Raw genomic sequence first — 72,089 nt, 5'->3', positions numbered from 1 at the left:
GTTGATAGAGTGCACAGGAGGTTTCTCAGATATACTTACATGTATGTATATACGTATGATAGTTTAGGGTCACTATCCTTGGCTTTATCCTAGTGCCTACTTGCTGGAAGCACTAGGTTATAATTCCCTCAAGTCACGACGTAGAGTATATTTGTAAAGGTTCCCGGAAAGATGCACTAAATTGCACTGAATAATGGCGCAGTTTCGAGAAGTCCTAATTTTTAAAGACGCTCAAAAAACTTGCAATAGAATTTCACAAAAAACGGTTAGCACCCTCGGATAACATACAAATACCCTTTGACGCTTATTTGTGGAATTCTAATGCGTTAGTTCTCCTTGAGCATCTTTGAAAGTTTGGATGTCTCGAGAGTGCAACTATCTCGATTGCATTTTTCCGGTCACCATTTGTGAAAACATTTCTACTGATTGGTTTGGTGAGCAATCCTAATTTTTTTCCGAATTGAGCTTCAATATTCCCAGCCAACTGAGGTACATTAGACACCGCAGTTTGTTCTCATTTCTTGTGGCACGTACCAGTTCCATGTCTCCGTCACCTTCTTCACTCATCAGTCAGATTTATGTTAGCTTAGATTTATTTAATCTAAAATATACTGATCTGGTTGAGAGGTAGTTGAATTCGATTTTATATATAGATTATTTATAGTGTATTTATTTTTTATATTGATTTATTTGTTTCATGTTTTATATTTATCTTAGTTTATTTTATTTGTTTCTGCATTCATATTATCAGCCGCATGGACTAGTGGTAAGCATATCTTGTATGGTCAGTGTGGTTACGAGTTCGAGTCATACTGGTTGCTGCTTGCCAGACCTTGGTTTGTGACCAGGTCGGTCGTTTCCTATCAGAGTTAGCCAATTTTTCTGATTTTCATTGTAACGATTCCTGCAAAATTGTCTTTCCCTCCCCATTTCTCTCGCAAAATCTTGAGTTATTATGTTATATCTCAAGGTTCGCCGGGTTTCTCTCCATAGATGTATCTGTGGATGATTATTGTATAAAAATTCGTATTGTTGTATAAATATTTGTTGAACGTATTGTGTACGATGTTTCCAATGCACTTTGCTATGTTTAACCATAGATGTCATGTATAATATCGAATTATGTAATAATTATGTATTAACATATAATTTGGTGTGTTTCTTGATCTGTATAGTACACTCGTCACATTGGAGCGATCTGTAATGAGTGTACATATATTGATTGAATAAAGTAGTGACGACTTAAAACAATTTTGTAATGTCACTATGGCAAAGTTTTAAATAAAATAAAATATGTTTAGTCTTAGCCAGAGTGGGTTGTTATTATTGAGTTGGTTAAAATTACATATAATTTACAATTGAAATGGGAAACCTTTCCTTAATACACAATTACAATTTTATACATATGTACATATGTACATACATATACACGTACATATATAATTTGAGTCCATTTCTTTTATATTCATAAGCCATAACTACCAATCGTCGTTAAAATTCTTAGCCATAAATACGCCAACAACGAACATTGGCAGTTTCGTAATTAGATGGCAACGTCCCAAGGGTGCCATTTTAGCGAAGCAACCCTTATCGGAAAGATTTACACGGCCGTCCATCGCAAAATTCGCGTCTGACGAAACGCTTTTAATCACCGTTAACCCCTTTAATGAAAATGAATCGCAAAAGCCCCCTCCTCAAGAATCGATATCGAAAATATGAAATTCGGCAACAATGGACGACAGCATCTCGCGAGCGACAATTTTTCCCGCTTCTTTTGACGGTCGTAATAAAGGTGGGAAACGACCTGGATATGTATAAGGGATTTGAGAAGAAGGGAGCTGGAAGGTGAAGGCGAAGGCGTTCCATATTCGAATTTATCTCCCACCTGTCCCAGCTCGTTCGCGAGCACCTGTTCTCTTATGGACTATCTCTCTCACACTTGGTAATCATCTCTCTCACACTCGCGCTACTGAACATCGCATATGCTAAGCCTTTTTCTACAAACAAAAAATCTGGCGTTCAGCTCGAGGCTAATTTTACGTAATGTAAAGATATACTTTAAACAGGCTCTACAGTTTGAGAAATTCAAGAAGAACAGGAATTTTTCTATCCTAATACACAGTCGATATGTTTCCAAAGTCAAAATGAACATCCATGTGCATTTCGATAAGTGCAGCTATAAATAATAAATATCGCTTATAAATATATGTACGTGTGTCCACGCAAATTACATAGTCGTAGTGTGCACGGGATGCTATGAATATAAATTAAAGTAAGGACAATTCGAGAACCGGTCCTCAAAGATCAGGTTTTATATACGAATAATTTTTATAAGAACTGGTCCGGACGTTCTCTTCCGAGGTCCAAAGTGTATAATTTTAAAACTTTTCTGAAGGCGAAAAAAATACACGCGAAAATTGAATGACGGGCGCCACAAAAACGGATAAATTACGTTCGAATAGGATTCGAAACTGCAAATTAAATCGGTATTTGGTTCGATAAAAAAAATATGTGTGGCAATCGATGTAAATTATGACTGTGTTTACTTAAAAAGGAATCGAGAATTTTTAATGCACAATTGTTTAGCAAAAATACGAACCCGCCTCGATCAAATTTAAATAAATAAATTACATACGAAAATATTGAACAATATTTGAAAATTCAAATTTAATTTCATTACTTCAAAATTTAATTAATAACCGAGTGAAGTTAATAAAAAGCTTATAAAACCGACCGTAAGAAAGCAATACTGGAAAATGTTAAATATCCATATATGATATACATATGTACTCGTGTTGTGTATACCCGGTATAAAGAGATGGTGATTTATTTGCAACAAAGTCAGACAGCGCTAATTGCATGCGTGCGAACATGATGCAATACTGCATAAATGTCAAAAGCTTAAAAAACAATTTAACCCACTAAATGAGTTTTCTCAATTCTGTTGTGATTTTAAACTAGAATAAGGAGATGTGAAAAGAATCAGAAAAACCGTTCGTCTAATATTAAAAAAAAATGACAAATATATAAATAATTATACAAGATTATGTAGTTCGTTTAATAATAAGATATAATCTTAAGTGGTTTTTTTTTATCGGTTTCAACGTACTGCCTTCGCTAATGTATATTACAAAAAATGACAGAATATTTGAAAATACAATTTAACCTATGTATGTACATAAGTCAAAAGGCGTAGACATTTTATAATAATCTTTTTTTATAATTAAATATTCGTTTTGTTCTCCAGCTTCTACGTGGTAATACGTCATGCCCGTCATTGCTGGAACAGTTGGGACTTTGTGTGTGTCCCTAATAATTAAGTGCGTGGTTAGACAACATCATTTGATGGTTGTGCTCACGCAGTTCTTTATCGAATGGCTCCTATTCCAAGAGTTAACCGACTTCTCAATGAAATCGTTGCTGCTGAGCCTGAATGTGATATTTTCCACCACAGTGAGTGTAGGTTATCGTAGATTATTTTAACATATTTGTATGGTAACCTAGGCTCATCATTATTTTCATAATTTAATGAAATTTATGAGTGGAATTTTGATCTTCTCTCTTCCATTTGGACCTCGCAGGAATGTTTCGTATTTGCGGCTGGTTCTTACATATTGGTGCTGGCTATACGTGCAAGACATTCCCTACTTAGTATTTTATTATTTGATATTTTTTTACAAACCTCTTTTACGTTTCACATTAAGACGTCTTTTTTATATCTCTCGACTATTACATATAGTACGGCCAACGTTATCTCAGACAAACGGACACACAGACAGAATAGGATACTATATATATATGATGTATTTTTTTATATACATATGTATATATTTTTATTTTTCTCGTCTATCTGTATTTTTCGACCATTATGGCGCATTAGGGACTCCTGTAATGCCACAATGGTCCACATAAACTTAAAATAAAATAAAATAAATACATGTTTTGTTATACATATACATATGTATATCAGCGCCAAATACGAAACTCTCTAAGTAACGGATTTTATACGAGCTTGCGAATACATATTATAAATGTATTACTCGTTAACTTTTAAGAACGTCTACCCTTTGTTAACTTTTAAAACTAAAATCTCGACGTTTAATTGAATTTCCATCAAAAATTTCCTTCGAATTCACTCGACAAAGTACAAAGTCACCTTTATAGTTTAAGAAAACACAAAAATTATATTAAAAATAAAACATACACCGAATTATAGGCGCTCGAATAAATTAACGATCGAATTGGATATACCTATACGTACGTGTGTGTGCGGGGTTATTAAGGTACACGATCTTCTTGAATGAAAACTAGTTTTGTGAGAGTCGTCGGGAACCGGAAGCCGACCTGGCCCCGGTCACGACGGACACGACCGCAAGAAGAGCCCCGGTAAAAACAAACGGCCTGTCCGTCCGTTCCGCACCACCTCATTATGTATCAGGTGGGACAAACCACACACCCCCCCCTCCCCCACCAAACAGACAATCCAACCCTATCACCGTGACCACCCTCTTCCAAACTCCGAAATCCCTAAATTATTCTCCAATTCGCCGAAATACAAATCTGAAGGCAATTCGCCGAAACAAATCAGACGATTAGTACCACTCAAAAAAATGACATTTGAACGACGTTGGCTGAATCGTACACATTGATGTATTGATTTTGTATAAAGTATAAAAACAAGTATTTTATATAAAAACTTCCATTGTTAAAATACGTACTTATACATACATATACAGAAAATCTCTATAGTAACTAATGTCAACCTAAAGACGCAGACACACAAAATCGTACGGCACGGCATGCCTAGACTCCGGCTGTGAATGGGCGTGTCTTCATGTCATTGCTAATTCGTACGATCTTATTATTTCAACAATTTTCACCCCTATCGGTCACTGTAAAACCTGTATCAAAACAAGGATAAAATAAGTGCTCGCGTTTTATGTATAATATTTACATGTGCAAAACTATCTAAAAAATAAACGTGCCGCATACCACTGTGTGTCTGCGTCTAAAATGCCTGCTATTCGAATAACTTTGGTGTCATTGATTCTTTCCTGGATTTATCATTCTGTACACTACTTCTCTAATCAAATTGACATTAATTACTTTCTATGACGAAAAATTAATTCTATTTTTTTCTATGATTACGATATCTACAAATATGTATGTATGTACATACCTATGTGTTGCAGTCCAGGTGTAAATTTCATTCGTTCATGAACATACTAGTTTGTTCATTCACGAACCGATTTGGTCAGTTCTAGTGTACACAAAAAAAATTGACAAACGAATTAGTTTGTTCATGCATAAACTATTAGGCATTAAGTACTCTCAATCATTTTTCCCATCTTGTGTGTATGTATGCTTACCATGGGTTACAATATTTTTATTATTAGTGGAAACGGGAATTATAGCAACGTTGTAATGCGGTTCCATGGGATTTTCCTTTTAAATATGTATGTACTTCGCGTTTTGACATATTAAAGGTTTTGACAGATGGAAGATTCATGTGACATAATAAAGCTTTTGGCTGTTAGCATTTAAACTAAAACCAATACTTCATATATGAACAAAATGGTACGTTCATGATCGAACCGGAGGCAACACTTGAACTGTTATATGTATGTATATGTATACACATAATACGGTCCCATAAGAAAACCTCCACGGACAAAACGTCGAACAACACAACATCTACGACAAAATGATGTCGTTATCATTTTGTCCGTCGACATTATGTCGCGTTATCATTTTGTCCGTAGACATTATGTCACTTTATTATTTTGACGTAGACATTGTGTCCTTCGACGTTTTGTCCGTAAACGTCTTGCCGTGACATCATGTAAAAATAAAATTATCAAGCCAAAATTGGCACTACCAAAAGCCCAACCTACCCACTAGAACCATAACCGACTCCCAATTTTCATTATTTTCGTTCTAGAAGGCACTGAGTAACCAATAGAGATAAAATCCTTTCCAAAGTCAACTTATGTATATATTATGCATGGAAATAATACAAACGTTTGACATGGTGAATCTAAATTACTCGGAATCCAATATGCATTTTAAAAATATTAAAATTATTCCCATAAAAATTAAATAAAAATCACATGGCGAATAGAAAAATCTCTTTTCAATATCCATACTGATACTTTTTCGTAATGGCTTTATATGAAATCGGTTAAATTAACACCACTAAAGATTCTTCTAACATATTATACATACAATCCCTTTCTTATTTACTCTCTGTCAATGCCAGAAGTTAACGGAAAACCACTGGATATTACCCATCTCAAGATATTCACTACATATGTCCATATGTATGTACATATATGTATATTAATACAGTACATGTGCGTCAGTATCTAAAAAAAAAAAATACTTCACTCACATCCAAAAGCTATTATTTGAATGTATTATCGACGAGTTTTGAGGTTTACAAAAACAAATTGAAGCTTTTGAAAACAATTCACCCGCAGTTAGTGCAGAACGAACTAAAAATGTTAAAATAAAATCCTTTCATATTCACATAGGTCCAGTGACGTCCGAGTTCAAAAATATATTATTCCATTTCTAGTGTTCAATAGTCACGTTTTATTTCAATCTTTTTATTTTTTTTAATTTGTACATGAGAAAAATAACAAGTTCGTGTAATTCAAAACAAGTGCGAGTGAGGTTAAGATAAAAAAAAAATACCTCTAATATACAATGTACCAACTACTTACATAGATATTTACTACCCAATACAAAGATCAATCAGAGAAATAAAAAATAAGAAATTCGATCAGCTGCGCGGTAATTCAATCGCACCCGGAAAACCAAAAGAAATTCAAATAATTGACACCGAAACGAAGGCAAAAGTTTCAGCACGCCTCTGGAAAAAGGTCCACGGATCGGAGCTAACGAACCCGAAACTTTGGAGTGGAAATCATTAGCTTTCAGTCCGACCAACGATCGGTTTCGGCTAAAATTCAATCGGCGCCACTGAACTAACTGCTGTTGGCTAAATGCACTTCACTATGCACAACATTTAATATATTGCACGATATTTAAATTTACTATATATTTTTTCTAATATTAAAAATAAATTTTCACATACATACATACGATTCCGTATGAAACATTCCATTAGTTTTTGATATGTGAAGTTGAAAACAATAATACATAAGAAGAGGTATGTAATAAATAAAAATTAGTCCAACACGTAGTCATCTAAAAAAAAAGGAAGCGTTTTAGATTCGGCTCTAATTTAGATACGCTAACGTCTAATTTTTTTTTATTAGTCGTCGATTCCGAATCCCACACGGCCGTATCATTACGCCCCTTTTACGGCCGCGACGCTACCACCGCGTAAAAACGTAATTTCATCGAAACTTCGACATCGACTGTCGTCAACGGTAACGTTAACGTTATCGCTCTTTATTGGCGATTTGCCTGACGTTATCGAACATTTGTGCTTGTATTCGAATCCATATGAACATATATTTTTGTGTTTGCCTTACAATATCAAGAGTCAATGATGTAACTAACATTCCTAAAATTTACTTTAATAACATCAAATATATGTATATGTTTTTTAATTTACAATAATTTACATATGTCTTTAATAAATAAGCGTTCCATCTCAAGTATCGAACACAGATAATTCGTCTACAAGAGAAAGATGGAGGAAAAGGGGAGTTGATATTATTATTTTGAATTCACCGCATAAAGGTTCGCTTATATCATCCAGATGGCGAGCGAGAGGGCGGTCTACCAAGAGATGGTCTGACCAAATTAAAGAACTTGCGGGATCGTCCTTTTACGCTGCCTTCAACTTGGCACAAAATCGGGAGGATTGGAAGCGGATCTAATTCGAAATAGCATCAATGACCACGAAATGAAAAATAAGAAGATATTATCCAGCACTGCACGTCAACAGCTCGGCACAGCACAACACAGAAAAGACTAGTATTATTCATAATATACAGCACCGTTCATTTTCGGTACGTCCATGGTTGTTTTGGACGAGTGCAAGGCAAAATCGGCTTAAATATACATTACAGAGCAATATACGTCGCAATATTGCCTGTGTCGTATCGTCGACTCAATATTGTCACAATATGACATTTCCAAAAATATTCATATGCACATGGTAACCCCATGTGACCCCATGCGTTAATATATCCACAATGGCCAAAGAAAACCGGTTCTGCTTGATAAGTTTCGGTGACATGTACTGCTGAATAGATCGCGTCGATTGCTTCAGTTTCGGATACAGCACGTACACATTACGGAACATACATATGAATGTTTCCATATAGAATGTACTAAATGATATTTTTATTACTGCTGTTTAAGTCCAGTACTGTGCTGGTATAAACGAACCTTTATACGATCAATCGTCGTTGTGTCTAAAATATGTAGTATCAAGATTTGATTATCCTTCAAAACTTAGTGAACGTCAAGGTTCACATTTATTAGTGTTACATAACGTTAGCACTAATACAATTTATTATTAAAATGAATTAAATGCGTTATTTTATTTATCTTTTCTTGGGTCGCGAAATCCTCATTTGGGTCGCGGTTCAAAACGGTTGAGATATATGTATAATCCGATATATAATATATAGCATAAAACGATTTCACATTATCAAAGCTCGTTTTCATTTACACAAAATATGTTGTTTTATTACACAAAACCATTCATAACATACAACTGCATGTTATGGACTTCACCAACACGAAAATGTTCCGCAGTCTAATTTTTTTAAATGCTTATTTGGATGACCTACTTGGGAAGTAAGTATACGTAAGAAATTGTAATGTTGATATTTCCATATGTACATACGGGTCCATTTTGCCTCAGCCCGAGAACTGTTGAAGTGAAAAATCATCGTAAAAGTATTAGCTTTGTTTTGTATTTGTTTGAACGCCTGCCTGCCTTTCGACTCGAATCGCAAGTCGTACGCCTTTTCCAGGGTCACTCACACAGGTGCACACACTCTCGAAAATTAATTAATTTTGGAAAAATATACGTAAATTCGAGAGCGTAACGGTCAGAGGGCGTGGGTGAATCTATAGTCGAGGCTTAAAAAGTCGTCAGCTACACCGCATAAGGCAGTCGACAGGTGACGCTTTTGAAACGAAACTCTTTGTGTTTGCCACTCTCTAATCCCACGCTGGTTAATTAATGAAATTCAAAAAAAAAAAAAAACTAATTGCCAAAACCGTAAAAGCCTTTGGTATGGCAGATTCGCGGGTGAACTCGCATTTCGCTCGACGCGCGCTGAATTAGTGTTAATCTTCTCTATGTACACACATATTGTAGTAACAGAAGCAAGTTGTCAACGAAATGATGCATTGTGTGTTAATTAAATCTACCTGTCGAAACACTCCAGCGCACAATTATCGTAAAATGACATTATCATTTCCCAAACGTATCGCGTCTGAATTTTACGTGGTCTCGCTATCGTCGATACACTCCGATTGATCCGAATCGTATCGAATGTTAGAGGATAAAACGTGGTTAAATCTTGCAGAGGCACCGTTCTCGAGACCGAATCCCACGCGAGTCTTAGCCCACGCGCCATTAGCCACTTTCGACTCGGGCCATAGCCAAAACTGTCTACAAAACAATTTGAGGTCGAAAACGTATAATGGCCGCTCAGGTGAAGAACACTTTTGACATTGTGCTCAGGACGAGAAACGAATGAAAAAAAGACGTCCACGGAAAGGATAAATAACGGACGACTAAGCGGAGTTCTTGTGAGCGAGTGGGTGGAGTTGCGGCTTCTGGCAGTCGAGGACCCAAGTCTTCAATACCGGCCAAATAAATATGAGTTCAACATTCGAGCACATGCTAAAGACCGAACAACTTCATTAAAAAGGTCATAATATACTCGTACACCTACATATATACCTAAAAACCAGGGCTGTAGATTCGGAGTTGTAAAAATTCAACTAACTCCGATCCCTTTTTTATTATTATATAATTTGAATTAAGAGTATTACAGTATGCGTCTAGTCTCTAATTTTACTGTCACTAATTTAATTTTTTTTTTATAGAAATCATGAATTTAAATTACATTATAAATAAAAGGCAAACGGATTATTACGCAAATTGCGATCACGCTAACGACAATTGTTGCCACAAAAATCGCGAATTTAGAATATCTGACACTCGAGTTCTCGTTAGTACAATATTTCGCGTGGGGATTGATGGAGTTTTTGGGTGCCAGATGTTCCGTGATCGAGATTTTAGTGACGTGCATGAGATCGCTTTTTGCGGAATAATCACCGAAACTAAATAAAATCGTTGAATTGCACATATTTTGATTTGTTCTGGCCAAAGCCGTTTGTGTAGTCCGTCTCATACTTTTTTTTTTATTAAATTTGTTTTTTTGTGTATGAAATTCATACGCATACACTATGAATGGGCTTACTTTTTTATTTACATATTTACATATTTCATTACCAATAATTCAAGAAATTGGGTTACATGTCAATTTTTAGTAAATTTTTTAATTCCTTTCATTTTTAATATTTTGAAAGGTATAGTTTAAACCGACTCTACATACGAATCTGAGTCCGAGTCGAAACATAAAAAAATAAAGCCGGAATTGGAGTTGGTAAAATTTGATCGGATTCTACAGCACTGATAAAAACGCTCACATCGATGATTGTTCTTATTGACGTTACACCACAATGCGCATGAGAAATCTGTCAAATGACATCATACTGAATGCTCACTTTTTATCAAGTGCACGAATGCGTGCACCCGGTTACTAGTATACATACATATGTATAAGCGTGTGAATGAATTCATCGACAGCGAAGTAAAAAAGTACACTTAGCATCTACATATGTACAGTTTTTTTTCCAAACATTTGAAACGATTCGTCTACTTGTTTGCAGAAATAAACGTATTAGTATCTAGAGCGATAATTACGAAAAACTTTTATCACATTTGGTTGCAGCCAACTAACATACTATCGCAAACCTTTTTGAGTTTCGAAAACAACTCTATACTAACTATTTCAATTACTTCAGTAAAAGCTGTGTTATGAACCACCTCTAAATACCCGATACCTATTGGCCAGAACATCTAAACCAACCGATAAAAATCGCGCATTTTTTTCTTCTTACTAACGGTTTAACTGGAATGAGGTACATAAATCAACTTGGAATAATTTTAGACATAATGTAACAATTTCCAAACTCTACATATAATACATGCATATTATAAATTCATTAACTTTCATAGTATACGGTTGATATAATGTAGCATAACACTTCATTCAGAGAAGAAAAAGTATTTCTTTTTCAATAATGAATTGTTATTTAGAATACATAAATAAAAAATTCCATTCCAATTGCAATTCCGGATTTCTTCACAATGATCTTTTTGTTTCCTTACAATCTAGGAGGAAAATTTATGATAAGCTTTTGAATTATAAAATTGATAGTCATCATTTATTAAGTATAATCCTATGTCCAATCAGATCCCTCCGTAATTCTTTATTATTTCACATGAACCCCTGTTCTACCAACTATTCCGTTAATTCCTTTTACATAGATACATATGTATACTATATGTAGATCTTGCTCTTCTTTTGACAATGTTCCCCCTCATATTGATCCTTTTTGTTATTCATTTTCTTGCTTTAAATTTCTATTGTTTGATAATTTTTCTTAGTAGTACGTCTATTCCATTTCTACCATTATTCAATGCTTTTTTTTCATTGTTTATATACGTTGTAATGATGTTTGTCTGTTTTTTTTTGTTAATAAATAAATAATAAAAGTAATATATAGCCTGATATATGTATGTACATATCCCAGTTGTTAAGCCAAATAAGACGTTTTATTAAATTTGTTGCTACCCAACGAAAATACTGACTACACCACATTTCAGTTAAATTACCAGTAGGCAAACTGTAGATTTCTATTCCAACGGTGAGCTTTAAATACGCTCTTACTATTTGGTTAGAATATTTTAGCTAACCAGTAAGAATCGCGAATATTTCTTTCTTCTGCCGAATTAACAGAAATGAGATATGTACTTGGAATAATTTTAGACGTAATGTAACAATTTTCAAACTTAAACTCAAATTACAATATGTAGCGTCAAATTATGGTCCTCTTGAAGACGTGGTAATGATTGCTTCAACGTTGAATTACTTACCGGTAAAATTATACAAATATTTGGGCACATGTACCTAGTAGAAAAAAACCTGAAATTCATTTAATTAAATAAAAAAAGGATTTAAGTACCTGATGAAACAAGCAGGAAAGACACCAGCAGGATGTCCACAGCTCTGGTCCTGTCCATCTTGAGGGAAGTCCCCGATAAGGCTTCAAACGGGATTCGGATAATCCATAAGCGTCACACATGCACCATAAGCACCGTCATGTGCAACTGACTAACAAAAACAACTAACTCACGTGACGTGTACAATGAATACCTATTGGGCAATAAGTACTAAGTAACAGATTCACTGATTTGCCATCAAGAACGCACTGATGATGGCTGCTCGCGCGCACTAACACTACTTGTCATCGTCGAGACTACTTTTAAAATAAAATATTTATGTATCAACCGTCAGAAACACTCCACTGAACTCTGAACATATATAACAATAATACGGACGGGATTAGCACCACCCCATGCACAGAATATATGTAATAGTTATCTCCCGATATGTGTATGTGTGTGACGCCCCCCGAAAACGTGTTCTATTTTATCTTAAATGCGATCCAATTACACGGCTTGACGATGAACATATGTAAATATTTCGCTCTATATCTGTTATAATACGATACAAATCATTGCTTACGCCTGTTTTAGAAACAATTTTAAATTAAAACTCAAAACACGGCTGTAGCAGTGTAGCCGAGCTTTTAATTGAAATTAATACGAACGTTTTTGCACGCGTAAATTTCGTAGTAATTTAATTAAATTTTTAGTGTCATTTGTAATTGCACAGACTAGACAGACGGTTTTCTATCGAAATAAATTTAATTTATTTTCTTTTTGTATGTTCTCTCTTATTGAAAATCGCTCATTGGAATCTAATTAGACTATTATTTATTACATCTAATATATAATTTCGAAAGAGACTTTGTATGTAACTATTGTTGGTTCGTAGAAAAACGAATGAATATTCAAATAAATTTAAATAAAATAAATCTATTCAAATGAATTTAATAAAATGTTTACTATTAAATTGGCCATGTTTAAGCGGTTTATATTACAAATACCGAGCGAAGCCGGGTAAAACGCTAGTTTAAAATAAACATTTAAAGATTATTTACGTTGTACGAAATTGTATAAACAAATTATATCTAAAGAAGTCTAGATCGAATAGATGAAATTAGTTACTAGGAAATTTTAAAGTATTTAATTACTAGCCTTATATTACATTGATAGTATTTAACACATATAATATTATACTTGGCCAATAGTGTCTTAAAAATGAGCATTAAAAAAATAATAATAGTATAAATATTGACAAGAAAAATCATATGGAAAATGTTCACTGGATCAATAGCTATTAGAAATGATGAGAATATGAACTTCGGGTGTATTATATACTTTAATCTAATATATAATTTCGGAAGAGACTTTGTATGTATGTAAGTATGTATGTATGTATCTTGGGCTGGGAACGGTTAGGAAAGTTTCTATGACGACGATTCGATATTTTTTTTTCGATTCAATTAAATTTAATAAAAAAACAAATGAATATTTACTATTAGATTCGCCATGTTTACGCTATTTATATTACAAATATTGAGCGAAGCCGGTTAAAACAACTAGTATTATGAATAAAAATTAAATGAAAAGCTTTTAAAAATTAAAAATATACATAAAAATTAGTACGTACATTTAAATGTAAATATTTGTATGTTGTTTTAAAACAAAATTATCAATTAACAAATGTTTATTAAATTTATTCAAAAAAAAAAACAAATGCCACGCGGCATACAAATAGCAACCAACAAACCGATTCAAATTTGTTGATCGCCGATTCAAATTTGAAAAACAGACTTTAGCTTCGTTTAACGTTATCAACCCTCAAAATGTACCCAAAACTGAAGAAACTTCCACTGGTAAAAGGGACGAAAAAGTGTTTGATGTTTCAACACTGTCAGTTCGGCAATACAAATTCCGAGCAGGATCGACTTTTCGCGCAAAACGCGCACGCACACGCGCGCATCGTTCCGTTATCACAAATAAACAAACTTTGACAATTCAAATTTTGACACACAGAATCGCACTGAACACACACACACACACACAAGCGGGCGATGTTTTGGTAGTGAAAATGTAGACGAATATATACGTGTGCAGGGGGTGGGTGGGTGGGTGGTTGCGCAGCGGCGTCCGATGTAAACAGCGGCGAATTCCCCGAGATTTTTTCAGATAATTCGCGACGCGACAGTTGGAGATGAGAGCGATCGAGAGAGAACGCGCTGGGTGCGTTTCAGCGTTTCAGCGTTTGGCGTTCAGCACGCTCGGTGGACCGAGAGGCGTGGGTCCGCATTCGCACTCGCACTCGCACCGCACTCGCACTCGCACTCGCACTGACGCTCGCAATCGTCTCGACGGCCCGCGTTGCGAGCGCGTCGCCGTCTGGACCGGCACTGGTGAGCGCGAGCGCTCGGGAGCGGAGGCTTCGCGGCCACAGCACAGCCACCGCACCGCACCGCTGCCGCGCAACAATCTCCCCTCTCGCTCGCTCTCCAATGCACTCGCGCTGCCGAGAGCGGGACGCCGCATCGCCCGGATCAGGTGCAGGGCTACCAATCTCCCGATTCCTTTTCACTTTATCCTATCGTAGGAATATTTCCACTTGTGTACATATTATACATACATACTTGTGATTAATTGATTTACCACTTGAACGTTAGAGTACATAATTCACTTTTCTAAAAGTATCGTTAATATTTATACTGTTCATATATTATGTTCCCATCCCATGGACCGTAAGACGCATGAACATCTCTATCCTGAAAGAGCTAGCAGCCTCGGAGAGAATATCCACAACATGTAGGAAATGGGTTCTGTCCTATTTTGGCCATATGAGTCTGAAAATGTTAGTAGTCGCCGGAAAGCTGAAGGGAAGGCGAGTGAGAGGAAGGTCTCCCAAGAGACTGTCAAACCAAATCAAAGAACGGGATCGTCCCTTAACGCTGCCTTCAACTTGGCACAGAACCGGGAAGAGTGGAGGAGGATCGTTTATCAAATTCCAGAGGACATCAATAACCACGACGCTCAGCATTGAGCAAATGAGGAAAAATAAGAGATATTATGTTCATAATACAACTTAAGTCTTACAATACATCTCAAGTAATTAATAGTAACTGATTCATTGGATCGTTAATGTTATTATCAATTATGCTAGTGCGTACGGCACAACTGAAAAAAAAGCTCAAAAACCTATTTAAAATTCTAATAAATGTTCATTATACATTGTATACATATATATATTTTGAAACTAGAGGCTCCTTAAAGTCGATGATCTAAAACAAAAGTGTCCAATTCATATGCATCTGCATATATACCTATCTACCAAATAATACTTTCCGTATTTGCTGGTTACGTCAAGTTGCCGGTCTATGCTGTGCTAATATGAATTTATTTGACCATAGTGATTTATTATACAATGCATACCCATTAATGGATTCTACTTAGATTCTTATTTAAACAAGTATATGTGTGTTTTTAATTTCTGTCGCTATGCTATCGATGATTTCGGATATTTTTATGTGTGCTTGTTAATTCAAAATTAACCGCCTCCTGTTACAATTTTTCAGTTTTATCTGATTAAATTGTTGAAAATAGTACAATTCTAGTATATATTCGCTCAATATTACAACTATTTTAATTTCATATTTACTTTCATTTATTCGTTTCTTATTTTTATCATCATTGTGTCCCAATCCTATATATAAAACAAAGGTCTTTCGTTGGTGTGTGTAATTCGTTTCTGATTGGAGTCAAATAAATTCAATAAAAAAACAAATTAATGTTTACTATTAGATTAGCCATATTTAAGCGGTTTATATTAACAATACCGAGCGAAGCCGGATTTAACCACTGTATTTTATAATATAAACTTAAAAAGCATGTTTTTACCGTAAAGTTTAATGTTACAGCAAAGTATATATTTATATATCAGATAGTGACATAATCATACGTAATATATATTCTTATTTCACAATTGTATGAAATTTTGTTTAATTATTGTCAATGCATGTTATATGAAACATCTTGTTCAATTCGTGCATTAACTTTGAAATTGAAACACCCGATCAAATTTGTGAATGTTGCATAAAAGTTACACTGAAAATTCTAATACAATATTTAAAATATTGTATTCAATCATATTATAATATAAAATATTTAATATAATACGTTATATTTGTCATTGATTGTGTAGGTGTAGTGTGCGTCTGTTCATATATATAATATTTGCGCTGGTATGGCAGCCCTGACTCCAGTTTCCAACAGAAGCTGGATCCGTACTCTCGCGGAGCAACACGAGCTGGCGCGAACTGATGCTGCAGTACACGTCGATATGGCCGCGCACCAATATGTTTTTACAATTGTATCCTCCATTATTTATTTTCGACTGATTTGAACTCATAATTGATGTTTCTTTTGTTTAAAAAAAAAACAATTACAATATTTCCTTTGTATTTTTTTTTTAATTTCAAAGTAGAAAGATAATTCAAAATTTAATTTTTTTACCGATTATGGGTCAATATTTCAATCATGTTAAAAATAAGTCTTCTTCAAATTTATTAAATAACTTTATATGCTTTGCTATGAGGCTTTCATTTGCAGTCATAAATATATGAAGCCCTCTCAATTTTCCAATTAATGTGAAGATTGGACGAACAGTACAACGCGTTGAGTATACTTTTTTGAGTTGAGTACCATAAGAATCTGAGCAGAATCCATTACATACTTACTACTGAATAAAATATCTGGTTTCCTTTGGACAATCATACTACTGTGAACTTACCTGAATGAAGTAAAATTACGTAAAATAAGATAAGAGACTTGGTTGGAATTTTTGAGCGTCCAGTTTGACGTGGAACGGTTGGCGCACGCTGCGGACGCGCGCGAGCTTAGCCGAGAAGAGCCGAAGCGAACCGAAGCTCTGGCGCGCGCTCGCCACCCGACCACGAGACCCGACGACACCCGACGAGACCCGATATTGCACGAAGACGAACGAGCGCGCGTCAGCACGCGTCCGCACCCGCACCCGGGAATAACGCGCGCACCCTGGCCCTCTCTTCTCTCCTCTACAGTCTACACGGCCACAGCTTCTGCCCGCTACTCGTTTCTCTTTTACTTTTTGTACGAGCATCTCGTCCCGTTTCGACCAGAGATCAAAACCAAACACGTTTCAACGACGGTTCGGTTGTGGTTCGACGTTTTTGCTTTTTCAAATCATCAAACACTCGATACAATTCTTATACTAATTGAATAAACTTTAGCGTGACCTTTTCGTCGCGCAAAAAGTTTTTCCAGACGAAAGAAAAAGGTCAAATCTAAGGTGACGGACTATATATACTCTTCAGTAACTAACTAAAATAACGTTTTAGTTCACGTAGACATTTGTCTACAAAAACAAATCTGCTGACATGTACATATGTCCCAATTTTTCTGACGTATGGGTTTCTGAAAGAGCAGCAATTTGCCGATAAAATTGTGACTAAACATAATACAATCGATTGGTTGATCCTAATTGTGTTCGCCGCTCAAAAAATTAGCCAATAATAAACGTATCCATGGCCAAAATCTTGAATCGGGCCTCCAAGACAACATATTATGTTGCCCATATGTATACATATGGGCCCCCTCTTCTTAACGAAATGCCGATTTAAAAAAAATAGAAATACTTTTTCCATTATTTTAAAACAAAAGAAAATGACTAATTTAAAATTTATTAATTAAAATTTAAAATTCAATATATATCACTATCAAAAAATCAATCAATATCGGAGACTAATTTCACCTCCTAATTTACTAAATAAACTTATTTATTTATTTAAATAAATAAATAAATAAAAGCTTCATCTCTTACATTAAATCTTTGTTAAGAGCGGTTTCGAAATCGAGGGATATTCCTTTACCTTGTATAACAACACTAATGTTGTTAATTTCATGCCAAAAACATTGTTTTTAACAGACCGTTGTAAGACCTGAAATTCTGCGAAAAATAATAATACAAATATTGAAAAAGGATTATTTCGCACATTGAGATCGCGCACACAACAACCGTTTCCATGAAAATTGCAAATACGGAATATCTGTCACTCGAGTTTTCGTTAGTATGATAGTTCGCGTAAATAACTCGCGATGGATGGCATTTTCGGGTGCCAGATGTTCCGTGTGCGAAATCGTTTTGTGTGGAAAATATCAGTATCGGATCTTCTAGCGACACTGAGCCCCCAGCTTAGAGCCCCGCCAGCCCCCTCACCCCCTTGGGGGGGGTCATGGACCGAAGCTGAAGATAAAATACTACAAAATCATTAAAAAATATGTACATATGTACATACCTGTCTATATATATAAAGCAAAGCAGACACTCAAAAGAAAAGTATTTACAAACGTATGTACGTACCTATGTACATACGTATACTTAAATGTTTTTTCCAGTTTTTATACTTTTTACTTTTTTTCATAGCTAAATTTATATTTGTAGAGCTTATAACGTATTAATATTACAAATGAATAAAAAATCACTTCAAAGAAAAAAATCGAAGATATTTTGATCGAGAGAATTACTCTATATCAAGTCGTGTCATTTCACCATAATTAAGTACCGTCTATAACGATATTTCCATTTTGAAAATTGTATTTTTGGTGATTTTCTCTATATTAAGATACGTATAATACTCAACTGTTAATGTAGATACAATACGTACATATATAGGAATGAGGTTTATTTTATTTTTAGAGAAACTCTGGTCTTTGTGGTGGCGTATGATAAGTCTGGAACACAAGTTCAGTGTTTGTACATGTTAGGGAATGTCGGGAACATAATTTCGTGTGTTTAGTTTTCGAATAAATTTGTACTGAACACAAAAAGTGGCATGCGCGCGTTCTCCACCTAAATAAATAAAAATCTTTACAAACCTGTTCCCTAAAATAGTTTCGATTTGGTACTTTTATGTTTATTTTCCAAACGTACGTTAAACCAACAGCCAGTGCAATAGTCTTTGAAGAGTAATCGCATTCGATAAAAAAAAAATCAAAACGTTTCAATTAAAAAATACTAATGCGTCGTTTGATTTATATTATAATATATTCGCTCCTATTTCTTGTTTCTCAAATCACTTCCACTTTGACTTTTATCTTAAATACGCAGTATAGGTGCATACATACATACATTCATACAAAAGCCATGTAAAATATTATCCATAAATTATTATTAAATTACTATGGGTCCAAAAACTGCGGTACGCGTTATTTAAATCCAAGCGATTTTTCTCTTTTGGCAAAAAGGTCGACCAATAGATCAACGTCTGTTCTCTTTTTCATGCGTAGGAAGGAATACATGCATATAAGTGACGTTTTAATGCGACCGAAAATTATGGCGAGTACGTGTCATTTATGCACCATTATTGCTCCGATTTTAGTATCCTATCGAACAGTGCGAATCGATAATGCGAAAATTCGGCACTATTGGAAATTAGTATTCTGAGACGTCGTTCTCCGATAGGACTTTACTCCTCTTTGTCTACTCTAGGCACGATCCTTTTTAATTAAAACGTCTGAAAATGTCTACTTTAGTAGTTGAGGCGTGCTGCACTCAACGGAAACTTTCTGATTTTCAAATTTGAACAAAACTAGTTGAAATGCATAGTGCAAGCGGGTTCAAATTGCACTATTACCATTTTTATGGAATGCGTAAAATATTACAATTTAACGCGACGCTGTTCATATGTATGTATGTATATGCAGTTATTCTCTGAGCTTTTACTTGAAAAACAAGAATGGTTTGTGTAAATTACTAAATGAAAATCTATGGTTTGTTCAATGACGAAAATACACCGGCCCCAAACCAAAGACAAAACTTAATGCAGTAATCAAACTGTGTTAAGCAATTAATTGCTATATGGACATCTGAATCAGTATTCCCTAACTATCCACCTTGTTTTGCCTTATCTTATTTTATTCAAACCTATCTTAACTAATTTTAATTCATGTGTAATTACCATAATTACCATTTAGTCAACTTTCTTCAGTTACGTTTTACCTTTATCTATACATGTTACAGTCTAAGTATTCACTCCCGTTCGTTCATGAACATATGTACATAATTTGTTCATACACGAACGGTTATAGATTTAGTGCTATTAATCAAAACTAGTCAGTATCATATTGTCTGGCCATTGTCATATTGGGGTAACCTGTAAAGAAACTGTGGTATATGTATATCATAATTAAAGCCCGGACCCAGAGCGCGCCGTTCATTGTTCAAATGTTGTAAATGCATTGTTAAAGGTTTGCCGAACCTTTTTTACAAAGCATTTACAACAATTGAACAATGAGCGGCGCGCTTTGGGTCCGTACTCTAATTATAATATATAGTGAGTCTATTTGAAAAAGGTATTTTCAAATAGACTCACCAGATTTCGCATGAAACTTTTAGCTGTCAAAACTTTTGAGCTGACAAAACCTTTGAGATGTCAAAACGCTATGTATTAAACATATAAATGGACACACATTACAACGTTGCTATAATTCCCAATTCCGTTGACATATTTGACCACTTAAACCAAATGAAAATATCAACAATGTCGCTTACAATTTTAAATAAATATTGCTATTTTCTATCGCTATTTGCCATTGTATCTATTCAAAATAAATAATCTTAGCTATTATACAATGTTAATGAATATTTTACAGTCCAAGTGTTCACTCCAGTTCGTTTATGAACATACTAATTTGTTCATACACGATCTATTGGTTATATGTAGACTCACCAAGTTTTGCATGAAACTTTTAGCTGTAAAATCTTTCGAGCTGCCAAAGTTTTTGACATGTCAATACGCCAAGTATTTTAAAGGGAAATCCTATGGAAATCATATTACTACGTTGCAATAATCCTCGTTTCCGTTAATATTAAAAATAATGCAACCTAGGGTACATATAAACATAAACTTAGATTTGTTTAATCTAAAATATGCAGATCTGGTCAAGGGATTGTTTAACTTGAGATCGTAACGTGATCTATTATTTTTTTATTATGTTTTATTGTATGTTCATCTTATTGTATACTTTTATTATTATTTTTATTTAGCCATAGTGACGACTTGTAACTACTCTGTAATGTCATTATGTCAGAATTGTAATAAATAAATATCCTATATGTACATACATATGTAGAAGATGGGACAAACGATTGAGAATAAAATTATGCCCAATAATTTGTGCTAGAACAATCTAGCTCGTTTTTTTTTTCATTTGTGTACAGTATAACTAGCCAGATTGGGTCGCGTGTGAACAAGCCAGTATGATTATGAACGAATGAAATGTACACTTGGACTGTTATATAAATTATATCAATCAAACATTCCTTTCATATTATATACTACATTACATATATAATATTATATGTAAATCTTACATACTATCATTATAGCATTCTCATTCGCTCCACTTGTTCTTGCTTCATTTTCACGTATCCCTCTATTAAACTATTCTCATTACTCCAAGCATTCATAATATTGCTAATTATGTATGTATTTCCATTACTAATTGGAATTCATCAAATTATTAATTTAATCTTTGAACCTTCCCATTCTCAAGCCAACCCGATTTCCTATTAATCAGAATATTTAAAACGCACCGTTCGACGCCATGTAATTATCCTGGTCGTCAAAGTAAAGGAAGTTTGAAAAGCGTCGTCTCAGCTTTCAAACGCTTATTCTATGCCGGTAATTACAATGCACTTGGCTGCAAATTAGCATCGTATACAACGTAGTATGGGTGCAATGAGAAACTTTTCCAACTCTTGAAATCGACATTTCAACGATTTACTACGGCGGATTAATATCCAAATTTATTTGCTCAATTATCGCAAATTGAGAATCTTCACACTCGGACGAACGACAAGCTAGTGAGTTTGAAACTCTAACCTCAGACAGTTCAGACACTTCAGAGCGTGTTATCTGAATCCCTCGATGATACTTGCGGTTCGAGCATCATCTGCATCCCCAATCGGTCTTTGTTTTAATTTTATCATTTAACCCACTAACGCGCCCGTCTATAGTTACATGCGTATATCCGAATCGCTATCGGGGTAACGAAATTGTGGCGTCCGTTGAACGGTTCTCGAGCTATTTCCAAGCGGCAAGTTGGATGCCGAAACTCGCGGAATTCTCATTATAACTTGCGGAATATTTTGCGGCTCCGACACCCCTCGTCTCCACCCCCCCCCCAGACCCCCATAACCGACACGTATAGCCTATAAAATACATTAAACGTATATGTGTGTGTGGTTATATGTGTATATGTAGCGGCGACTTCCGTGGCGGATGTTCAATTTAAATTGTAAACCAGCAGCCCTTTACAATTCGACCATTTACGACAAGGAATATACCCAACGTGATTATTATTGTGATCGAACTATGTACGTACATACGTCTGAATATTGTAGTCGTAACATAATGTTCAGCAGGTTGTGGAAATTTGACGGATCTATTCGTTGAATTTTACTATTGACCAATATTCAAGATTGTACATCTACAATCTATGTACATATGTACTATCGGTACATAATTATACTAGTATGTATGTATATATATATGTTACATTGAATCTGTATTCCCCATTGAAGGTATACTTTCACTAGTAGAAGTATAATTTATAATAACCAACTTAGTCAGTGAAAGCATATCACATAAATCAGAACAGTAAAAACAAGCTGTCAACTTAGATGCTAGATCATAGCAGCACCAATTGGAAGAAAGGACTAAGGACTGTCCAATTTATGAAAAATAGGGTATTCCATTCAGGAATTAAACCGTATAAAATTTGCCTAATGATGTAATTAAACATTTATATATCAAAGAAGATATCCAAAAACCTTTATTAGAGGTAAAGGAAGTAGACACAACATTAATTTATTTATTTAAGTTTGGACCATTGTGGCATCACAGGAGTATAATAGCAGAAAAAGTAAATATTTCAAATAAAAAAAGAGGGAAGATCGAAATTCCACATCAAATATGAAAATAATGATGAGCACAGTTTACCAGACAAATAGGTTAATAGAAGTTTCAGAAATAATTATTCGGAATATGGACTCCTTCAAACGCCAGTGAAAGTATACTTCACAGCTAGTAACAGTTTAAATTTATAAGAAAACTAATAAAATGTTACTAGGTTTTAATAATTTTACTAGTTTCTAGTATAGCAGTAGTAAATAAACTAGTAAAATTATACTACTGCATAGAATAATTCCAAAATGATTACATATCTTATCCTAAGTACAAGTGGACTCTGCCTTCTGCGTATATGCAAATAAAAAAAAAGACTGCCGATCAACTGACAAGATATTGATACCATTGTATGACACATACCATCGTATGACTCCAGAATAATGGGAGAATACCGGCGTCTGAGAAATGCATACATACATATGTATGTATATATGTGCATAGGTAAATATGATTAATTAAAATTAATCTTAATTAAAATTAAGAAGGTACAGCTAACCATATCTCAACAGTAATTACCAATAACTATAATGACTTAAATCTTTGATTAAACTTTATTTTAAAGTCATTAAAAATACCTAATCTAGAAAACTAGAAAAACGCACTGTATTCCAAGAAAATATTTCAATATTTTTTAATTTCAATTTACAGCCTTCTTTACATAACACTGGATAACATCAAATACTAAACATACTTACAGTTCAGAAACACCGATCTGTCAAATAGTTAATATGTACATACATATGTACATTTATACATATGTATTTTGAATTAAATTAAATTGAGTTTAAACATGACAAAGCTTTGTATATTGTACCGCGTACCAAAAATGAAATAAATTTACCCTTAACTCCTCATTTCCCGTCAATTTGACGGGCAATCCTGACGCACCATTAAAACATTAAATAATACACAGTACATATACGCATTGACATCCGTTACTCGACCAACAAAATAAATTTTTACGTTGTGCAAGCCGGATTTACATTGACAAATGTCATATTCACACAAAGCCATAAGCTTTGTAATTAAGTATCGATTTCCTTCCATCGACGTACACGTGCACACATACACGCGCACATCCGCTCTCATTAAAATTCACTGATATATTCACGGAGAGTAGCTCAAACGAGTATTCGCCGGGTAAGTTTATGAATGAAACCAGATTCAACCAATACATCTGTATAAGACGTATACGAGAAGCCCAATTGCGTGTGTTCGGTTTGAGAACTACAAGAGACCGGTTATGGCCCTGAAGCGTGGGACTCCCCGGCTCGACCCGTTCAATAATCGAGCTTAGAGACACCGACGCGCACACTATGCAAATTAGACGCGAAACCCAATCAAAACCATGTAGACATTAATAAATAATTAAATTGCAAATGCTTGCTTTGATTTCGGTACTGTATTTTAAAATACTAGTGGAATATAAAATGCCTAAATCTTGAGATTAAAACATAATAAAATCTTGATTAAATTAAGCTTCATTGTATCAATTACTTCCACGCTTGCAATGGAGTCGAATAAAAAACGTGTTTTTTATTCACAACACATTGAATTTGTAAATAAATATTGCAAAATCAGCTTATTAAATAAATATGAAGTTTAATCAATTTTGCAATAATATGGTTATTCAAACGAACTGATGATTTCAATTTATTTGGGTTTTTAGAAGGCTTTTATTATTTTAAAAATATACTCATATACAATGTAATATAATGAACAGATAGGAAATGGAATACATGGGTGAGAAGTATGACACGGTTAGTAAACACGGCCGTAGCCTAAATTTTTTTAAGAAGGGGGAGGGCTGAAACACAGGTGCACCACTAGCGTTTTTTTTATAAGATTTTTTTCGTTCCTAGAATCTGCGGAAAACTACAGGTAGCGTGTATATACATTAGGTGGTGACCGGGAAAATGCACCCGAGATAGTTGCACTCTCGAGACATCCAAACTTTCAAAGATGCTCAAGGAGAACTGACGCAATAGAATTCCACAAAAAGCGTCAAGGAGTATTTGTATGTTATCCGCGGGTGCTAAAATTTTTTGGTGGAATTATATTGCGTAAGTACTTTTGGAGCGCCATCGAAATTGCACTTCTTTTCAGTGCAATTTAGTGCATCTTTCCGGGAACTATGTACATTAGAAACATATTCTTTAGCACATACAAAAGAAATATTTATTCAGGGAACTCATACGTCTAGAATATTAATTTGAATAGAATAATACATTTTTCGTCATTTTTATGACGTTTTCAGACCATATTATCAAATTAATTTTGACATTTTGATATTACAAAAAGTGCGGTTTTCTTGTTTATTCAATAACATAAAAAAAATTCAAGCTTCAATTCACTCTCGATGGTGTGATTTATCTTGACATAATTCTCATAATTATAATATACATACATTAGCCATAGCCCCCCTCCTGGATACGGCCATGGTAGTATGTATATACATAAATATATGTATTATTGTCAAAAAAGTGAAGATGTTTAAATGGAAATGGTCGGGTCAAGTAGTTAGAAGAACACACGAAAGATCAACAAAAGAAGTGCTAGAATGGTACCCAAGAGAATGTTAAAGGGTGAAAAAGAGCAACGAAGATGGGTAGACAAAATGGAAGTGTTTTGGAGTGATCTCCACCCAGCAGTGGATGATTATTAACTGTACATAGATGATGATAATACCATATTTTACTAGTTACAATAAACCAAAAATATCACATAGTAACCTTTATATTATTTATCATTCTGAATTAAAATTCAGAATCAAATCATCGCAAAAATCATTTATATTTAAAAGTATAGTTAAGATATGAAGTAGTTAATCGTAAATATTTAAAAGGAATGGATATTATTTTTGCTAAATAAAATAATTCAAATGTTAATTCAAATAATAATGCATAAGTTAAATTCAAATTTTTTTATTTAAATTTGAATTTGGGGAAAATTTTAATTCAGTGAAAGCACTTTAATTAATTCAAACTCTTCGTATCAAAGATGAATGTTTTGCGAATAGCATATTTGTATGTATGTTTTACAACTAACTCTTCAGAAATCAAACAACTTCAGTTATAAAGTACAATGCTCTTCATTATTTGCATAATTTCCGTTCTCAATATAATATAATAATTTCCTATAGAAGAAAGGTTCTCGTAACTGAAGCGCAATTTATGTTCTATTCAAGCCATTAAGTACATACGGATACTAAAAACAAGTTCATTTTCAAAGTCAATAGATATGATATACATTTACATCATTATACACGTGTTTTCGGGAATATAATCGTTGCTCAAGAGTACCATCTATAAATTTCTAGATGTTACTTAATTTCCCCGGAAAAATTCATCGTTACCGAAGTAAAAAACGTAGAAAACGAATTCAAATATTTACACAGCACTCGCAAAAGGTGTGCCACGCTTAACGAATTTATTTAATGTTTATTTTTCCGCCCACTTTTCCGCAATTTTCAAATTTAGGCACGCGCGTCGCACCTTCAAAAGTTTCCAAATTCACCCGCCGAATTTTATTCGAGCTCAAAGATTTACTACGATTCGATTTTAATATCGTCACTCACTTTTATCTGAAAGACCAATGATTACGAACAATTTCTGTGTACATATAATATGAACAATTTGCGAAACGCTTCCTATTTTCCTAAATTTTTCATGTTTTTCACAAAAATTTAAGCAAATCCTATTAAAAATAGTTTTATTACTATTCACCTACATACATATATTCAAACTGAAAATTGTGTATTTTGTATAGAACTGCATCATCAGATTATACGTATCATAAATGATCTGAGTAGAGAAGCAGTTGTTACCTGCAATACCCGGCAGGATATTACGAAATTATTTATTCAGGGTACGTCGTCCGGCTCTCGTGCTCTTCATCAACTATGGATAACAAAGTTGATTTATATCATTCAAACGAGAAACAAGATTATGGCATACAAATTGTTGTTGTTGTTGAGTAGACAATGAGTACTATTGAACGTCACAGAACTTCAACCAGAGCGCTGTAAATCGACTTGAACTGTCGTTACATTGTCGTATCATTTATTGCATTAGCAACCTGCACGTTAAATATACATTATACATATGTATGTATGTATGTACATTTATATTTATATTGTTACATACATATGTACATACATATATATACATATATAAGATACTGGTTGTGGAGCAGCAACAAATTACATTCGGTCGCGACTTGCTGGCTGCACTCGGCCACAGGATATCCGCGATTTTTTTCTCCTACGCCTATAATAATCTTTTATTGTTTTTCTTTTCCTCATCGTCTTCTTGTTCTTGTTCTCGCTTCTGTGCTGTGTGAATCAGGTTTGGAATCGTAAACTCATGCTGCGATTCTTTCGATTCACAAATGGACCCGGGTGCATTGCCCTCCAAATAAATTTACAAATCTCATCGCAAATATAATGTAATAAATTAAATCCGAAATATAATCGATTGTCAAATATGTTCGGTATTATTCAAACTTGCGTACGATAAATTGACTACTATATGCATTGTTTCTATAGTAGCAGATAAGCATAGTGCTTCGAAATCGTGATCGAGGTAACGAAGATGTCAGGGTCCGCTGCTGATCCTTGAACAACATCCTTTTCTCGTCGATGACCACGGATGACCGGACGCCGATGATGGCCAAGCTCATTGCACAGGTTTTTCACTGCTCCAGTAAGGACAGCTCGTCTTGTAGACCTGACGAACCGGTCTTACGAGAGGGGACACTCTGTCAATTCGACAACCAATTCATCTTACAACTCAATCATTTGTCTAGTATATCTTATTAATTAATCATATATATCTATTAATTAACATCTATTGCAATTTTTTTATAACGACCTATTTCTTCCTATATAATAAAATTCCCAAAAAAAATCATAAAATTTAAATGAAAATTTCAATCGACTGCAATAATCTTCACTTTTCTTATTAGGTTTATTCTAAATATATATACATATATGTATATAGGTGTCTTAATTATATATAATGCATATTAATTAAAAAAACATAAATACTACTCCATAATAGCCGAGTTTCCCCTTAATGTTTATCGTCTTATTAGATCGGTCCAGTCAACCGAGATGACCACAACTACATACACTCCACCTGAGAGTATGTTGTGCCACCAATGTTTTTAATATACATACATATAGGTTGTACAAAGGCATAAAATAATATTAACATAAAAAGCATATACATATTTGTAATTCCGAAAATCCTTTGTAAGTACATATGTATGTACATATAACCTTCGCAATAGAGTATTGTCTATTTTGTGGAATTTCTCATATCGAAATTGGATGAAGGAGAGTTTTATCGAAAAACGAGTGATGCTGGGACAAATTGCGCGGAACTGATTCTTTATAATGGCGTTCAATTTGCGAAGGAAAACGCTTATGAAATATTTAATAAAAGCGCCTCCACTGAATGTATGCAGACGTGTGGCGTTCAAAACTTCCCCTTTTCATCTCACAACCCCTATGTTGAAAATATCGCACATATAATACTATCACACGCTGCTGAATGGTAATCAAAATTGAAATCGATTACGAGAGTAAAACTTCAATACGTATTTATTTCAAAAACGATCCTTGTATGATCGTAGCATTACATTTTTAATACTTTTATTGCAGTGCTACGAATTTTGCTAAAAAAATTTGATTTATTTAGAGTATGTTGAGATTGCACGAACCATGTATATGATAAATGTATTCCAACGCGTCGTTTCATCCCTTATCAATTCGTTTCATCCCCTATCGACCGTGGCGAGGTAGGGGTGTGCGTCGCGATCGAACGGCTATCGATCAAGTGTCTCTCTTGTCTTTCGACCGCTATATTTTACTGTTCTTTTTTGTTATTTCATTTTTTTACCCGGCCCTCTTCAGTTTTTGCGACCCTCCACCTCCTATATTCTATCCACTACGGAGATATCGTAAGACGAAATTGCGATAGCGCTTTGCAACCCTTCTCCCGTGTATGCGCTCAGTCATTAATCACGAAGGAAAAGTGTCATTTTTCTATTTTTTTCCCTGGAAGTATCACTTCTCAAAGTGCGATCGCTTCGGTGACGATGCGAATATTAAAGATTGCCACAGAAATAAAATTTTATATACACGTAACTTTAATAAGTCTGTTAGTCATCCTTCTATCAAACCCCTCATGGATGCGCTTTATCTATAAACAAGTACGTAAATATAAATATTATACTTATACATGTCCAGGTGAAGCTGAATGGTAAAAATAAGATACGAGGACCACGGAATGTCTATTATATTAAATGATTCTGGCAACCACAATCCCATACATATGTACATACTCGATCCACTTCAATTAAGCCGGTTGATATAATTTTTAACAATCGTCGAGCTATTTGTTGACTTGTTTAAACTCCAATAGGTCAATAGAAACTAAGTTCAATTTAAAACCATAACACAGGAAAATAATTCAAAATAGTCGCGTGCTCGAGCCCTTGCTAGATAACTTGCAGCTTTTGCCTCCAATTATAAACATTTTTCAGAAATTTGATTGTGGCCGAATGTATGTAAAGCGAAGTTGACCGTCTTAGAAAAGTGACAACATAGAAAAAAAAGTAATAAAGGCGAGTCATCACAAAAGTTTTGTATACGTAAAGGCCAGAGTGTGGTCACATCAATGTGCTGTCATCACACCCTAGTCGATATTACATATTTCGTTAAAAGTTTTTGTCGTAGTGTTGGCCCAATATATAGAGAGGGCATTAAAACTTAAACTACTGCTTCCGAGAAATCATCTAGTATATATGTACATATTTATAATATTCGCTCTATATTATTCAGCATGTTGTTTTACACTTGTTGCTTTATAAAAGTATCCAGGATAGAAAAAAAACAGCTTAACCAAATGTACACTCGTGTATTTAGTGTAATGTATGAATCAAGCTTTCATATTGTTTATAATTTTGATTGTTTTATATATGCATTTTTTATTAAAAATAAAATATTATATCATTTCAGGTACGATATGTAAAATATTTGCACGCACAGATGCCGGAGAAACGCTTAGAAAGTGAGATGAGGGGCAGGAGGCTTTGTCCGACAGCGTGATCAAATAAAGTTTGCCAAAGATGTTAAAATTTTGCGCGAAACGACATCGGCAAAACTGTGTGTACACTTTTGAATATATCCCCCGGGGATTTGAACTTGGTCCCGGACTTCAACTTCCACGGAGCCACCCCTTGCCCACCGTAGAAACTTTTGAAGCCGTCTACTACTACTGAAAATACATTATTTGGTTAAATAAAGAGCTGGCACACCCTCCCCCTCCTCTCTTCGTTTGATCCTCCATAGCAGTTTCCCGCCAAACTCTTCAGTGCGAAATACCTCAAAGTTGGAAGGTCAACCCGCTGGCTCGATCGTAGTTGGACCCCCATATAATATAGTGCTATTTATCGAGATGGAAATCCAACCAATGGTAAATATTGTAGCTTTTAATGTGGTCAAAAACTCTCCGAAATGATTTTCAATTAGTCACACTGAGTTGCTTTGGAAATTTATATGAATGTCCATTTGATTCTTTGATATATATATATATATATATATATATATATATATATATATATATATATATATATATATATATATATATATATATATATACATACATATTTTATTTTATTTTTTATTTTTTATTTTATTTTACAAAATCAATTAATCAAGCACACTCGTCTAACAGATTGCTCCAAAGCGACGAGTGACAAGTGACAAGCGACATAGGACATTGCAACCACTCGTGTTTGTTTATACCACTTAAAACATTTTAAATATAAAAAATATTAATGACATTTATGGTAATAATCATACTTAATCCTTTTATTAATGTAATGATAGCGTTTGAGCTTTCCTATTCACAAGTAAAATGTCCAGTTTCGTGTCTCTTTATGCAACATATTTAATAAAGACAATGTGAAACTAGATGCGATCGTGAAAAATAAAATAAAGACATTATGGAGCCTACATACATACATATGTAAGATGCAATTTGTAACAACAAATAGTAAGTCTTTATAAGATTCATTATAAAACATTGAACATTTTCAGACATAGCAGCAGCGTGGCTCGGTGGTTGCGTTGATACTATAGCACCGAGAGGTCGCCGGGTTCGATCCCGTGAGCTGACCTCAATTGAAAAGAATTTATTCTGAGTATAATCTACATGCTGCTGGTCAGACTTGAATATTTGTGACTCCAAGTCGATCGTTTCCTATCAGAGAAGCGGTTCCTCCATCAAATTGGCAAATACCACCCTACCCTATATGTCACCACTATTTGAATGATTGAATGATTTCAAAAAATTATTATCTATATTATAGATAATAAATAACATCTATGTTATATAAATGTATGTAGTATTTGTATTATACTTAAATGTATATGTCTGGTAACAGTAACGCGTTAAAGTATTATGTAAAAATAAAATAAAATACCATTTGTCAACAGTACTTTTGTTTATTTATTAAGCAAATTTCTAGTAAAAAACACAACTAATTTAATTTTAGTTCCAACAACATTTTAAAAATATTATTTAAATTTCTGCGATCATTAAAGAGAGATCATTTTCATCTGTGGACACTTTGAGAACCTTCCATTTGGCTCAAACAACATTTGATAATACTAACACTCGTACTAAATAAGAAAAATTTTTTCAGATATATTACATGAAACATTTGAATATTGTTTACTCATCAAAACAAAATTTCACTACATGTATGTATGTATAATATATAAGAAAAAGCGGGTCAAAAACTTTCAAATGAAAATGAGATCGATTGTAGTTAATCCAACGTGTCCACAAAAACGGTAGTAAATGTGTATTTTTATTAATGAACGCGAACGCATTGCGGTGACCATGCGTCGATGAGGTGTCCATCGAGATTCGACCAGGGACTTTTTGTCGTTCGACGGGGTGCTACGTACGGAAATTTCCCGATCGTTCTCTCGTAGAGATCTTACGTGGAACCGGTCAGCTATTTAGCGATCGTTCGTTTTGATTGGTTTGTTTTTGAACAGGTGCAACGCAAAGCGAGCAGTCCATTGGTCCAAATTTGTTGTTAAGCCTGAACCGTTGTAGATACACGTGTGTATGTGGAAGAGCACACATATACGTGCTGTTAAAACGGTCTCGGCAAATTTGATAATGTCCATTATTTCATATTTGATTCAGCAAAAATAGTGTACATATACATACATACTACATATAACATATGTCATCGTTCCAAAACGTTAAACCACGTCGTGAAGTTTATTTTTTAATTTTGTATTGTATAAATTTGGAACTAGAATGAACGGAGATTTGAGTATAAATTAATATTAATTACATATACATTATCGGTATTTATTGAAAATTTTTATCAAAGAGTATGAAAATTGTAGTTGAATATATTATACTATTTTAATGACATCTTTTGGGGGTAATTCAAACTAAAATATTTTAAAACAATTTTTTTTTTTAAGTCCTGTTTTTCATTTTGATTTATAAAATTATCAAAGAAGTTTATGTACAAAACTTTATTTTATATTGTGTCTAGACTGAAAAAGAAATTTCAGCTGAATGAGCAGTGTGTGGGTGCCACAAAGCAAACGCTGTGCTAGCAATTGCCAGAAGGCCAAAATCCAGTGCTTAAAATGAACAAAGTAAATATAATAAAAATCAAATTATAAATTTAATGCATTATATTAAATTTAAAAATTAACTATAAAACCTATTATATTAAAAAATCGAATTCGTCGACTATAACTATTAAGTACTATTAAATAAATATCATTATCATATTAAAGATAAGTACTTGTTTATGTAATATCTCCATAAAATTAACACTATATATTTTTTAGCATTATTTTTCTATTATATTATATAATACTTCAACCACTGTTTGTATCTAATACAGTTGCACTCTTTTAGAGATGTGTAAGTAGTTGGTTTACGTCGGAAAACGTTCAACTTCTTTCTATCTAGGAATGGTTGCTTGGAACAGTCACAAAAATCGGAAAATTAGATGATAAAACGTAAACGTTTTATCCGAGAAATATTTCCTATATTGAAAGTTCGATGTCATCACTGAAAATCACACATTTCTATTGCGATTTTTAAAAACGCCAGTGGAAAATCTTATCACATATTCTACTTATGAGAGATTGGGGTTTACCGAGCGTTGTCTAAAAGTTACTTATAAAACCAGGATTACTCTCGCAATGCGGGCTACTGCCATTTTAGTACATCATCAGTTTTGTGGGTATTTAAAATGCTTGTACAGTTTTGTGGATATTTAAAGTTTTATAATCTATCTAAATTCAAATTGGATATTTGCTTTTTTAATTAATTAGGCTTATAATGCTTAGGATTAATTCAAATGCACCAACCTCACCAACACTTGCCTTAAAAATCTGTGTTTTAATTAAAATAATGCAAAATCTGCGAAGTTAATTATTGCTATAACCTATAAAATCATAAAATAAACGTCGAATAATATAAAACAAGTGCAAAAAATTAAAAAAATAACGACTGAAGCAGAACCATCATTCCAAAGCAGATTTCATTCTCACACTGACTGTATACTGAATTCCCCCTATCTGTCGCATCTGAGAGGCACTCAAATAATTATTTCTGTTGATATTAGATCAATGTTTTTATTTCGTAATGAAATAGTTCAAATCTTATAGGTTTTGATGAGGAATACATAAAATATGAAGACCTGCATTTAGTATATTTGAAGGTATAAAATAAAATATAAGTCTTGGTCACTCGCTATCCAACACAGTTCGGCAAGTGTAAGTCCACCCCTTGTTGAGATGCATGAACATGTTCATACACAAACTATCTCTTCTTTTTATAGTCGGTCCCTCAATAGCGACTTCCATGAGTTGGTGTGTGGTTTACGACTGTTCTCCAATCTTCGCTTGAAACGAGATTTCGAAGTGCATCGACGACAGAACAGCCAAGAGTCGACCCGATTCGATCAGACCACCGTATCTTTCTCTTCCTCCCGTTCCCTCTACGGCACCCACTACAACAAACTTTTCCAGGCTACTGTCGTCTCTTCTCGCCACGGGTCAAAAAATTGGAGAATTTGTCGCAAACATATTTTTGACGGGCGATATTTTATCCGCACCTCCATCAGAATTGAAAAGTTGATTCGTTTTGTTGTCCGAGAGATCCTCAACATTCGTAGCATTATATTAACATTATGGCACCACATTTCAAAGTTTCAATTTTCTTCCGTTCGGCTGCCTTTACTATCCAAGTTTCGACAGTATATAAGCATACAGATAAAACAAGGCTTCTTACTTAGATGTTTTAATATATCCATAATTTAGTGAGTCACATCATTGCGCTTTTAACCATCGCATTCCTTATTCTAATTTCTCCATTGCATCCTCCACATTTTTTGATTCGAGAACCCAAATTTATAATACGAACCACTTCTAGTCCATAGTGTGTATGCATGCTTTGCAATGCCACAATAACGCATACAATTACCGGTCTCGTTCCCGTTCCCGTTCTCGTTTCCGTTCCCATTTGTCGAATAAACGCTGGCATATAACACATTTTAAATTATTCAATTGTTTGTTTATTTTACCCTAACAACGCAGGTCGTGACATGAAAACATTTGAAATTATTGCGTTGCAATGCCGGTAATTCCCGTTTTTCCCACTTCCATTCCCGTTTTTGAACAATTTTTTACGCGGTAATCTTTTCGGACATGCATACAACAAATTCTGAAAGTTTCATCGTAATCGGTTGAGTGGTTTAGGAGCCTATACGAGACAGACAGACAAACAGACATAATTTTTTTATTATATATATGTATATATAGATCATGACTTTTAAAAACTATCTATAGGTATATATTATTAATAATCTCGTTGATTAAATTAAACTGAACCAACGTAAAGTTAGTTTATGTGTTTGCTGCTGTTTCTCTCCACATACAAGATGCCACTAATATCTTCAACTTATAATACTAACATAAGCTAAAGTAAAATAGTAGTGAATTTTAAGTATCTCTTGAATATTAATAAATTTTCATTTGCAGCATCCAAGAAAGTATCCATTTTTTTGACAAATTTCGCTTTGGATCGCGTCGTGTCGCACGATTTGTCAACCACCCTCCCCTCCGCTTAATAAGCACACTGTAACGAGTGAGCCATTAAGCCATGCCCCGTTATAAATGGGCTTAGCACTTTAATTAGCACATATAAAATTAACCCCTCGCGCACTCCGACTCGAGATGCCACCCCGGGACAAATTTAATTTATCGCTCGTTATCACCTTTAAAAATTTTCCCATTACACACAGGTCGTCAAAGAGAGACGGCTTCAATTTCAAATTCCAAGCCACTGCAGCGAAAGCTCGGTATCGCAAATTCGTGTAAGCGAAAACCTTATTTAATTTAATCGAAATTGTTTCATCAGATATTCGCCGGCGAAGCTTCAATGTTCAATTTAAACTTAAAAAAAGTAGCAATCGATATTGAATATTTTAAATAAATATAGGTAAGCATTTATGCAACAAACACTATGTGCTCTCACTCCGTAACAAATTAACAACCGAATGAACACGATTTGTTAGGGCGAGTTTTCCCGTGGAAAACTCGTCAGGCTGTCCAGCTTGATGAATTTCAAATTGCTCTAATCGAACATTTTCGCTTCAATTAAATCAAATTTATTATTTTTTATTAAATACTAACTGAACCCAGCATGCGTTGCAATGCCACAATAACGCATGCAATTCCCGATCCCGTTCCCGTTTCTCGATGTGTTTCGATAAGTGAATGTTTCAGTTTCAATTTAATACTTAATAATCAAATTAAATTACAATAACGATAATTTGTCAGAAAAACGCGGGCGACGAACACATTTGAAATTATTCAATTGTTTGTTTATTTTACGCTAACAACACATTTGAAATTATTGCGTTGCAATGCCACTTATTCCTGTGTTCCCGTTCCCGTTTTTTTACAGAAGCCATCGCGGACATGCACACCGCAATCATCGCAATCGGTTGAATGGTATAGGAGCCTTGATGTTTTTACTTCATCATACAGTTCTGTCAGGCAGCATATTTTAAATGACTTCTAGCTACATACATATTTACACATGCTGTTTTCATTTTGTAATTTTATTATTTTGCATAATGTGTATGTATGTTGGTTTTATCTTTATTTATATATGTATGCTATTTTTTATTTATATATATATATATATATATATATATATATATATATATATATATATATATATATATATATATATATATATATATATATATATATATATATATATATATATATATATATATATATATATATATATATATGAGTAATTTATCTTTATTTATGTGTATTTATTTTTTTATTTTTTATTTATATATATATATATATATATATATATATATATATATATATATATATATATATATATATATATATATATATATATATATATATATATATATATATATATATATATATATATATATATATATATGAGTAATTTATCTTTATTTATGTGTATTTATGTGTTTATGTGTATATACATGTATAATGTTTGTATGTTTATGGATGTATGTAATGTATGTGTATGTGTATATGTATATGTATATGTGTATGTATGTATATGTGAATATATATATATATATATATATATATATATATATATATATATATATATATATATATATATATATATTATGAGTTCGGTCTTTCGTGTCATGCGGGGAAGACGTGCTTCTGCGTTCTTCCCGCTATTACTCGCTTAAACCCGGCTATTGCACGAAATTTAATCTAAAAACTTAACCATCTAATCACTTATTTTACTAATTGCATCCTAGTATAATTTAAGTGTAAAAATAAACAGAAAATCGGTCGTAAAAAGCGGTTTTATATCAGTTATTTCGAAAAATTTTGTGCTAATTTTTGTGTCAAATCTGAGCAAAAGAATATACGAACGAGATACATCTCCTTACCTGAATACAAAAAAAGGGTCCTTCGTCAGTCAAGTCGGTCCCACAGAAGCAATAAATCTTCCACATAATTGCTTCCAGCCAAAAATCTTTAACGAACTTTACTTAATAGAATAATAGCAAACAGAAACGGTGTTTCCCAACTGTCTATCAGTTCTTTTTCATATTTAAATTATATTAAAGTAATTCGTGTAAATTTATATTCTTTACTAAAGTTATTATTAAAATATTAAATTGCAAACCGCACTCACATATATAAATCCGTTGTCTCCAAAGAGGCGTCTCACGATAAAGATCTGTAAAAAAGTAGTATAACAATTGCTAATCTATTATTATCATAACTAACTACTTTCACTTACAAAGTAACCCTGTTAAATGGCATGTAATAACTCATAAGTGATCCAAGTGATACCTAGGATGACTATCTGTCAAAGCTGACCACAGAGAAGAGTCTATGGCGGTAAGAACTCACTCCTTGAATGGAAATCTCTCTCAAGTACCGCCTTTTTCTCAACACATCTTGGATAAATGCGAGAAAAATAATATCCAAACCTCCAACAAGGTAAGAGTGACGATGGATGATAGCTTAGCTAATAGAAACCTGTATTTAGCCACGTACAATGTAAGAACGTTATCGAGTGAAGGAAGTGTGCTTGCATTAGAGAATGAATTAGAAAATATCAAATGGGATATAGTAGGACTTAGTGAAGTAAGACGAAAACAGCAAAACCAAATAATCCTAAAAAGTGGTAACTGTCTCTACTGGAGAGGGCTACCAAATGGTAGAATAGGAGGAGTAGGGTTTCTTATCAATAAGAGAATAGAAAGAAATATTATAGAAATAAGCGACATATCGGAACGTATATGCTATATAGTATTAAGAATCTCGAGCAGGTACACTTGTCAAATCTTCCAAGTGTACGCCCCCACATCTAGCCACCCAGACGAGGAAATAGAAGACTTCTACGAAAAAATACAGGGTGCATACGATAATAGCCGTCACCACTTTAAAATAATCATGGGCGACTTTAACGCAAAAATAGGACAAAAGGCAAATACAGAAAGAGCAGTAGGCAATTTTGGTACCGGCCAAAGAAACGACAGAGGCGATCGCCTCATAGAATTCGCAGAACACAACAGGCTCTTTATCACTAATTCATTTTTCAGGAAAAACACCAACAATAAGTGGACTTGGGAGAGTCCTAAAGGAGACAGAAACGAGATCGATTTCATCCTAACAAATGCCCTGCACTCCGTTAAAGACGTTAGTGTTTTAAGTAAAGTAGATATAGGTAGCGATCACAGATTAGTCCGTGCCAAGATGGCCATTAATATAAATTGCGAACGTAGGAAATTAATAAAAGGATGCAGTAACTCTCCAGATTTCGCTCAACTAAGGTCTAGGAAAAAGGAATTCGAACTCGAACTTGGAAATCGATACGGGAAATTAAACCCAGAAGCAGACATCGAGGAATTGAACACTGTAATTAGTTCGGTTCTAACCTCAACAGGTAAGAAATTAGGTGGATTCAGGAAACAGATTAAATTAAGCAAAATTTCAGCGGAAACAAAAAACCTAATTAAGCATAAAAGGAATTTAGATAGGGATAATAATAAGCAAGAATACAATCTAGTAAATAAGGAAATTAAAAAGAGAATAGTCAGGGATGTCAGGGATTTTAACAGCAAGCTAATAGAAAATACCATTAGGAATAACCGTAGCCTGAAAAAGTGCAAACAGGATCTTTTCTTAGGCAAAAACCAAATAATCGCAATCAGATCAGAGAGCGGAGTAATAATTAGGAATAGAGAAGAAATCATAGACAGAGTTTACACGTTCTATGCAAAACTATACGAGAACGACAACGGCCAATTCCCCGCTCTGGAATCGACACACGGCCAAAGGGTTCCTGCAGTATTGCCTAGCGAAGTAGAGGCCGCGCTAAAAACTGCAAAGAACGGTAAAACCCCAGGGGAAGATAATATTCCCATTGACTTACTAAAATGTGGCGGCCCCCCCCTAATTAATATCTTAGCTAGGCTTTTCAGCAAATGCATCCAGAACCAAGCTATACCAGAAGGATGGAATAACGCAACTATCATTTTAATACACAAAAAAGGCGACAAAAGCGATATCAAGAACTACCGACCCATTAGTCTACTTTCAGCGGTCTACAAGCTCTTCACGAAGGTTATTACAGAAAGGCTGAAGAATATCCTCGACGAGAACCAACCTATAGAGCAGGCAGGGTTTAGGGCAAATTTCAGCACAATGGACCACCTCCAAGTAGTTGGCGAACTAATCGAGCGCGCCAACGAATATCAACGGCCATTGTGCCTAGGTTTCGTCGATTATGAGAAAGCCTTCGATACAGTTAGTCATAATGCAGTACTTAACGCTCTAAAAACACAGGGAGTGCCGGAACCCTATGTGGGACTGTTAGCTGCAATATATAAGAATGCCACAGCTTCGGTTAAAATTTTTTCAGGTACAGATAGATTTAGCATAGGAAAAGGAGTAAGACAAGGAGATACAATCTCGCCCAAGTTATTCAATGCGGTGCTTGAGGGAGTTTTCAGGAAATTGGATTGGGATACAGCCGGAGTAAGCATCAATGGTCGCTTTTTGAGTCACCTTCGGTTCGCAGACGATATAGTTTTAGTAGCTCGTGATTCAGCTGACCTACTTATCAGACTAACACAGCTGGACAGGGAAAGTAGAAAAGTAGGATTAAAAATTAACGTAGATAAGACTAAACTAATGTTCAATAGTTATTGCATGCCTGATAGCATCCCCTTAGATGATAAACCAGTAGAAGTAGTAAATAATTATTTATATTTAGGTCAAATAATTGACATGTCTGGTAGTAAAAATGAAGAGATAAAGAGACGTATGAAATTAGGGTGGAGTGCATTTGGACGGATGAATGCTGTTTTTAAATCAAAAATGCCACTCTGCCTGAAGAAAAGGATCTTTGATCAATGCGTTTTGCCAGTGATGACGTATGGATGTGAAACTTGGACACTGAACGCCAAGATGCAAAATAAAATCCAATGCACTCAAAGAAGTATGGAACGCTGTATGCTTGGCATAACGAGGAAAGACAGGAAGCGGAACACGTGGGTGAGAAATATGACAAGGGTAGTGGACATAGTGGATAGAGTGAAGAGATTGAAATGGCAATGGGCGGGTCACGTAGCTAGGAGGATGGACGAAAGGTGGACAAAAGAAGTGCTTGAATGGTACCCGAGAGAAGGCAAAAGAGTAAAAGGAAGACCGCAAGGAAGATGGGTGAACGAAATTAGGAAAATGTGCGGAATGAGATGGATGAGTGTTGCGCAAAACAGAGACGAGTGGAAGCGTGTTGGAGAGGCCTTCATCCAGCAGTGGATGGCGAATGGCTGTAAATGATGATGATGATGATATATATATATATATATATATATATATATATATATATGTGTAGGTGTGTATGTATGTATATGTATATATGTGTATTTTTATATTTATGAATGTATGTATGTGTATTTGTGTATACGTGTAAGAATTTGTGTATATATGGATGGTGTACATATATGTTTATATAATTGTCTTTGGCCAGGAAGGTGCATTGGGTTTACCTGTTAGGCCTTCTTGGTGTAAATTAAATAAAAAAATAAATAAAAAATAAATAAATAAATACGTGACAGACAGATGTATGTATATATATATATATATATATATATATATATATATATATATATATATATATATATATATATATATATATATATATATATATATATATATATATATATATATATATATATATATATATATATATATATATATATATATAATTTAAAATTTCGTTGTATTTTATATTCAGCTTATTTAAGGAATAATTGCAATTATCAACACGTGTGATGATTATTTTTTGCGTGTGTGTGTGACTTGTATTATATTTGTGTATGTATATTGAAAAAAATTCTGAAAACAAATGAAAATTTTATTGTGAGTCCATCTCGTACAGTCTGGGATCGGAGCCGTTTATCCATGAATTTTGTAACAGGCCAAATGACGAATGGTCCTGTTTGCCTTCGTCTCTATATAGCTTTTGTTTCTCGCACGGCGATATCAAATAGAAAATTGTTTCACAGCTACATTGTATTTTTTGATGTGAAAGGTGTTCAAATTGCTTTTCTTTTGATTTTTTGAATCGAAAAAAATGTCAACTTCTGAACCTGATGTGTTGACGGTTTGAAATGTCTCAAATAATAATAGTTTTACAAATATTAAAATAGAGAATTTCGCTTTAATAATTTCTACATCGCTTTTGTCGTCGAATTTGCTCATATTGAATAATATACAGTAATATAAATTTTCATTTCCATTTTATACGTGCGAGAGTGTTTGTATATTAAGTAGGATTTTTCCAATAGAAAGCGATTTTAAACGAAACTAGGTGTTGACAGAGATGATTGAAGAAAATTCTAGAAATCCGCTCCACGTTTTCCGATCGACTTCTCGGGATTACTATTATTATATTTATAAATATTTGCGCGTGAGTTTTCATTTCCAATTTCTGCAGTTGACGTTTGACGAAGACATCCAGTTTTCCGTTTAAATCAGACATACGTTTTTTCGACTTTAGCACCGAGAAAAACTTGTCTTATTTCGCCAATATGCCCATTCAATGTGTAGGTATACATACATAAATATATATCTACTGCTTGACGTTCTCATAATTTTTCATTCCATTCAATTAAAGATTAAAAAAGCATATATATATTTCAATATTTATATTTCATACAGTAATATATTCGTAATATAATCACAGAAGCTTTATTAATAAACATAATATTTTATACGCTACATTACATTTATGGCATTTCATAATGTCATTCTTAAATAATATCAGCAAAATTACCTCATTGGATTCAACCTTAAATCGTTTTCATATATGAATATCTTTTGACTAACATTCAGAGTGCATAAACTTTTATTAGTAGCTTATTTACGACTATAAAAGTAAGACTCAATTTTATAACCATCATACGATTGGATAAATGCTAAATATATGGTTACACAAGTGGAAAAAAAGCAATACAGTAAGCCTACCATAATATTTTTCTACGCGATATCAACCTCAATACACAGATTACTGATATTTTATTTAAAATCTCGATTAAAGCATTTTTGGCATTTGAACCAATAAAATTTACAATATTTGTAATACTTTTAAAGACGTAATGAATATTATTGCAAATGCAAATCATAAAATTTAAATCATGTATGATGCGAAAAAAAAACGAAATTTATATTATCGAGGTACGTGGCAAATATACATTCCTTTGTTTATTTATTTTATTTCAATTTTTTCACGTTATTTTCATTCACTTGCTTTTCTGCCTTCATTTGAATAAAATAAGGCTTACGTCCTATGGTGAATTGAGAAAACTGAGAAAATTTATGACTGCTTAGTTTTTACCAATATTTAATCCTGAATATATATATATATATATATATATATATATATATATATATATATATATATATATATATATATATATATTATATATATATATATATATATATATATATATATATATATATATATATATATATTTATATATATATATATATATATATATATATATATATATATATATATATATATATATATATATATATATATATATATATATCAAATCATTTCTTAACCTACTTTATACTAATTAGAGGACCTAACTGTATGTATTCACTTTTATACTGGATATGTACCTATATAATGGATTTTTCGAAGTTATTCTGCTGCACCATCGAAACAGTTGAATTTTCCTTTACTTTTTATAGTCAAAGTATTTCGTGATGTCAACGCTAGGAGTAGAGTGTAGTTCCCCATTCCCCTGATAATATGTAGGAGTAGACATACTATATACCAGAGGTGCTACAGTTGTGTACCTCACCTGACCGCTCTTTATATTGCGGTTCGGCGTATCCAAATGGTCGTAGACGCCAACCGGCGCCGGCGTCGTCGACACAACAACATCATCCCCATTGTAGAAGCGGCCATCTTGTGGAGAAGAAGCGTCCACAAAATGGCGGCCGTTTTGCACGTACACGATAGGCGTCGCAGTGCTCAAGTAATTTCCAGAAACTGAATTACCATTGTTGTGGTAAATCAATCGATCGTAAAGAACAGTAGGGGTGGACGGAGTAGTGTGTATGAAACTTGGTCTGCTCGTGATCAAAACTTCCTTGGGTAGCCTCTCTTCGTAATAGTAATCGTCGTATTCAGATTCTTCTCGACTCGGAACTACTATCCTGCCCAACTTGTCGTTAGGCTCTTCTACAGGAGCTGCAATCGGTTGCTGGTCTTCAGCATCTCCTTCGTAGCGCACTTCTGCTTTATAGCCGCCATTGTCAGCAGTGTATGATACAATTTGCAACCTTCCATCCGGTAGCTTGACTCGGTATTCACCGTTGGTTGCTGAACCGCTGTTGCTTTGAGAATGAGAAAAGTCGTCTCCGGTGTCCTGGTCTTTCACAGAGTATGAAAAAGCGTACTGTTTAGCCTCCTGAAAATTAAAACGAATTAAAAACTAGAAAGTTGAAACACTGTCTTTTTATAGCTGTGAAATTTTTCGGACATCCCAAGGGCATTCTGAACCTGAAATATGTGAACGTTGAAAATCAATCGAAAGCAACGACGACGACGACGCTTTGAGTCGAAACTTTTTCAATTATCCCCCCTCTGAAGTTTTGAGCCGTCGTTTTCAATGGTATCTTTCGTTGACAAAGTTTCATTTATTCAGTGCGATCGTCGTTTCAGTTTGAGCGTCGAAAGTCAATAAACTAAGTCTCCCCTCTTTGATGATAGTTTTTATAGAGCCGTGCTTATGTATAAAGTTTTGCCCATCAGAATCGATTTTCTTAATGAATACAATACAAACGTGTGTTTCAATACTAACATTTGCGAAATTATCGTTGTAATATTCGTCTTCGTCACCGTCCCCTTTCCTGTTGCTTTTCCTGGACCCTTTGCCTGCTTTGGGCCGTGATGCAATGTTGTTCTTGAAGACCTTAGTTTTAGCATAATTGCCTAGGGCTGTATAAATGGGCGGGAGCGCCGTTTGTTGCTGAAATCAAAATATTAGAGTTTATATTCCAACAAAAATAAACTCCAGAAAAAATGAGAAAAGATTTCGAGTATTGTTTCTAAGTCAATTACGATTCAGAAGCAGACGCAACATCTTATAATAACACACCAATACGTAACAAATACATATATATTCTGTACCCCTCCACAGTTCAAAGCCCTTCTGAAATCTCCAAGGTCAAAAAAAAAACAAGTATTGTAGTAAATATTATAGATACATTAAAAAATGCAAATTAAATCATTTTAAATAAACTCGTTATTTATTTACACTAAATAATAGCACAAAGAAAACGGCAATCTTCATTAATTCTTACCCATAAATTGATCAGAATATAATATTGCATTTTTCCGTTAGGTTAAGTTTGCTTGGAAATTTTAATGAAAAAATTTCGAAGTTGAAATTTCTCATGAACACAATAATTTAATTATCGATTATTCATATACAAAGAAACAAAAATACTGACTACATACTTTAATAATCTTTTTTTCAAATTTATAATAGTGCCATTACAGGTGATATTTCCTAAGGCCATACCTATGATCAACGTTGTACATATGTATGTGTGTGTGTGTACTATAGAGGATAGGTGGTCAATTTGATGAGGAACCGTTTCAATAACGAAATCAGATAAATTGGAAAAAACTCTGATATATCCAAGATCTGGCTAGCAACACCGCTGAGTCAGAGCTTGAGGCTGTGACCCCTCAGTTGCTAGCATTATACGCTTACCACTGAGCTGGTTAGATTTGTTGGTTAGTTTTTGATCAAAATTACGAAATTTTCTACAATGTATGATTTTCTTAGATGTCTAAAATATGTTCCAAGATATAACTTAAAATTTTAATTATGAAGGTTTTTCCGTGAATAATACTTATCCGATATACCAAGAAGATACTTTGTTTTTTACATTTTTTTATTCGAGCAATCAATTTTATTAGTTTTGACTACACTTTGATAAGAGTAGCAAGCAGCAAAATATCACTCAATATTTCAATGTCACTTCGTTATCACTTACTTACCCAGTTATTCCAGTAATTAGACAGGTGGTTCTGTCCCTTTTAATAAACAACACATTACGATATGTATATCACCTTGAACGATCATAGTTCGTATATGATACATGCCGACATAACACGTTATATAATAATACGAATAAAATTGGTTCGAAAAATAGTTTGACCGAATGACCGGCCGTCAATTGAGTGTCTCGTGTGCATTCGCGCACTTGGAAAGCGTCGCGCGCTGTAGAAGAAGACCAAGTTCCGGAAATTCCCGGAAATTTTCCGGGATTGTTCAACAAATTGAATTTGGAGTCCGTACGTGTACGTGTGCTAACCCAATATTCAGCATGTAAATAACTCGGTCGGCCGAAAACATGAGCGCGAGTTCCAATGGTCACCCTACTCCACCCTCCGATGTGGCATAGTTTCGAAGTAATTAAATTTCGCACGTCTGGTCGCTTCCTCTACCACTTCCGGTCGAACTGTTAGAGCTGGCGACGCTGTTTAGCGATGATCGCCAATATTTATGAACATGTCTCGGAGCCGTTTATTACATAAATCACCGTTTTTGAAACTTTTTCGCTCGCGACCCACTTGCATGAAGCGTAATATAGCCTCTTTTATAAAACTTTGTTCTTAGTGGTAACCCTTTTGAAAAAAAGCAAAAGAAAAAACTTCCGGAAATGCACCACTGACGTCGTAAAATTTATGTAATGCAAAAAAAAACAACCATTCTGTGATAAAACTCCTATGAACTTTTGACGAATGAAAAAAAGTTGTTCAGTGAAGTCGACTTCAGTGAAGGTTTTTGTTTTTAGTTACTTACATACATTAGAGTACATCGAAAATGTCGAAGATACAAATTTTGAAATTTAGAAACTCTCTTTTAGTAAGAAAAGATGTTCTGTATTATAGGGAATACGTAAAAAATTCTAAAAAATATATTTGCACTACCGCCAGCCCAATCAAGTTTGTAAAAATCGAAAATTTTACCGATTTTCGAAGGTTTTTTTTTTATTTAAGCTCATTTTTATTAGTTTATTTTTTCAAATCACCTCATCATATAAATGGAACAATTTTACATTATAAAACCTCATATGAGATGTTTCTTAATTTACATACATGGTAAAATTTCAGAAAGAGGTGATAATAAGATAAGAAAATACTTTCAAATCTGTAAATTTACGAGCAAGCTGATACCGAATCGATAAAATTTCAAATGTTATTCATCATATAAAAATTATGTGGTTACTTTCGTGATATTAAAAAATGCCCAACGAAAGATAATCACAAAAAAAACGCAGGAATTTTTCAAATATTCCCACCCAATCTATGACAGAATCTATTTTCGATTCCAAAGAATAACTTTTTTTTTACTTTTCATAGAAAACAAAATGTACCAGTCTATTGTTTAATCTACTTTCAGTTGCTCAAGTATAGAGTACATCAAAATTACGTCAAATTAATTATGAGATGAACGGATTAAGGTTAAATTACAAGCTCAAACTCTAAGTACATACCTCATATGCATTATATCCTCTTCCTCGATTATTATCAACGAGATACTTCAACTTTTTGGCCACAGCTGCATAAGGATGCCTATCTAGTACGCTGGAATTTTTCGACGAGCCGGAATACAAGTTTGGCAAATTTGCTACCCGTACCAGCTGACCATAATCTTGCAGAGAAATCTTACCGTTTCGTGGGTCAATTACGTAGTCGTACACTTGACTTGGATTTGGTCCACGGTACGGTAATTGATAAGGTCCGGAATTATCTATTTCGTTGTCGGCTTGATTCCAATACGTCCTCGGGTTGTTTTGCGGTGTCTTCGGCACAACAATGGCTCCTCTTTGGTCGCTTCTATTGATCTGTTCGGCCAAAGGTCTCGAAGTGACGATAAGAGGTGTCCTAGGCGCTGGAGTAGCATCATTCGGAAACAACACTGGGCCTTTACTGAATAATGAATGAAATCAAGTTAATACCTACATTTTAATTAAAACATCAATATAAAGTTTTTTAAGAAAAACCTTGTCGGATTTTGCCGTCTTTCAACGATATGACTTTGACGTTTTTGTATTTCTGCACAATCGATTTGCCCGCGGAAGAAATTGATTACAAAAATAATGAATATTATTGATTTCATTTTCCGAACATCAATGATATAGAAAACGTTTGTTACTTATAAGTGGTCAGATCACCTGTGGGGTATAAATAAAATTAGTCAGCAATAATTTATTATGTAGAAAAAATATAATTCCATGTATGTATTGTCTGTAACATTTTAATATTCAAAACATCAATGGAAAATAAACAGGCATAAAATTTGGCAATAATTTTGTTGGTTAGTTACTAAATACAAAACGGTCAGTTAATGATAAAAAAACCGGTCAGTTAGAATTCATTAAAGTGGTTAGCAAAAAAATATTAAATGGTCACTAAAAAACAATAAATGATCACTAAAAAACAATAAATGGTCAAAAAAAACATTAAATGGTCAAAAAAAACATAAAATGGTCCGAATAAAATATGTTTTGAAAGAAATCAATAACAAGAGCTTGATTCCATTTTTTTTTAACAATATTTCATGAGTTTTTTATAGGAATTTGACTTCTGTTTTCTTAAACGGTCAGTAAAAACATTAAACGGTAGTTAAAAACTATTAAATATTGAGTAAAAAACTATTTTTTCAAAATAAAATAATAACAAGAGATTGAAGCCACTTTCCAACAAAATTTCGTGTTTTATTTTACAGGAATTTTCAAATTGTACAGTGATTAGATTTCTGTTTTATTAAACAGTCAGTGGAAAACAATAAAAACCTTTTTTTAAAGAAACAATAACAAGAGCTTGTAGCAATTTTCTAATAATATTTCATGATTTGATTTCTGTTTTCATATTATTATTATATTTTCCGATTATCTTATATATTAAAGACACATCATCGACCTGTTCATGTGAGATTAATTGGACTATTAAACTAAAAATTATTTTTATTTATTTAAATTAATAACAGACCATTTAATTTATTAACTGACAACAAACATATTGATCAATGGATTAAATTTACTGACCAAAAAGGGGGATTGTAACTAACCATTTAAATTCAAGCCGATTAATACATGCATATATAGACATTTTGATATAACGATAATTTATTGAAAAAACTAATTTTCACTTAAATTAGTACCTACACGGGCCAATGTCATTTATTTTTAAAATGTAAGACTTCTTTGTGATTACGCAAATCAAAGCAACATATTATACAGCAGTTTTCTTTGTTTTTCCGGGCATAAAAATGGGAATACAGACTCACACATACACGTCAATTAATGAATTGTCACTTTTACATTCATACGGCGATTTTCTTTATTATACCAACGAGTCATAACAGACGCGCATTCATTTACGACACGTTATCGTTATTGTGCGGTTCCTTGAAAATTTCCCATGTATTGTACTCGTGTGAATTGTTCCCACGTCTCGATTTCGATGTGTATGAAAATTATTTCCATTCTAATCTATACATCGTGTAATTTACGTGCAGCTACCGATGTCGTTTGCAATTTCCAACATATAAAGTTATGTTTCCTCTAAAAAAGTTAGACACGTTTCCTAGTGATATAATTATATTACACTAGGCATACAAATTATGACGAACGGATGAGGAGAACGTGTGATTTGGATGTGTACTTTTAAATTGGATCTTGGATCCGTGAGTCAAGGCCGTAAGAGTGATTTATTTTTAGTAATAATCATATTTTAGATCACACGCCTTTTTTTAAATATGAAGCATTTACAATAAATAATATGGTTTTTTTTATTTTTTTAAATTTTGCATACTAAATGTTATATCATATTTAAATAATATTTTGATTTAAAACATAATATAATACCTAGTAAACTGACAATAGATAGAATGTGTTATAAACAAAATTCAATCGAAAAATGTCTGGTTTATTTTAGCTTATGGAGGAAGCCACACATTCCAAATTGCTAGACCAGTTGCGAAATTCTGAAATTTTAATATCAAATTTTGCGACTGGAAAAATTATCGAATTGATCGATTTAGATGAACTTGACTTGGTGACGCGCAAATTAAATATTTAAAATTAAGATTCTATTTATTTTTGTACGTAGATACATATCAATTATGTTTAGCGTCGATTAAATATACATATGTATAAAAATATGAATGTAAAATAATACATACTCAATTTTGATTTGAATCCTTTCAAATCTGTGTTTATTTTGCTAACTGTCAACTCTCCCAATATTTGTTTCCACCACTTTAAGTTATCGTCTTGGATTTCATCTATTAGCGAATAGTTTCAGTTTTAAGTAATTCATGAAATAGTCCAACGACTCTTCTTTTTGTTTCTTCACTTTCACCGTGCTTGTGTTTCACTTGTTTTGTTTTGGGTCCAGATGAATTACCCAAAGAAGCACGTCTTTACTCTGTCGAGATAGTAAGACGTCTATCGCACAATTGGCTCGAAAGAAGCCGGCTAGGTTCTCCCACGGTGGAAGATTTACATCTGGGTTCACACGGAGGCTTGTTGGCAAAAGATATAACAAAAAAAATCGTCGTGTTGTAAAGACACTTCAGTGCAGTTTTTGTTCGTCGCCATCACACGGTATTTCCAAACAATGATCTGATGCAAAAATTTTGAGCAAGTCAAAATGCGCATTCAAGGTCGTCATAAATTCGAATCTGAATTACCCAGTATTAATGATGTTACCGGTACAAACAAAGTCGTTTATCCATACGCTTAAAATGTAAATACAAGTAATAATGCGTGTGAAAATTTTTCTCTACTGTATGATTAAAATTCAGAATTACGTTAATTGTGTTGATAGACATTGAAATTCAGAATTAAAAAGATAAGACAATCATTTTAAAATACATATTATTCACATACAGTTTGATCATCGTGGAAGTAGTTCATCTCACAGTTTACATTTTTTATTAATGAATATTCCTTTTTAATAATAAGTGGGTATTTCATAAGGTCATATCTATATGTACATATGTATGTACATATAATATATTCGATTGCCTTTTAAGTTTCTATGACAATGATATCGATGTCGTTGAATATTATTTTTTTTCGATTCAAATAAATTTAATAAAAAAACAAATTAATGTTTACTATTAGATTGTTTTGCCACTTTTAAGCTGTTTATATAACAAATACCGAGCGAAGCCGAGTAAAACCACTAGTAATCAATAAGGAAAATAATTAAGTATGTTTAAAAATATTTACAAACTTAGATTGATTTAAAGAAGCATTTACATGTCTACATAAATATGTATTATATAATTCAGTCAATTATTAATATTAATTCTTAATTGTAATGATCCTCTTCCTCCCTATCTATGATTTGTAAGTTATTTTATCAGCTACTTAATTTACTACTTGAATTATTAAAATTATAACAGTTTATAAAAGTACCTAATTAATTTTTTTTTATTTTAAACTTCATTACATTAAAATCGCTTATAATTTAAATGAATAAATTTAATATAAATTTTTGAATTTCGTCATATTTCTTAAAACTTTTTTTCAATTATTTTCCACTCTGAGGAAAACCCTAAATATATGAAACTACTATTTGTTCATATTTAAATCCATAGATGTCTCAATCTCCGAAAAAAATGACAACTAAATTGAAAATAACAAATCGAAAAGCGTCCATGTTTCTTTATGTCACTACTGACTCAGGCGCGCACACGAGGGTGGAGAGTCCAATAGGTGCGGACCACCCCCAGAATCGATTGATATATTTTTAGTTTTTATATAAAGATCTAAAGAAAAATAAAAATCCATACAAGTTCTCGTCCTCGTTTTCAGAGTGTACATCTACAAAGAGATATTTGTAATAAATAGTTTTATTATTGTCCAAGAACTAGATTCCCGTTTTTTACAATATTTTTATTATCTTCACTCTGTTTTGTATCTCAGTTCACAATTTATGATTTATTAGAATTCTATGTATTATATATACATATATATGAATGAAGTGACCAGATATTTTTATTGCAATGCCGTTTGTCTGGGCAATAACTAATTGACAAATGGGACGTGTGTCTAAAAAAAACGACCTTCTCCAACTAGCCCACGCGATCGAGATCTCTACTGTAAAAATGCTAAATAAAATAAGAATAATATAATTTTAAGTTAGGTCCACAATATCAACAATCAATTGCGCATTTTATACTATTTGTCTCCACTTCACATTTCAAGTCGAGCATAGACAAAAAAATAACGCACAAGGAAAAAGAAACAGAGCATATTATTAAGACTAAACTAAACAACTAGATATGTACTCAAATAAATCACAATTAAATAGCAAAAAAATATAAAAAAAATATTAGAAATGGATTCAAAATGTCCCACAGCCGTGGTTTGCAGAGGATCAAATTAGGTTAATTTGATTTTTACGCACATTACGATCGCCCAAAAAACAATTTTTGCCATGAAAATCGCGAATACGGAATATTTGGCACTCGAGTTCTCGTTAGTATGATGGACTTTTCGGCCGCCAGATGTTCCGTTATAGAGATTTTAGTGACTTTTGGGCGAACGCTTTGTGGGCAAGAATCACCGAACCCAAATTAGCGTAATGAGTACGAGTATTGAGAAGTGACGTTACGATTGTTATGATGCACGTTAGCAGCTGGCAACACTGAGACGAGTGTCAGTGTGCGTCGTGTGGTCGCAGAGCTTGCGTCAATTTTGCGCGAAGAGTGAGAGCGAGGTGATTGGTGATCAGTGCGAGTGCGAGTTGGAGTGCAGCCGCAGAAGTAGCAGGTTTGTCGTCGCAACTCGCCATTGCTTTCCGACCGTTGCCAACCCGGATGTCTCCAGATTACGTACTGTTTGTTTACTCGACACCAACACTGGCTCAGCTCACTGCACTCCCGATTGCTAACTTTGAATCCTCGCATCTACTTTATCATCACCTCTGTTATATTCTGCCTGATTGATATCTAATGTACGTACATACATGTGTATGTTTTGCTGCTGGCTTCTACAAATGCATCTTTTTTTGTCTATTTTCTTCCCTTCTGCAAATGTGCGTTTTTATTATTTCAAATGTAAATTTTGTTTGATTGCATTATTGAAATTTAATTTTACTCAGTTTTCAAAAATCACCGAACCAAATAGACCTTGCGGTTCAACTATGAACCGAGACTGTCTAAAACCATATTAAATGAAACGAGGATTCATGTTTGAGGAAATTAATTACATCACAACTAAATCTATATTACAATATTGATTATTTTAGTGCACAGGAACATTTCAAGAGTTTCATACAGTATTAAGATGTCTTATTAATTTAAGACTGCACAATAATGATACTCATCTGTTTCAATTCCTTTGGACAGAATAACATTCATTTTCATAACTTATAAATGAATTTTTTAATTTTTTAAACTCGACTTGCAATACTTTGCAACATCACTTATAACACGCTATTGTTAATAGTTTAAGCCAAATGAAAAATGAATGTACATATGTATATATATATTTCTTAAAGCAATTATTGGTAACTATACAGCCATATATAATAATAATTTTTAATGTTTTCAGATTGATTAATGAAGATATTTAAATTACGTAAAATATACACACTATTCTGATGCAGTGCCATGTTTTTATCCGCATCGTATCCACCCACTTCAGTGGAAATACCTTTGTCCTTCACTGCAATGGAACAACAACAGAGTTCCTTAGACGGTGAAACTAGTGGTGAGGAAACAATATCTGCTGTTCGATCCCGCCGTCGTATATCTGAGTTATTGTGCTGTCCCGTCTGTAGTTGTACATTAAGGCCGGGAGAACTACGTTCTCATCTCACCATTGAACTGGATCGACTGGCGAGACTCACGACGTCTCCGGCCAAGCGTCGGGCTGGTACTCCGAGTACCAGCTCGAACGGGCCAACCGAAGCGGACGATGTTGACACATCTGGGTGTACAGGCAGTGACGTATATGAGGTTAAATTTTTTTTATTTTTATTAAGTACATACATACATATATGAAAACAAATTTGTTTATATTTGTTTGTTTAATATGCAAATCCCCAGTTTTTTGTCTGCAATCTCATAGTGCTCCAACTTCAATCTTAGTATATATGTACAATGTTACAGCCCAAATATAGGAATATCTCGTTCGTTCATGAACATGCTATTCATACATAAACCAATCTGGCCAGTTATACTGTACACAAAAGAACAAATTGATATACGAACTAGTTTGTTCATGCGCAAACTATTAGGCATAAGTTTCTCAAGTATTCTCAATAGTTTGCTCTGTCTTATATGTATGCGTACCCTGTGTTGAAATATTTTTAATATTAGCAGAAATTGGAATTATAGCAACGTTGTAATGTGGTTTCCTAAGGATTTCCCATTCTGAATACTCCGTGTTCTGACTGCTAAAAGTTTCATGCGATACGTGGTGGGAGTCTATTTGAAAATAGCTTTTGGCTTTTTGCACTTGAACTAAAACCGTGTATGATCCGACTAATATGGGTATCAGCAACCTATAACCCACGGGTCACCAAGTGACTCATTTAATAATTTGAAGTCACCCAATTGAATTAACTAAAAAATATGTATTATATATTTCAGAACTTAAAAATATGTATTTTAAATATTTTATTGAAGAATGTGCGTCAGGTCAAAAATTATTTGTTATCTAGTGAGATAGCATTGCACGTAGAAAATATATTTGCAAAGGTATTTACGCAACAAATAGAGTATATAATGAAAAAGGTCATTAAGATCGTAAACAAAATAGTAGCATGATCTGCATTAACACACAGGCTATTCAAAGCTTTTTTGGAAAAGATTTAATCTAAATACAGTATACTCGCGATTATCCGGGTTAATGCTGGGGAGGAATAATCCGAATAATCAAATTTTGACTTAGTTTCGAATATATTATCATATTTACAACACAAATTTTTGTTTCATAATTTTAATACACATTATTTATTAAGAAAAACGCTCATAGTTATGCAGAAATGTGGCCGTTAGTAGCTAATACTAGTGTTTCCAAAATATAAAAAAAAATGTATATGAGTATGAAGACGTTTCATTGATGATATACCACCTTGGTCCATGGGCTGAATCAAAGATGTCACATTAGGGGGCAAAAATTTTATAACCATAAGTCCATCGTTTGTTTTCAATATGCTTTCGTTAGGATGAGAAGGAGCATTATCTAATAACAATACTGCTTTCTGTGGCAATCCCTTATTTTTTTTTTAAATCTTGCTCTGGAACCCATTTCTTTTTGAACCAATCTTCAAAAATCTCCCTGTCCATCCATGCCCCTTTCTGACTACATATAATAATCGACGGGAAGATTTTTCATTTCAGTTCCCTTAAAAGATCGAGGTTTCTTTATTTTCCCAATCACCAAAAGTTTCATTTTATGAGTTCTTGATGCGTTTCCGCAACACATGACAGTTATCCTTTCTTTGGACGATTTATGTCCAGGAACAGACTTTTCTCTCATTGAAGCCAGCGTTTTTGTCGGCAAGCACATCTAGTACAGGCCAGTTTCATCTGCATTATAGATTTGATCGGGTTGCAAATATTCTCGAAATTCCGGGTAAAACAACTAGTATGTAATAATTTCAACGAACAACTCCAAGGAAATAACTACACAATTTTATAAATGTACGAACCAGTATGTTCATGAACGAACTGAAGTGAATACTGTAACATATATAAAAATAAAAGAATGTTTCATTTGTCTGCTATGTAAATATACAACTTTAAATTTTTTTAAATATCTTAAAGTATTCTGATTTAAGCCGTAGATGGATTTTGGGAAGGCCCAGGGTCAAAGTCCCGTACAAAATTTTCTGAAAAAGTTAATTTTGCAATTTTTTTCCCAACTTTCAGTCGCCTGAACAATGCTAAAAAAATTCGACTAATAATTTAAAATACATAAAATTCGATATAATATGATTATATTTAAATTTCAGAGGGTTAAAAAAAATCGGGAAAAAAGATTACGAGCATGTAGGGGCCGTAATGAAATGGTAACTTGTCCCGTATGCGGTCGTCGCTTTCCTACAAACGGTGCCGAAGCCCATGTAGATGCTTGCCTTAGAAAATCTTCTCAGTCAAATGACGATGATGATGAAAGCATTGACGTCGAGGTATATTTTTTTCTACTCTAATATTTATTCAATGATTTCTTTATTTAATGGTAATACTTGAAAAACATAGGGAGAAGAAAATGCAGAAGAAGTCGGTTTTGGCACTTCGTACGAATGGTGTTCTCAAGTACGTGTCCGTGCCGCAGCTCTTCAATTGCGCGACGGCGGGGATCCACCACACGGTGCCATGAGAATTAGACGTGCTTCAACAGATACCCATTTAGTGAGGATCAATCTATATTTTTTCAAATCATTTATAATGATAAAATGAAATATCTTATGTATGAAATGAAAATTCTCACAGGTTGTAGATGGTGATGAAGATGACTTATTATATGGACCTCCTCAGTATTCTCCATCGCGAATAGCTCCTCAAGTATATCAATCTTTTCATTTATACATATGTATTTATATCTTTAAATTATTTTTTCTTTAATCATATTGTTGATTTTTATTAAATTAGGATGATAGTATGGATTTCAGTACAGAAAACCTAGCAAACACTACCGAATCACTAACTAATGGGTTAGAAGTAACAGGAGAATCATCATTCAATAACGAAATTAATAGGAGCTCTGGAATACATGTAGGTGAATCTTCGACTAGTAGCGGTAGAAGAAATCACAAGGAAACGGTGAATATTATATAATATGCAACATTAAATGCTTTGAAATATTTGCCATTACTATATGTAAATACTATAATCCTTGTTTTATTATATGTAGCAAAATAGTTGTTGCGACATAGTTGTACAGGCATTAAAATCAAGAATTCGTGAATTGGAACTAAGATTGGGTGAAAAGAATCAAAGGAGTGAGGTATATATAAATAAATTACATGTTTTAATATTAATTTAAGCATTTTTACTTGATTTTGTTACTTTTTTTTTTAGACAAAGTGTTTAATTTGCTTCGGACCATATACAGAACCAGTCGTATCCGTACAGTGTTGGCATGTTCATTGTGAAGTATGTGTAAACATATAATATATTACATTAATACAGTCAACACACGTCACCACTTTTATCTTTGATATCTGAATGTATTTTTGTAGGTATGTTGGCTCGCATCACTTAGTGCAAAGAAGACTTGTCCTCAATGCAATGCTATCACTACAACGCAACATCTCAGGCGAATATACATTTAAAATTCATCAAGTTATCAACTACTAAAAGATACATGAATGTGTATTAGTTTTTAAGGTTTTCATTTTTAATATAAAACTTTAATTTTAATCACTATTGATGAATGTAATGCTATAGTTTTATTTAATTTAGAATTTGCTCGTGTATTCCAAAATTTTTTTCCAATCGGTTATTGTTAAAATAATATGCTATTGCGTTTATAAAAATTCTGTTTTGAATAAATATAAAATGTGTATATATGTGATTCAGGATAGGGCTAGCCTTATGTACAATTGACGTAACGTTTTTGTACTATTATATATTCAATAATAAATATTTTTTAATATTGAATTGTTTCATTATCTCGAACGTGTCGTTAACCATTAGACCACTTGCCTTACATCGAAAAATAAAACAAATTTTAGGACGGCGTAAACTTTAATACATTATACCAATAATTGTTATCATATTACAGATAATTAAACAAATTCGTTTACTTTTGTTTACAAAACAGGAATAATTTAAACGCTTATTCGTAATAGTTTAATGATTATTACATTTTAACATTCATCACAATTCGATACATATAATACATTCAAAAGTACAACAAGAAAAACAACATCGGTAAGACATTAAGTTGGAAATAAAATTTTGAGGCGGCAGCAGCTATAGTTTCTTTCGGTAGTGAAGCTGATGCTGCTGAATTATTCGGTTGAACTGTGAGATGAAGTAAAGCTTCGCTCAGGCCGTACATACTTCTCGCCACCAAGGAATACTCTCCCGTATGAATAATATTCGTATCTTCAACGGTCAGTCGAGCCCAAACACATTCCGGCCTCAATGAATCCTATATGAATTACATTACTGTTAATAAAAAGGCGTGATTTTAACTTCTCAATTATTGGATACATACACTTACAGTAATATTATAAGCTGTAATATTTCCGTATGATGATCCTATGTGTAAAAGCCTGTCAGGGGTTAACCATATTAACTTTGTAGGTGGTGGTGATGAACAAACTTCAACTTGTAGTGACACAGATTCGCCTTCTTTCACTATAATTGTCTCGTTATTCGGGCGCACAGATGGACCATCTATAAATTAACTATGTCTTTACTCTTTCTTTAACTTATATAATTCAATAATTTATTTTTTTGTACCTTGTATAATCATGTTGGCGTCTCGTAATAATTTCAACCGCTCGGCTTCGTGTTTAGCTATACCTTTACATTTATACTGATCGGCTTCTTGATATAACATCCCTCTGGTTGCTAATGGTGGCTCTCTGGAAATACCTGGAGGTGTCCCTACTTCCATTCTTGATTCGGGCCGTCCCCAACAACCAAAACTTTCTAAAATTTCATATTCATTATTTATTTAGTCTTATTATGATATACGAAGTGATGCGAGTTGAAAACATTCTCTTTATTTTAGAATTTAATTTTTCATAATTATCGATTTTATCCCTAAACATGCTTTTTTCCAGGGCTATGAAGTCATTTCAAAATTTACCGACTCCGACTCCAACTTGAATGATTTGATCGACTTCTTGCCTACATATAAAATTATTAGTAATAAAAATAATAGCGATTTTCAAAATACATAGTGTTAAATTTTATACCCAAATTTATTGACTAATGCTAAGTTAGTGACATTTAATGCGACCTTCATAAAAAACCAAACTTTTATTCCAACGAAATGATACAAAATCCCCTAATATATATTGAAAAATAAAATTCTCCATTTCGATAACATGTCAACACTAAATATATCGCTCATACTGTAAAGTATAATATTAAACCTGGTGGACATTGAAGTTGAACTGCCCCTCCCAATGCAACTTCAACTTTTTCTTTGGTTGCTGATTGTTGAATGTCAGTCGACAATTTAGTTACTTCATCAATTTCATCTACAATTCAATGAAATATTTTTAATTTCCTTTTTTATGCTTTTTACCGTATTAATATTTAGATTACTTACACCTTACGTTAAGAAAATATCCAATTGATGAATAATTTCCCAGCGGGTGATTAGCCGTACATTTGTACCACCCAGAATGTTCTCTCAAAACAGATGTAAAATTGAGAAACCCGTCGTCAGTTTGTGGAACCTTTTTTAAATTGGAAATATTTTATTTGTATGTGTATTTTCACAATGATTATGGAAAATGTAAATTTTTCTTACTGGTGGATCCATCTCATCTTTTCGCCAGCGTGGTGAAGATGAAGGATTGCTATCAACTTCACATTTCAATGCCACTGCAGATCCCTCTGCCAAAGGAAATCCAAATCCAGGAATTCTACTTATACTGAATCTCGGTGCATCTAGGTATGAAACAACATTGTATTATTACCTAGAAATAATAATTATCATTAAATAATAAAAAATTTCATACATTGAACATGTAATAATGTCGAAGCTATCATCGGGTCTTCCAAAGCAGGGTGCACTGCCACACAAGAAATTGAAATATTGTGATGATCTCTTCTTACAACTAATATAGCATTTGACGATGCACCTTCAATTTCTTAAAATTTAAAATAAATTAAAACGGTTATTTTTACATCACCTAATTATTGTATTAAATTATGCATATAAAATGATTACAACCTTGGTTCTGTTCATCTATAAGGTATAATTCTGAAGGAGCTGGATCCCAATGTAGTGTGGCTAACGGTCTTCCACCTTCGGATTTACACGACAATTTTAATTCACTGCCTTCTTTTACTGGCAAGAATAAATTACTTGGATCCAATCTTCTTCCAAATACTTCTAAATATGGTGGAGAAGGTGGTTCTGTTTTTATAAATTAAAAAATTGTAAGTATACATAGTTTCTTTATGCATCAATGGGTTGTATTAATTAAAAAAAAAATACCTAAAACTACTAGATTGATAGGCTCAGATCTTAACAATGATCCATGTTGATCTCGTCCTGAACAGATCCACCGGCCTTCATCATCTCTGGTCACTCTAACAATAAGTATGTGCTTTCCACGAACAAGTTGCATACGGCCTTGCATCAGTACCTCCTATGAAAATATATGCTTAATCACATAAATAATCAAACACTTCATATTTTCAAATATAAACAATACCTCTCCATCCTTATACCAAGCGATTTTTGATGCATCACTGGGAAGAGAACATTCAATCATTTGCTTAACATTCAGCTCGGATAATAACTCAGAATCGGTGACTTCAACTTGCGATAGTCTTGCATATGGTGCATCAGATTGAATATTTTCATCTCCGCTTTTGTATTTGAACTCTCTTTTGGATTTCAATACTTGGCCATATTTTCGTTTAATAGAATCGTCATAATCGTCCGGTACTTCTGAATTTTTGCGTCTATTTTCCAAAGGCGGATTAGATTCATTGGAATTTATTCGTTTTGTTTCATTATATTTCTTTTTAATATTTTCGGCTTTGGCTTCACTGGAATATCCCTTTTCTTCTTGTGCATATACAAATTTGCTGGGATGTATCATGATACCATCAACATACGACTCTGCCGTTTTCTTTTGAGGCAGCCTTTCATTTTTATTCAAAATATCGTATAAATCTGTCTCAGATTTTATGACATCACTTATTTCACTCCTTATGTGAAGAATAGTATCTCCCGTAACACGAATTTCTTTTTGCTGTCGACTCTTATCATTTTCTTTGATATTTCTCTTCTTTCTTTTTGCATCAATAATTTCTAATATATTATCAGCAAAAGTGTCTCTGTACACTTTATCTGTAATGTTTTTTTCATTATCTAAACTTTTTACTTCACTTTCTTGTAAAATTTTATTTTCATTCAAGTATTCTCCTAGATCCATGTTTTCCGTGTCACTTAATCGTTTTTTATTATTTTTATCATATTGAAATAAATCATGCATTTTCTCAAATATTTCTTCTTTGTCAAGCATTTTTATCATTTCATCATTAATCATTCTCGACAATTGTAGATTTTTCCATGATGCATCATTGAAATATGGAAAACCATTTTCTTTCGAAAATGTAACTTCTTCATCCCCCAAGGACAATTGACCTGCAATGGAATTTTTTATTATGTAAATAAAAATAAATTTAATTAATTATCTATTATAAAATTCAAATACAATATAACACTTACACAATATAGTGAACATCGCAACCAAACCCACAATCCAGTACATGTTCACCAATCGTAATTCCCTCATATTTATAAAACAATTTTAATTGACAAATACAATCTTACAATACTTAATACATTGCAAATAACAACAACTATTCTAACTTATAAATAATTTGTGCGTGAAATTGTTAACAGCGAATCTCAATCATTTATTATTTGAGATTGGAGAAGTTGTATACTCAGTATTTCACATATATAACTTTTCCACGGAATATATACTACATTGTTTTATAAATGCTATGTTTTTTTTTAACTATTCATTGCGTAAAAATATATAAAATATGAATAAATTTAATTTATTTGTTAATTGACATTAATTCTGCAAACTTAAAACAAAACGGTGTACAACATTTGTAACAAGTGATTATTTTATTTGTTGATAAATCGAAACTCAGTTAAAATACAATATTTGATAAAATGTCAAGATAGATAGTGATGATAAGAATAGTGTTGCAGGATAGAATAAAGTGAAAAAGGGACGAGAAGAGCTAAGGGTAAGGATAGGCCTAATAATGGTTTCACATAACTAATATTATTTTCTATTGTATCTCATTGGTCAGGTTTCATCGAATTCGATGTTTTCCTGATGCATTGCTGCTGAAGAAGTTGAACTAGTTTTTGACATCAATTAATAACACCTACATTAATATAATAATAAAATATTAATTTTAAAAATATTTTATATAAAATTTTAGTAAAAAACATCTTACCTACGACGATATTTGACATGTGTACGGCAATTGCTTTTTTCGCATTTTCCATGCGTACGTGTGGTAAGATCTGTTTAAATTTTCGCTGATGTAAATAGAACAATGATTAATTCCAATAAATTGTACTTTCGGATTGAAGAGTTTTGAATTTTCTTGAATAATCGATGCTAAAATATGAAATAGTAAATATTTAGGATCGGCGGAAACGTGCAGATGAAAATAGGAGGCGTGCGTGAGATGAGGTGAAGCTGTGCTCAAATTTCATCTGCGCAAACTCGTTTTTCGCGCATGCCAAATGAAAACATACGCAGATTCCTTTCAACTACATACAATGTATGTACGTATGTACTCAACTACTAGGTGACTAGCCCGTCATACAAAGATTGGTGTCCAAAAATTTTATTCTTTTTGAAAGGGCTATATTTTCTTTTAAAAATTTAGTTTTCTTGAAAATTGTTTACTATAAAACTTGTCATACAATTACAAAAGTAACACATAGGATTTTATTAATCTAATGAAAATATGTGATTAACAAAATATAGAATATGAGTTAAGCAAGAGGCCAAACTCTGTCAATATGTATATAGAATGCAGGCCACCGCTAAAAATGCGTTTTATTTCTAGCATGTTATTTGAAACATGAAATAACATTATTCTTTATATCAGATATGCTTTTATTTTGATTCTAAACAAACTTCTGTAAAAATTAGCTGGAAAAAAATAATAAAACTTAACAAACGTATGGGAGGTGGTAGGAGTGAAACGATGAGTTGATGCACTCTCGAGACATCCAAACTTCCAAAGATGCTCAAGAACTAACGCAATAGAATTCCACAAAAAAGTTTCAAGGGGTAGCTGTATGTTATCCGAGGGTGCTAACCTTTTTTATTAGTGAAATTCTATTGCGTAAGTTATTTTTGAGCGCCTATGAAAATTAGGACTTCTCGAAACTGTGCTACTATTCAGTGCATCTTTCCGGGAACCGTAGACGGTAATCGGACTATTTCGCACATTGCGACCGCGCATATGACAATCGTTGCCACAAAAATCGAGAATACGGAATATCTGGCACTTGAGTTCGCGTTGATACTCTCAATGGATGGAACTTCCGAGTTCCAGATGCTCCGTAATCGAAATTTTAATGACGTGTGCGAGATCGCTTTGTGTGGAACCGTTGAAGGCATGCTATTTAATATGACGGGCGGGAGGGTAGTAAAGTGGAATCTACCGATGTGTTTGTATTGGTGCCAAAACTCAAGATGGAAACCCAGGTTCGATCATGTTGTAGGGTCCCACAAATGTAGTGTTTTTTTTTTTCAACTCAACCAAGCAACGAATTAAAATGATACAAAAACGCCAATTGATGGTCAATTTTTAATAGTGAACAGGATAATCATCGAGTGCACAAAAGGTATCGCATATAATGTTACATATTTATGTCAAAATATGCTGGCCGTATTTGGTTGCTTTTGGTCTAATAAAACAATAATAGCTTAGCTGCTGTCACTTTACTGTAGCGTCGCGGCGGGTTTAGAAAGTCACTGTAGTAGATTGGATTTTTTTCATTTAAATATATCAGAAATTCTATAAACTACAGTAAATGTGATGCCTTTTATCGTTATCTGCGAATTTAACATACAGATTTTCTTATACTATTTATAACCTCGAAATATTCCCAGAATTCATTTCCTTACCTAATGATCGGCTTTTTTCATATCATTTGCACTTCATTTTATATTTATATCATTGTATACATATCTAAATTATAGAAGTTCAGCATTGTTCGATGTCATTTCTCATATAATACTAAACGTCAACCTTCTCATTTTTTTAATATAACAAAATTTTAACTATATTTAATAAACGATGAAGGCTTCACATTCGAAAGCATCTAAACACAAACCAATTAAAGTTAAGGTAGAAAAATCAGACGGAAAACAAATCCAAACATATCCAGACGACAAAGATTTGACATTTTACGTGAAAGATCGCGTGGAATTGATGCGTCAAATATTTAAAATTTTGAAAGACAGAGAGTTATTAGCGATGGCACCAGATTACCTTCGTGGACAAAAATTAGACGGATTACAAGAAGCTTTACTAGATGAGGTATTTATTGATTATTACCTTTTACTTTAAGTGATCAGATGCTTAATGTTGAAACTCGGAATGTGTCGAAAAAAATCTAATAATTAATAAATTATCACATGAATAATTAAATTACATATTTATTTATTACAATATGGGACAAAAAACTCAAATCTGGGATAACCCCACAAAATTTTTTGAATATTGTCACTTTCAGAATATTTTTTACTAACATGTATGTATTTCATTGTAATTATGTTTTCTACATAGGTTTTAGGTATTAGTTCAAAAAGACTACATTCAATTTTGGAAGGATTAGAATGCCCATCTAATACAGATAGTTCTGAAGAATCGTCGGCTGATGCATTCGAAACTATATCATTAGATAGTATTTCTTCAGATGAAGATGACATCCTGTCACCCCATGATCATAAAACAAAGAAAAAGGTACATGTTGTTATACTTGGTTAAGTATTTCCCACATTAAAATATAAATGAACTAGTAATAGTATAACTTACATCATATCTTCATTACATTACATTACATCTTCAGCATCCTAAAAAAAAATCTAAGGTGGAAAAAGAAGCTAAAAAGAAAAACAAAATGAATGATGATATATTAGAAAACGACAATGCTCCTAAGGGTAAAAAGAATAAAAAAGATGGAAAAGATAATCAGAAATCAGATGATGCTTCTGGTACAGGAATGACTGTACTCGAACTTCTTGAATTACAAGCTAGAGCTCGAGCCATAAGAGCACAATTAGCTGCTGTTGAAATTAAAGGTTTGACTCTTTTACATATGTAATTACTATTACAAGCAGTTGTCCTATGTATTTCAACTATATTTTAAAAATTTAACCAATGATCCCTTAATTGAGCCAGACCCGAACTTTCAAATATTATTATTAAATATATGATGTTACACAAAATAAATATATGCATGTGGGTGGAATTCCTGAATAGATGACGCTATTCAGGACCACGATGGGATGTGGCGGTGGAATTGAAGATCAAACACGTGCGTTTTCAGTCATGTTGTTTATTAAAACGACACCACGCGGTGGTTTAACGACCAACCGCCCCCAGTGGAAGGTTAACTTCTACTAACTGTAAAATAGCGGTCCTTTCGCGCCCTATGCCACTTTTTCATCCCCCCTCTACGATCGGTCGTAACATACCCTTTCACAGCCATAGCCCATACATCAGCCTTTCGTTTAATCCCAACACTACAACTCGGCCTTTCCTGACCACAAACCTGCCCTCAGGTTTCTCTCACCTGCCGGGCCATTCCTCAATCATATTACACATAATTTTCAGACATACTTCTCAATAATCCCAGACATACTTCACAGTAGTCTTCAACATACTCCACAATAATCTCAAACTTATTTCAGTATCGTATCAATTTTTCACGTTTCAATACAATTCAATCTTCAAAAAAAGTTACACACAGATCATCACAATTAAAGTCACACATAAATCATCACAATTGCAATTTAAAATCATTACAAGAAATACATAGCATTAAAATCAACACCTTCACATCGGAAACAAATCACATTTTAAAATCATTACAAGAATTACATAGCATTAAAATTAACACCTTTACATCGGAAACAAATCACATTTTAAAACATCACTAGAATTACATTTCAATACAATTATCTCATATTCTTCTAGGCATGTAACCAAATTAAAACATTATTCAACATACCAAACACTCGCCAAAACATGAAAACACTAGAATAATCAATAAAACATTAACAATATTTCAAATCTTAACTACTAACAAAATAGAACAATAATCAAATATCAAGTAAGGCTTAACTAAAACCCCTCCGGGTACTCCACTTATTCTCTAATTCACTGACACACACTTCACTTCAATTGGCACAACCTAAACACTATCCGATGCCAGTCGCGATTCCACGCGGCTGTCCGATGATGTTGTCTGCGATGGACCTCCCGTCGCCCCACAGCTTTCCATATGGTATCTTGCCACATATGAAGTTGACCAATATCGTTCCTGGTTCACCGATATATCCAAAAACTCCTTTCTTAATCCATGGTCTTATTTTATTTTCCATTAAAGTAACATCAATCTGACTACGACCGAGCTTGAAAGTGAATACATTGTCCTTTGGTGTTGAAATTTTGACTGGGTCTCTTATTCCTTCTGGTGATTTATCCATATCTTTTTCTTCATGTTTCCCATTTTCTTCGTCTTCATCTTTAGGATTCTTCGAATGACCATGAGATCCTTTACTGAATTGACCATCGGGCGGTTCATCTTTATTTGAAAACGGTATGTCTCCGTTGTCCCAAAGCCTTCCAATATGCAAACCATCACCGTCCATACTTCCATCACCCATGTCCACGCCTCCATTACCCATGTCCTCACTTCGATCACTCATGTCTACACCTCCATTACCCGTGTCCTCACTTCGATCACCCGGGTCCAAACCGCGATCATCCATGTCTACACCGTCCTCTTCATTATTGGAAACATCTATTCCACATGGTTTGCGATGCTTACTTTCATCATTCGTTATCCTAATTGAATCTGTGGTTGATGATCGATTTTCTGTGCTCGGTCGCACTGAAGAATAGTCCAAATGAGCTCGAGACGGCGACGCTGGAGGCTCTAAGGGGGTCCTCACCATCTGACCATGTGACATGTTTGATGTTCCATCAGCCTCGCTTGAACAGGAATCGCTGGGTTCTGCATGAGCAGACATCTCTTGTGAAGCCCGTTCTTCTTTTTCCCTCCGCAGACTCTGTTCCAACTTAACCTCGATCGGAACTCGTGGTTTTGACGTTTTATCGCGTTCCACTTTGATTTTTTCTTGCTCTCCATCCTTCAAGTCCGAATCAGCCCTCCTTACTCCTTCCGCAGCTTTTCTACGAATGGCACCGGAATTGTTACATTGGTCTCTTACCACAGGAATACTTTCACTAGTGATGATGCCGCATCGATGTACGAAGTTCTCGCCGGCGAGTTTGTCTTCACTGCCTGTGTCGATCAGTGCCGGCGTCCTCGCCTTGGGTCTCCAGCCGCTTCCAGTTGAGGGTGCGGGCACTGCTTTGGCTGTGGCTACGGTTGCTTCTTCTGCCTTTACCTTTTCCACCAGCCCGTCGAAGGCGCTCAACTTGTCCCTGAACTCCTTCAAATTGCGGGCACCATACAGCATCCCCTTCATAGAAGACCTGCCAGGGATCCCGTCGATGACATATTCCATGAGGTCACGATCCTCAATCGAACCCACGCTCGCGATCTCCCGCATCCGGTAAAAGTACTCGTTGACCGATTCCTCTGACGTTTTCTGCGACTTGGACAGCCTCCTGTGGACTGACGCCCCACTCACCATCCGAGCGAACTCCTCCAGTAATGCGCTTTTGAGTTTCTCCCACGAATAGACCCCATCTTGTATGCGCAGGAACCTCTCGGCCACCCCCTTGACCAGGCGTTTCCCAAACAGCAGCTTTTCCATGCTGCCCCAACCTGCCGAGTGTGCGACTTCTTCGATCTGCGCCACCCACTTTTCTACCGGATAGTCGTCGTTTCCGGTGAAAATGGGGACGGCGCCCTCCATGTCTTGGAAAGTCAGCTTGGCTCGGCTGGCGACTGGCTCTTCTATCGCCCTCTCCCGAACCCCTCTCGACGTCCTACGACCAGATGTCGGCCTCCTCCTCCGATACATTGTAGCACGTGGTCTTCAAACTGCCGCCTAATCCCGGACGAGCCCCCAATTGTGGGTGGAATTCCTGAATAGATGACGCTATTCAGGACCACGATGGGATGTGGCGGTGGAATTGAAGATCAAACACGTGCGTTTTCAGTCATGTTGTTTATTAAAACGACACCACGCGGTGGTTTAACGACCAACCGCCCCCAGTGGAAGGTTAACTTCTACTAACTGTAAAATAGCGGTCCTTTCGCGCCCTATGCCACTTTTTCATCCCCCCTCTACGATCGGTCGTAACATACCCTTTCACAGCCATAGCCCATACATCAGCCTTTCGTTTAATCCCAACACTACATGCATGTATGTATATTCAATTTAGATCCTTCCAACAAAGATGAGGAAAATGATAGTGCACCAGATTCATCAGAGAGTGATGAAGATGAAGTGGTTATTAAAGAAGAACCACCCGAAATCGTTGAAATTCAAAGTTCTTCAGATGAAGACAAAGGTAATACATCTGATAATCGAACTAAAAAACATAGTAGTAATTTTTATATGCAATATGTGTATAAAATATTAAAATGTATGTACATAAATATTTATATTATTTTTAATATTTTATGTTGCAATATGTATGGTTTATTTCAGGTGATCAAAGAAAAGCCAATTCATCGATCCAAAATCAAACTAAATCTGGTCAAAGTAGCCTCTCACCACTAATTAAAGTCAATCCTAATTATCCTCTTCAAAATAATGAAAGTCAATCTAAATCAAGAAAAATAAAATTGAATAGAACGAATTTGCTGGTGTCTGTCACAAATAACTCCAAAACTGTAACTAGCGGAGCCGACATTGATTCAAATATTAAATCAGTCTTATCTATGTCACTTCCTAAAGGAAACGCTCCTGAGAAATCTAATTCATTTGATAAAAATGGTAGTAAAGATAAACTCGAATCATCCAAAACAAATTCCAGTAATACAGTCAATATCAGCAATTCCGCTTCAAAGCCTGATCAACATGACAGTACTCTTAAAGGTAAATATAACAAATCTGCTAACTCTGACAAGAGTATAGATAAAAATAAAAACTCATTGAATAAAGAAAGTGTCAAAAAAGATCAGGCATTATTTGACAAAATAATGAGCAGTTATAATAAAGCAAATAAAAAGCAACCAATTTTACGTGAAAGAAAAGAAAGCGAGGAAGACGAAATTACTCTTGAACTCTCTGATAGTGAAAAAATGGATCTGTTAGAAGGTTTTCACTCTCCAAAATTTTTCGAATCTGAAGATATAGATATTAACTTAAGTACTGAAAAAGAAATAGAAGATTGTTCTGCTGAACTCATTGATGAAAATTCAACATCTATAGAAAATACTAACAGAGATGCATATGTTATCGACATCTCAAAGATAATAGACAAATCAGACTTAATTGATACGGAAGTAGAAATTTCACATGAAGTCAACGATGGAAATGCTGTTCCAGTAAACTTAACCTCTGATATAAAAAATTCTAGTGACAGTAATGAAAATTCAATTAATTTTACTTTAGAAGCACCACCTACTAAAAGTATTGGAATTAAAAGAAAAAAATCAAGAAATATTAAGAAAAAACATAAAAAATTGAATCATTCGGAAGAAGTCTCTGAAAAAGAACAAGGAACAAATTTGTCTGTTGAATCCGCCAAAGTTCCTGTTACTGACAATGATTCAGATCATAACCCAAAATCCACTAAGAGCCAAGATGATGACTTTATAAATAAAACTGAAAGTGAATGCGGTATAGAAATTGCAGATGAAAACCATGAAATTCTGTGCATTTCAGACGACCACATATCTGAAGATGGTAATGATGACATGAGCAACCCTAATTCTGATGATAAAATACAAACTCCAAAAGTAATCACTGAAGAAATTCCGAAGGAATGTACTAATGTATCGACCGATAAAAGCGATAATGTAGAAGAAGAATCTATTGAGACTATAACCTCAAAAAAGAATGTTCCGGAACCAATATTAGTTACTGAAAATATCAATGATCAAACCAAAATCGATGAAGCAACCTCTGCTAAAAGTAATACGAATATAGTGAGACAAAATGAAAATGAAGAATATGCAGATTGTATTCTTGAAATATCAGATGATTCTGAAGGTGAAGTTTCTGTTGGTTTGTCCAAAGAACCTACTAGAGAAGAAATTGAAGAATTGAGTAGAAAAATTGATTATGAAATAGACCGAGAGAATTTAAATATAATTGGTGATTCTAATATTAATTTGGAAATTGTAGAGGAGCCAAGTAATTCGAAGGAAGAAATTCCTGAGGGAGTTTCTTGGAAAACCCGTTGGTTAAAAAGCGATAAAGTTCAACGTGTGTTAGCGACTTCAAACCTATGCAATGCTTTAAGGAAAAAAAACAAGGATTTGAAAAAGAAATTAGAAAACGAACAAATTAAAAATATATGTATAAACCCAGATAAAGTTGAGGAAATATCTCTTGAAAATAAAGTTGAAAATATAGTTATAGAAAATAAGAATGAATTAGAAGAAATTGAAGGTTCTGTTAGTCAATATGAGAAATTATCTGCATCAACAAAGTATGTTAATCCTGTAGTTGAACCCATCGTAGATGAGAAAACTATGCTCACGGATGCTAAAGTACTCATGAAAATGTACAAAAAACTTTTAAAGATACAAAATTTAGATGAAGACGAAAAGAAAAAAGCCAAAAAACAAAAGAAAGATAAGAAAAGAGACAAGAAAGAAAAGAAAAAAAATAAATCAAAAGTTATGAAATCGCCTGAATTACCAACAGAGGATAATTCAACACAAGAAAGCATCGAAAGTTTGATAAATCCATAATATCCTTTTCGACATTTTTCTGCAAATTAAATAAAATTCATTGAGTGGTTATAAAATATTATTCAAGGATTGTTCAAACATAAGAATTATTTCAGTCGTTTTTTATTTTTTGATAGAACTTTTAGTGTTTTTTTATTATTATTTTTATTTATTTGATTTTGAAAGGACATTCCCCCCTCCTGACGGAATACGCTACTGATATTATATATTATTGATATATATTCTAATATATGTATGTCTAAATTCTATTTTTATTATTATAAAATTGGTCAGTTTCATTTGTTGATGTTGAAATTGACTATTTACTTTAAGTGATTAAATTGAATATTTATTCTATAATATATGCATAGTAATTTTTATTATATAATCATATGTGTGTATGTATGTATATTGTATGCATAACATACAGTATTTATGTATGAAAAAAAATAAATCCCCTGCTTGTGAGAAACATTTGTTTTATTTTCCATTTTATTATATAATATTCTACATATTTTGCCTTTGAAATCCAATATATTATATTATTGTTTCATCGAATAGCAATAGGAGAATCACTTCATTGTACATATAAAAAAATCCCAAGGGATATTCTACCCATTACCATCATATGTACATCCACACTCTTTTACGTATGTACATAATAGATAAGCCAGTCAGTCCCTTGCGAATTCAAAGCGATTTTTTATGATGTACATATACATCTGAACCTAAATAAATACAAATAGTTACATATAATATATCGAAAAGGTAGTGTATTTACACATATGTATTATCAAATCAACACAAAGAATATTAATTTGTAACCATAAAACAATTCATTTTATAACTGCACTATTTTAATAATATCTTCGTATGTACATATGTACATACAAATATGCACATGTACAATTTAACCATTCAAACGTTGACTTGAAATTTTCCTATATAAAAAGCGAGTACAAAGTCACAAATTGTAAATTCACTCTATTATATATAATTATAATCAATTTTTTTTTATAAGCGTTATGAGTTTTCCTAGAATGAAAATCCAAACGTACCAATATAAAATAATCAAATCTGTATAGTTCTTAAAAGCTCTATATGTACTTCATATGTAGTTCGGGTGCCTAAATTAATTTTGTGCGTATCAATAAGTCATTTCAACGTTGGGTAAGAAGATTTACATATTATATATGAGCGTTGGAAAAACAAACAAATCGTTGAGTGGAAAATTGTAGGAATCGAATGCTTCAGCGAATCAGAATCCGCCCTGAAAATTTATATAATGATTGGTCGGTAGAAAGAGAAAACACGCCCAGTAATCTCGCCGTTCCACCCCTTCGACACAGCAAGCCCCGCCTCCCGGAAAACCCGGGAAATGCGGTGGAAAATTGGTCGACCAGCAGTCGCACTCCGACATCAGTTCGCGAATACAACACAAAAATTCGTTTTGAAGCATACCAAAACAAATTAACTATTTAATTATTTTAGTAAGTTATTTAATTAACCCCATAGTGTTCATATTAGTGAATTATTAAAATATTAGAAATAATTTTTTGTGAAAATGACGCATTACTAACTGTATATATAATTTCATCATTGAAGATTCAAGCGTGCAACATCGACAAGAATTGGTTTTAAAAGTACAAAAAGGTATTTTTCATTTATTTTATAAAATTGTTGTTTATATTGCAAAACAAAACAAATAAAATAAGAGTGCATTGAAATCTTTGATTTAATTTTTTTATATTTTGTGTGTAGTTTAAAAAATGAATCGTGAATATTTATATAAGACCTGTAATATTTGGTAAGTAAAATGTATATTATTGTTAACTGATTGTTTGACTATTTACTGTTTGTCAAAATATACTTCAAATCATAA

General features: G+C 33.5%; 5 protein-coding genes across 8 annotated transcripts in view; 2 read left to right on the top strand and 3 right to left on the bottom strand.

Annotated features, from left to right (window-relative positions):
* The window catches only part of sns (nephrin adhesion molecule sticks and stones), a 328,226-nt gene extending 313,521 nt beyond the window's left edge, over positions 1-14,705 (bottom strand). The window contains exons 1-2 of the mRNA XM_077428473.1: positions 14,328-14,705; positions 12,256-12,604 (exon numbers count right to left, since the gene is read on the bottom strand). Coding sequence (XP_077284599.1) covers positions 12,256-12,313 — 58 coding nt within the window. The 5' untranslated portion in view covers positions 12,314-12,604; positions 14,328-14,705. The remainder of the gene's footprint in view (positions 1-12,255; positions 12,605-14,327) is intronic.
* Positions 14,706-46,451: 31,746 nt separating this feature from the next.
* On the bottom strand, positions 46,452-49,884 carry LOC143910070 (uncharacterized). Its single transcript, XM_077428426.1, has 3 exons — positions 49,618-49,884; positions 47,435-47,605; positions 46,452-47,360 (listed from the first exon to the last, which is right to left on the bottom strand). The coding sequence occupies exons 2-3, from the start codon at positions 47,548-47,550 to the stop codon at positions 46,913-46,915; spliced, it is 564 nt and encodes a 187-aa protein (XP_077284552.1). The 5' UTR covers positions 47,551-47,605; positions 49,618-49,884; the 3' UTR covers positions 46,452-46,912.
* Positions 49,885-52,090: 2,206 nt separating this feature from the next.
* On the top strand, positions 52,091-57,060 carry LOC143923194 (E3 ubiquitin-protein ligase RNF220-like). Of its 2 annotated transcripts, none has more exons than XM_077446745.1 (9): positions 52,091-52,219; positions 53,003-53,409; positions 55,413-55,589; positions 55,660-55,812; positions 55,894-55,965; positions 56,053-56,223; positions 56,315-56,407; positions 56,482-56,556; positions 56,643-57,060. In XM_077446745.1, exons 2-9 carry the CDS (start codon positions 53,062-53,064, stop codon positions 56,733-56,735), a joined length of 1,182 nt encoding a protein of 393 aa, XP_077302871.1. In that variant the 5' UTR covers positions 52,091-52,219; positions 53,003-53,061; the 3' UTR covers positions 56,736-57,060. The 2 variants fall into 2 exon arrangements, with proteins under 2 accessions (XP_077302871.1, XP_077302872.1); XM_077446746.1 differs by having other exon boundaries at positions 52,091-52,403; positions 56,643-57,057.
* A 75-nt stretch (positions 57,061-57,135) lies between these two features.
* Positions 57,136-61,949, bottom strand: LOC143908931 (kin of IRRE-like protein 3). Its single transcript, XM_077426790.1, has 12 exons — positions 61,588-61,949; positions 60,836-61,515; positions 59,811-60,751; positions 59,591-59,744; positions 59,324-59,509; positions 59,109-59,240; positions 58,898-59,037; positions 58,694-58,823; positions 58,515-58,622; positions 57,874-58,065; positions 57,632-57,807; positions 57,136-57,559 (listed from the first exon to the last, which is right to left on the bottom strand). Exons 2-12 carry the CDS (start codon positions 60,900-60,902, stop codon positions 57,308-57,310), a joined length of 2,478 nt encoding a protein of 825 aa, XP_077282916.1. The 5' UTR covers positions 60,903-61,515; positions 61,588-61,949; the 3' UTR covers positions 57,136-57,307.
* Positions 61,950-63,038: 1,089 nt separating this feature from the next.
* Positions 63,039-70,415, top strand: LOC143909388 (uncharacterized). Of its 3 annotated transcripts, XM_077427347.1 has the most exons (6): positions 63,093-63,183; positions 63,500-63,696; positions 63,946-64,122; positions 64,229-64,460; positions 67,744-67,872; positions 68,013-70,415. In XM_077427347.1, exons 2-6 carry the CDS (start codon positions 63,589-63,591, stop codon positions 70,226-70,228), a joined length of 2,862 nt encoding a protein of 953 aa, XP_077283473.1. In that variant the 5' UTR covers positions 63,093-63,183; positions 63,500-63,588; the 3' UTR covers positions 70,229-70,415. The 3 variants fall into 3 exon arrangements, with proteins under 3 accessions (XP_077283471.1, XP_077283470.1, XP_077283473.1); XM_077427345.1 differs by having other exon boundaries at positions 63,039-63,696; positions 67,759-67,872; XM_077427344.1 differs by having other exon boundaries at positions 63,039-63,696.
* The last annotated feature ends 1,674 nt before the right edge of the window (positions 70,416-72,089 follow it).

The sequence above is a fragment of the Arctopsyche grandis genome, chromosome 3 (assembly GCF_051622035.1).
Source record: "Arctopsyche grandis isolate Sample6627 chromosome 3, ASM5162203v2, whole genome shotgun sequence".
Classification (NCBI taxonomy): Eukaryota; Metazoa; Arthropoda; class Insecta; order Trichoptera; family Hydropsychidae; genus Arctopsyche; species Arctopsyche grandis.
This window is presented reverse-complemented; position numbering and strand designations above follow the sequence as displayed.

Excerpts from the sequence above, each read along its gene's own strand:
- LOC143910070 (XM_077428426.1), bottom strand. The coding sequence starts at position 47,550 with ATGAAATCAATAATATTCATTATTTTTGTAATCAATTTCTTCCGCGGG. Across the intron at positions 47,361-47,434 it reads AGACGGCAAAATCCGACAAG|TAAAGGCCCAGTGTTGTTTC; the intron begins GTTTTTCTTAAA and ends TTCATTATTCAG.
- LOC143923194 (XM_077446745.1), top strand. The coding sequence starts at position 53,062 with ATGTTTTTATCCGCATCGTATCCACCCACTTCAGTGGAAATACCTTTG. Across the intron at positions 55,966-56,052 it reads CATCGCGAATAGCTCCTCAA|GATGATAGTATGGATTTCAG; the intron begins GTATATCAATCT and ends TTATTAAATTAG. Across the intron at positions 56,408-56,481 it reads AAAAGAATCAAAGGAGTGAG|ACAAAGTGTTTAATTTGCTT; the intron begins GTATATATAAAT and ends TTTTTTTTTTAG.
- LOC143908931 (XM_077426790.1), bottom strand. The coding sequence starts at position 60,902 with ATGAGGGAATTACGATTGGTGAACATGTACTGGATTGTGGGTTTGGTT. Across the intron at positions 59,038-59,108 it reads GACATTATTACATGTTCAAT|ATGCACCGAGATTCAGTATA; the intron begins GTATGAAATTTT and ends TTTCATACCTAG. Across the intron at positions 57,808-57,873 it reads CGCCAACATGATTATACAAG|ATGGTCCATCTGTGCGCCCG; the intron begins GTACAAAAAAAT and ends GTTAATTTATAG.
- LOC143909388 (XM_077427344.1), top strand. The coding sequence starts at position 63,454 with ATGAAGGCTTCACATTCGAAAGCATCTAAACACAAACCAATTAAAGTT. Across the intron at positions 64,461-67,743 it reads AGCTGCTGTTGAAATTAAAG|ATCCTTCCAACAAAGATGAG; the intron begins GTTTGACTCTTT and ends TATTCAATTTAG. Across the intron at positions 67,873-68,012 it reads TTCTTCAGATGAAGACAAAG|GTGATCAAAGAAAAGCCAAT; the intron begins GTAATACATCTG and ends GGTTTATTTCAG.